The 72,089-nt window shown below is 47.5% G+C and overlaps 3 protein-coding genes and 1 long non-coding RNA gene across 4 annotated transcripts; 3 read left to right on the top strand and 1 right to left on the bottom strand.

The window, feature by feature from the left end:
- Positions 1-538: 538 nt before the first annotated feature.
- Positions 539-2,717, top strand: LOC123159769 (uncharacterized). The gene is made up of 2 exons (XM_044577583.1): positions 539-1,925; positions 2,014-2,717. Exons 1-2 carry the CDS (start codon positions 1,186-1,188, stop codon positions 2,711-2,713), a joined length of 1,440 nt encoding a protein of 479 aa, XP_044433518.1. The 5' UTR covers positions 539-1,185; the 3' UTR covers positions 2,714-2,717.
- Positions 2,718-28,796: 26,079 nt separating this feature from the next.
- LOC123157786 (uncharacterized) lies at positions 28,797-31,648 on the top strand. The gene is made up of 2 exons (XM_044575987.1): positions 28,797-30,005; positions 30,097-31,648. Exons 1-2 carry the CDS (start codon positions 28,822-28,824, stop codon positions 31,526-31,528), a joined length of 2,616 nt encoding a protein of 871 aa, XP_044431922.1. The 5' UTR covers positions 28,797-28,821; the 3' UTR covers positions 31,529-31,648.
- A 23,334-nt stretch (positions 31,649-54,982) lies between these two features.
- On the bottom strand, positions 54,983-65,156 carry LOC123160956 (uncharacterized). Its single transcript, XR_006480471.1, has 4 exons — positions 64,635-65,156; positions 59,555-59,988; positions 58,791-59,045; positions 54,983-58,013 (listed from the first exon to the last, which is right to left on the bottom strand). It is a non-coding gene; the product is annotated as an uncharacterized lncRNA (long non-coding RNA).
- LOC123160955 (uncharacterized) lies at positions 60,357-63,692 on the top strand. The gene is made up of 2 exons (XM_044578805.1): positions 60,357-61,799; positions 61,900-63,692. The coding sequence occupies exons 1-2, from the start codon at positions 60,592-60,594 to the stop codon at positions 63,488-63,490; spliced, it is 2,799 nt and encodes a 932-aa protein (XP_044434740.1). The 5' UTR covers positions 60,357-60,591; the 3' UTR covers positions 63,491-63,692.
- Positions 65,157-72,089: the final 6,933 nt, after the last annotated feature.

Below are 72,089 nucleotides of genomic sequence, written 5' to 3'. Positions count from 1 at the left end.
TGCGCTTGCACACGACGTTTTTGTCGTTGAGAACTGAAACACGCACATAGATTCACACTGGAAATGACTTTAACCTTGGCGTTGAGGTGTGAGGTGCATCCTATCCCTCGGGAACAAACAGCACTGTCGAGAAATGCGACTCATATCCAGGTTCAGGTACCGTTGTTCTAAATAAGTGAGTACTGGCACTCTAGCTTTCTCCAGTACATTGCCCGTGTATGAAACCACAAGAAAGTTACTAGGCAGTTTGTCGAATGGCCGTACCTTATTTGGATTCAACATCCGGTGTCTGCACCACCCCTCGTGGCGTGTCGCCATCTTCCCCACGCCCCATTACTGATAAAGCGGGGACATTCATATCAGAATGATGAAGCGGGCCGGGGACCGGGGACAATACCATTATCACGAGTCCCTCTCCCGCCACCCCATTTGTTAACAGCGATGAGGTTGCGCCTGTGCTGGCAACCAGCTACCTTATAACACAAATAAATAAAGAGAAGTGGTCTCCCCGAGAAGATGAACAATGTCCGTCGGATGCTGATCCAACGAGCTATGTGTAATGATAAATTTGGCTGCAATGCCGTTTTTCTTTTGATTTCCTGCTTTATAATTATTTATGACGTTATACCAGGTTGTCATGCTGACGGGCAAGCTTGCCGGGTCAGCTATATACCGGAGACAGATTCCAGTCGAGAAGTTGAACCTTGAGCCACTATTTTTCTGTGCAAATGGAGGCCGAGCGAGCACGCCAGAACAGCCCAACTGAGATCACAACTGACGGCCCCGAGCCGGATCCTTCTCCTGCCACCAATCTAACAAATGGAAACAGACAGCCCCAGGATCCTCAGCCTCCTGCACAACCGGAACCAGAAGAGATCAAGAGCTACGAGCTCATGCTGGACCTGAAAGTACATCCTACTGCTGGCAACGCTGGTGGCCACGGTGACATATGCAGCGGGGTTCAACCCGCCTGGGGGCGTCTGGCAGGAGACTGTCACCTCCTCGGACCAACTCGCCGGCGACTCCATTATCCGGACCACCAGCTACTGCCAGTACCTGGTGTTCTTCTACTGCAACGCCACCGCATTTGCCTCGTCGCTCGTGGTCATCGTTGCCATCCTCTTCCTCACCATCGTGGAAGAGAAGAAGAAGCACCGCGTCCCCCTCCTGCCACTTTGGGCGGTCATGGTGGTGGACCTGTTGAGCGTCATGGGGGCCTACGCTGCCGGGACCTGCCGCGACAAGCCCACCACCATCTTCTCCTTGGTGCTGGTGGGTGCCGCCATCGCCTACCTTGCTATTCAGATGATGCTGACCGACCCTGTGCAGGAGAAACGGCTTCGCAAGGTCCTGATGCTGCTGGCCTCGTTGCCACGCAACAACAGCTGCACCGACCCTGTGCAGGAGAAACGGCTTCGCAAGGTCCTGATGCTGCTTGCGACATTTGCGGTGAGCGTGACGTACGTTGCCGGGATAAGCACACCAGGCGGCTTCTGGGATAACACCGAGAACGGTCACCGCCCTGGCGATGCAATCCTCAAGGACAGCCATGGCAAGCGCCTGACGGTGTTCTTGTGCTTCAACACCCTAACGTTCGTCGCATCGCTGCTCATCATCGTGGTGCTTCTGGACAAAAAGCCTCCCATGACTAAGGCATACGGGTTTATCGCTGTGGCGCTGATCAGCCTCATCGTGTCATACACGGCCGGCAGCTGCAGGGAGACCGACACCAACTTCTATGTGGGCAGCCTGGTTATTGCCGTCCTGGCATTCATGGCATTGTTTCAAGTTGCATTTGTTCAAGATACCATAAAAGCTGCAAGGGATACCAGGTTCTTGACCAAAATCAGAACCTTCTATCATTCGGTGTGGAGCTTGCCAGAAGCAATAACAATAGCTCCAGGTCCGAAGACTAATGACAGCAGGTACTGCGGGAGCACATCCCTTTTCTTATTCTTCCTCCTCTACGAATCATTGGCTTAAAATGACCTCTTTTGCTCCTCAATTACATAGGGTCGCAGCGGAGAAATCTCGCTCCCTTGTACTGTTGCTAGCCACTCTTGCTGCAACCATCACTTATCAAGCGGGGCTGGATCCTCCTGGTGGCGTCTGGCCGGATAATGGGAACGGCCACATGGCTGGTGACCCAGTCCTCCTCACGGTGAATGCTAAGCGGTACAAGGCCTTCTTCTACTGCAACTCAGTCGCCTTTGTAGCCTCCTTGGTGGCCATCATCCTGGTTCAAAGCAAGGTTATGCTCCAGACCTATGTGCTCGAGGCAGCCATGGTACTGGACTTGTTTGGCCTCATCGGAGCATACGCCGTGGGAAGCTCTCGGGACTTGACCACTTCCATTTACGCCACGGCCTTGGCAGGCGCCGTCCTGGTCTATGTAGTGATCCATGTTGTCTTCTTCACACTGAACCACGCCAACCCCACCTCAGAGGAAATTAAGTCCGTGGAGAAGAGGCGCAAGCGCTTGCTCCTTTTCGCAGTCCTGGGCGCGACCATCACTTACCAAGACGGGTTGACCCCTCCCAGCGGTTTCCGGCTCCAAGATGATAGCGGGCACCACGCGGGGGATCCGGTCCTCCTATACAATTTTCCCCGCCGTTACACGGCCTTCTTCTACTGCAATACGGTGAGCTTCATGCTGTCCATCGCCCTCATCATACTGCTCGTGAACCCGCATCTGTACAGACCAGCGATATGAAGCTATGCGCTTGCTGTTTGCACAGTGGCGGGCATGTTTGGTCTGATGGGAGCATACGCTGCCGGAAGCACGCAGCATCTGAAAACATCCATCTACATTTTCGTCTTGGTGGTTGTGGTCCTGGTCGTTATAGCTTTACTGCTCCTGGTATTCTTGTTGAAGGAAAGGAAAAACAAACCTGAAGACAAGGCCGGTGGACCGGAGCCTGTAAAGGAAAGGAAAAGGAAAGGAGAAGGAGAAGGAAAAGAAAAGCATGTCATGCGCAAATACCTGATGCTGCTAGGAATCTTGGTGGCAAGCGTCACCTACCAGGCCGGCCTAGATCCACCCGGTGGAGCTTGGCAGCACAGCGGGAATGGGTACGACGCGGGCAACCCGATCATGCATGACAGCCAGAGGCACCGTTTCCTCGCCTTCTTCTACAGCAACTCTACATCCTTCGTGGCATCCATTGTTGTTATCATCATTTTGCTATTGCAGCGGAAGGACGAGGAGAAATGGTCGCTCAGGGTGATGAACACAACGATTGTGCTGGATTTGCTCGCTCTCCTGGGGGCCTACGCAACAGGCTCCAGCAGGGGGTGGAAGACGTCTGTGTATGTCATTGCACTAGTGATCGCCGTGCTGGCATATGTTGCAACCCATATGATGCTGGCAATCTTATGTTCTCATAGTTCGCAGGAAGAGGGCAGCAGTGGGACAGCAGAGGCTTGATTATTAGTGTTCTCTGTTCATACAAGACAGTAACAGTAAAGCCTGTGATTCTCTTCTTATAAACCTATCAAAATGTCAGCGTAGGCGATCTTCCTGTATATCTATTTCCCCATTCTCCCCTGATTTGATTTACTGCTTTTATGTAGTACAAATAGGGGGGGGGGGGGGACCTGGATTTTATATGTTGTGTGGCTTCTCTTTTATTTTTAGTTTCTTCTTATTCTTAGTTTCTGGTCGTAGCTTGTCCAGTCTCTGCTATGCATTATCCCCCCCCCCCCCCCCCCCCCCCATTTCTTGATTTGTAGTCTACTTGATGTTTGATGTACTGGATTATTCTAAATCCCTCAAACTTAGCCAGTATGTTCGAGCATATTGGCAAAAACTATAAATTTATGCCTCGGGCATATTTGGTCTCAGGTCAGGTGTAAACCTGAATCCAGTGGATTTGGCAGGTTCACAGGGCTCGGAGCCACGTATGGTTGTTCTACAGTTGCATGATTCGAAGACTAAGAGCAGTCTTCGTCATTGTTAAGCATTAAATACATAAAAAAGATCACTTGCACAAATATCACAAGAAAGTTTGGCAAGCAAGGATGTAAACACCTAACCCATTTGTGCTCAATTGACCAGAGTTGATGCATTAGAAATTCAGAATGCAGACACCAGCAACCAGATCATGCAAGACGAAAATTCTAAATGGAACTCGAGCTCCATGGAGACCGAATTTTGATAATTCAAAAATAATAGTTTTATGTTTCAAAAAGTTCTGAAAAAAACCCAGAGATGTAATGTACATGTGTATAAATTTCATGGTGAAATATGTTAAAATGAGAGCTACACAAAAAAAAGCAAATATGTGGCTTTTTAGTGCATGCACTGTTCACTCTCAAAGTCCACGATTCTTTTTTTTTTGTGCAGCTTGTAATTCAAGGTATTTCATCGTGATTTTTCTTTAACCATGCAGGAGAGCTGCATGTATATTATAATAAAGAGGGAAAGGATACACACGACCAGTTCGACAAAAACTCCAAAACTTAACAAAACAAAAACAGAAACAAACAAACAAACAACAAGCGAGCAAAATAACAGTGATGGCCACAGCTAGCAGCCTATTAGTGAAGGATCATACGCCCCAGATTCGCCACCTCCCATCGCCTAGCGTCAGATATGACTTGATCAATGACTCTTTGTAAAGGAAAGAAGTGATTATCCGTAACCCTGCCGTTCCTCTCACGCCAAATGCTCCAAATAATAAGGTGCGCCAAAGAGTTCAGAGATTTCCTCTTAGTGTCTTGAGTTCTCGATCTAGCGTCGAGCCACCAATCACGGAGGGGCAAGTTGCCCAAAGAAACACCGAACTCCAGATAATCCGAATGACCGTGCACCCAGTAAACAGATGATGAACTGATTCTTGGGCACTATGACAGAAACAGCAAGAATCCTGATGAGGCAAGCTGTGCTTGGCAAGGCGGTCCACCGATCTAGACTCGCCCTCTGACGACCAACCAAAGAAAAAGCTTTGTTTTAGAGGTGCCGATGTCTTCCAAATACTGCTTGCTGTCCTACACTTAATTGAAGTGGGAATTGTAGACTGATTTTACTGAGTATGACCCCCTCAGCCTCCCAACTGAATGTCCATCTGTCATCAGCAGTGGGATCAATTTGGACATTGGTAATGATCTCCCACAAGGTAAGCACCTGATGGAACATATGAATAAAAAAAAATCTGCCTCTTAATATATCTGATCCATGCACCATTGGTCATTGCTTCCACGATGGTTCTCCTCTCTCTAACAACCATCGGTATGGCACTGACGATATCCGGAGCAAATTCCGCAACAGCAGCGCCCTGCACCCAACAATCTGTCCAGACAAAGCATCGTTGCCCATTGCCCAGTTCGACCCGAGCCGCCACATTGAATAGCTGTCTTTCATGATGCTCCAGGGAGGCTAAGCAATAATGCTCCAAGATCGGTTCCCTGCTGTATGCGCCTTCCATGCTCAGCATAACTTGAGAGCGGAGTTCATAATCTCTAGGTCCAGGATACCCAGACCCCCACACTCCTTTGGCGTGAGTAGGAGGCCCAAACAGGTGGAAGATCCCCAGGTGAAACCGAAACCGACATAGAATATGATCCTAGTGCAGCTTACATTTTCACAGTGTTTACTAAAATTTAGGAACAGACACATGAAATTCAACCAACACACTCAATCTGGCATCGTAAGGTTCGTGGCGTAACATAATATTAAGTGGGAGCCATAGAACAGGAGGCACACCTGGAATTGCGTCCGGGCATTGCAGAGAACTTCAGAGAAAGCATAGCCCCAGCTGCAGCGCCTGGCAACCTGGGTGGGAGAAAGACACGGGATGCCCCTTTCTCAGGACGGTTTCTTGCACGCATTTCGTCGAGCACCGGTCCTGCACCCGCAGGGGGTCATCTAATCGAACACCACCAGCCGGGCATTCCGACGGGGCCATTTCGTCAAGCACCATCGGGGCGCTCTCTGGGCGGAGCTTCACTCACCTCCCGCGGCTTCTCGCAGTCCGGCCTGCCGCCGCTTGTCTCCAGTATGGTGCATCAGCACCGGCAGCCTTGGCGCTGCGACATGGCAATGAACTCTAATCTTGATTCAGGCAGTAAATTACGCCATGAGAGCGGGCAGGTCGAACGCAGGGGTCCATTTCTCACGATCGCAAGCTGCATGCGGCAGATTGGGTTCGCGATTGCTGCGGCAACAGAAACTGTACTAGACTCTGCAAGCGGACAAGACATACGACGACACCCCTGCTATTTAGGGATCGGTGGCCTAGTAGGGAAATCCCTATTTGCCGCGCGTTGCGGCATCGCACAGCAGCCGCACTAGCAAAGCGACTGAGCCGGCCCATTTAACCAGTTCGTTCGTTCATGTTGACGAATGTTTTTTTTACTCCAGTTTATTATAGTTTTTGTTTTTTATGTTTTCCTGTTTCTTTTTTCATTTCTTTTCCGATTTCAAGTTTATTTTACTTTTATAAAAAATGTTTGCAAATTTCAAATATTGTTTGGAATTCACAAAGTTATTTCTATTTTTTCAATTATGTTCACAATATTAAAAATGTTTGCTAATTTGAAAAATGTCTGCATTTCAAAAATTCTTCATAATTTTCGAATATTGTTCGGCTTTCACAAGAAATGCTCGAAATTTTAAAAAATGTTCCTGATTTTGAAAATATGTTTAAATTCAAAAAGTGTTCACATTTTTCCAAAACTTGTTGGGGATTTAAAAAATTATTTGGAATTTAAAAAAAATCCCTTTTTCATTATTTGTTCACAAAGACAAAAAAATTTGTACCCAAATTCAGAAATTGTTCACATTTTTTCCCGTTCTTGATTGTCAATTTTTTTTGGTGTTTTAAAGAATGTTCCCGTTTTCAAGATTTGTTCACAATTTTTTTTAATAATTATATTTTAAAATTTTGTTCACAATTTTTAAAAACTTGTTCGTTTTTATCAAAATTTGTCATAATTTTCTAAAAATGTTCTCACTTTCCAAAAATTATTTCGGTTTTGAAATTTTGGTTAAAATTTCAAAACGGTTCACAAATTTTCACAACTCATGTGTGTTTGTCAAAAACGTTCGGAATGTTTTAAATATCTTCCGAATTTGTAAGAAATGATTAAAAAAATCGATGTGCCCATGTAACTAGTTCTAAAGAGTTCGCCTCGCCTATTTACCAGGAACACTAATCGGCCATAATAGTATTATAGCTGGTCGTGAGTTCGAATCCTAGCTTTCGCTTCACATTTTTCTTATCAACGCTCGTCGCTCCTACGTGGGCCGGCCCAGTGGGATGACTGCTTGTGCGAAGCCCCGACATTCTATCGCAGAATGCGGTAGATAGGAGGTCTCGCCTAGTAGAGTATAATAACAAAATGCTACCCATCAATAGAAAAAATACAAAGTAAAGCTCGTGCTTGGCTATTGGGCATACCTGGCCACATGGGTCGTGCTTTTAAGGCCGGTCCACGGGCACGGATTTTTGGCCCAGCAAGTGTCTGACATAGCATGTGGATAGAAGGGTACATGAGCTAGTAAGTATAGTACTCACATCGATAGACCATGCTCTATATTGGGGTTGAAGAGGATGACATGCATATTTTCTTCTCTTGCCCCTATGCTAAAGCAGTTGGGTTCTCTACTAGTAAAATCCCTTGTTTATTATATCATAGTTGTTACAACATCACACGTATGTGCCGGAAATTATTCAGGTCACCCAATTTTTTTTTATTCAGGTCATTCTAAACTCGGGGCACTCCCAAGCCTCTTTGTGCACTGTCTGACTCGAGGGCTCCCTTGAGTAAGTTCGACCCGCTTATGGGGCGGGTAGCGTCTAGGGCGAAACCTTGGTGCGGTCGTTTTACAACAAAAGGGAGTACGACCGTCCTTATATATGAAGGAAATATGCCTTAGAGGCAATAATAAAGTTGTTATTTATATTTCCTTATATCATGATAAATGTTTATTATTCATGCTAGAATTGTATTAACCGGAAACTTGATACATGTGTGAATACATAGACAAAACAAAATGTCCCTAGTATGCCTCTACTTGACTAGCTCGTTAATCAAAGATGGTTATGTTTCCTGACCATAGACATGTGTTATCATTTGATGAACGGGATCACATCATGAGATAATGATGTGATGAACAAGACCCATCCGTTAGCTTAGCATAATGATCAATAAGTTTTATTGCTACTGTTTTCTTCATGACTTATACATGTTCCTCTGACTATGAGATTATGCAACTCCCGAATACCGGAGGAACACCTTGTGTGCTATCAAACGTCACAACGTAACTGGTGATTATAAAGATGCTCTACAGGTGTCTCCGAAGGTGTTTGTTGGGTTGGCATAGATCGAGATTAGGATTTGTCACTCCGTGTATCGGAGGGGTATCTCTGGGCCCTTTCGGTAATGCTCATCACTATAAGCCTTGCAAGCAATGTGATTAATGAGTTAGTTGCAGGATGAAGCATTACGCAACGAGTAAAGAGACTTGTCAGTAACGAGATTGAACTAGGTATGAAGATACGAACGATCGAATCACGGGCAAGTAACATACCGATGACAAAGGAAACAACGTATGTTGTTGTGCGGTTTGACCGATAAAGATCTTCATAGAATATGTAGGAGCCAATATGAGTATCCAGGTTCCGCTATTGGTTATTGATTGAAGATGTGTCTCGATCATGTCTACATAGTTCTCGAACCCGTAGGGTCCGCACGCTTAACGTTCGATGATGATTTGTATTATGAGTTATGTGTTTTGATGACCGAAGTTTGTTCGGAGTCCCGGATGAGATCAAGGACATGACGAGGAGTCTCGTAATGGTCGAGAGGTAAAGATTTATATATTGGAAGGTGGTATTCGGACACCAGAAGGGTTCTGGAGTGTATCGGGTACAAACCGGAGTACCAAAAGGGTTTCCGGAACCCCCCTGGTGGAAGATATGGGCCATATGGGCCATGGGAGGGAGGCTAACCAGCCCACAAGGGGCTGGTGCGCCCCCCACAAGGGAGGAGGCCGAATCGGACTAGGGAAAGGGGGCGCCACCCCCCTTTCCTTCTCCTACTCCCTCTCCTTTCCCCTTTCCACCTCCGTAAGAAGGAAAAAAAGAGGGGGGCCGAATCCTACTAGGAGTGGAGTCCTAGTAGGACTTTCCCCTCCCTTGGCGCACCCCTGGTGGCCGGCCTCCTCCTCCCTACTTTATATACGGGGGCAGGAGAGCACCCCAAAGGAACAACATTGTCTTAGCCGTGTGTGGTGCCCCCCTCCATCGTTAACACCTCGGTCATATCGTTGCAGTGCTTAGGCGAAGCCCTGTGCTGGTATCATCATCAACACCGTCGCCATGCCGTCGTGCTGACGGAACTCTCCCTCACCCTCAACTGGATCAAGAGCTCGAGGGACGTCATCGTGCTGAACGTGTGCTGAACACGGAGGTGCCGTACGTTCGGTACTTGGATCGGTTCGATCGTGAAGACGTTCGACTACATCAACCGCGTTACTAAACGCTTTCGCTTTCGGTCTACGAGGGTACGTGGACACACTCTTCCGTCTCGTTGCTATGCATCTCCTAAATAGATCTTGCGTGATCGTAGGAATTTTTTTGAATTACTACGTTCCCCAACAATATATAGATTTCAACATTTCTAGTTTCCCTATGTTATGATGGGGTTATATATCTTACCGGAAGGGTTTCATAGCTTCTTTGATAAAGACCTTTCGTGATTCTTTTGGCAAGCAATGGATGGCCGATAGAAATACCATATGGTAAAGTGGGTTGACATTTGCATGCAAAAGGACTTGAGATGGGTAGGGATTCAACACGTCCCGTGGTCCCTATGCTACAGTAGGTCCGGTGGATAATTCGCGGAGATGGAAGTTTATGGTTCCAACTTATTTTAAGTAAAATACTAGAGGGGCCAACCCCTGTTTGCATGTGGATGTAGGGAGGGATCCCCATTTTAGAGGTCCATCCAGTAGATCAAGCATATGAGATCCGTGTGGGGTTGTCCTTCTCCAATGGCAATGGTGAGGGGACCCAATTTTTGCTTAACCCGAGAGTGGACGGGATCTTGCTATGTATGGGGTCAAACTTGTTAGTCATCTGCTCGGATCCGATGGTGTTTCTCCACGGCTGCCCACAATGGTTGGAACATCTTGTTCCCGGACATTTGGAGACCGTAGAGTGGGCTAGCTTGCGGACATCCCTCCCGCCGTTGCTCAGATTATCCGGACAGCGTATCCTGGCAGCTGGCCCCTTCAGGGGACTTTTCTCTCGGCTCGGCATATCATTCCTTGTGCTGACGACCGCCTATTGCCTGGCTCCTTCACTCTAAAAAGAGCTCTTACCCCTTAAGATCAAAATCTTTGTGTTGGCAATTGTTGCAAGATCACCTCTCATATGGGACGGAGGTGATCAAGCGGCACGACTCTAGAAATGTGTTGTGCCCTTTTTGAGGTGTCCCAGAGCCTGGGACCCACATCCTCTTCTCTTGAATGGTGGCAAGAGTTTTTCAGAGTTTTGTCCAAGAGGCTCTGGGGCTGACTGGGAGGCCCTAGACCTAGCTCGCTCCCTTCAAACCCATGCCAACCAGACCGGGAGGAGGAGACACATCTCCTGGCTTGTATTTGCGGTGCTAGCTTGGCCCCTGTGGATGATGCGTAATAAGATGGTAATTAAGTGGGTCTTTCTTAAGCGGACCTCTGACTCAATCTTCAAATTGCTTGCATTTTTGCAGCATTGGCATGCGTTGTCTAGACAGCATGATCGCGATCGGCTTGGCCTTATGATGGACGCGATCACTGATGCCGCTCGCCGATTTGCCTAGTTACGGGCCTCTAGAGACTCCGACCACTTCGTGGTCTTTTTTCTTATTTCTTTTATGCTTTTTTGGGCGTGTTTGTGTTTGATGCCCTAGCAGACTATTTTATTCTATTTTTTTAGCATAACTATTTTATTCTATTATGCATGTAAACTTGTTGTATGGAAGTCATGGTTGCTTCATTTATAAAACATGGTGAAAGCCTATTTTGAGGAGTCTCTATGTGCAACTTCATGTCATTTCTTTAGTATTTATGAAAATCTAGGAATGACAAGCGCCTTGAAAGAAAACAGGAAACCCCCCGTATGTATATTTTGCTGCACAATCACTCATACAGGGACAAATGGCTCAAGATCACGACATGACCAACTACATGACGAGGGATAACAGATGCACCTACCGACGCTTGACAATGCGCTCAGTACTGGGAGCACCATGAGAACTGATTTACAACTAACAAGTTTCAAAGTCTTCCCTGATACTGCCTGGAATACAAAGGCACACAAGCATGCTACATGAATTAGCGTATACATTTGCAACGAGCAACTAAATCAGAGAATAAATGTTATGATTACGGCATGATGCAAAGCTGTTAATTCTCTTCAAAAGCCAGGGTTCTGCTTTTAGGTTCCCAACTTGCTTCAGCTGCTCAACTCAACCAGGACATGCTACAATCAGGTACTTTTTTTAGAACGAAGGCTCAAGTCGAGCCCGGCTTCAATCGGCAAATATTACAGCAACCATCAACTTACATAATCTAAACAAAGAAACAACTAAAAAAGGTACAGAGTGTTGTGCAAGCACTAACAAGCTTCCTACCATCTACAAGCAAGGATGAAGAATCTAAGGTACAAAAACAGCTTGCAGACGATGAAGCCCTCCACTGAGTGCAAGCCACCCCCCAGACACACCAGCAGGCCTTGAGGAGACACAACTAGCAGGTGAGAGTAACTCTGACAGCTCCATGGGCTTCGGCCGAATCGGAGACGACCTCCTACATCTCCGAAAGGGGCTCCCTGCTTCCTCGCCTGGCACAAGGCGTCGATCTGTCGGATGATGCATACGTTCTCCCGAGAGCAAAGGTGTACACCTAACATCATAGCCACCCAGAAAACCATACCATTGCACCATCAACACGCATCACCAAGCACAACAAAGGGAAATATGGGCACTGGGAGGGAACCTGCACGCAAGGAGAAGCAAATGCACGACGGAACTGCTGCTGACAGAGCAGCAATGGAGGGAAGACACATGACATAACTTGGAGACGGTGCCTTGAACACAGAACAGACTCCAAGCTCACACGACCCATATATGGCCATGGCTACCGCAGAGAGGAACCCAATCCCCTGCCCAAACGGCACATAGGAATGCTGGCCACCGACAAGGAAGTGTCCATGAGCACCACAAAATAGGCGAACAGGGCACCACCAAGGCACCTCAAACTCCAACCACACCGCTGCCAAACGCCTACCAACCAGACCGGACTCACGACGACCCCATGCTCACCGAAGGTGGCACCTCCATGAAGGTGACGACGCCGTGAGCATCGCTACCGCCCAATCCAGAGGGATTTCGGTTTTCACCTCGGTACACGAGCAGGGGGAGAGGCAAAGGGGGAAGGGATAACCTTGAAGGCGCCTACAACTCTACAAGTAGGGGACGACGCTCGCATGGGTCGTCGTCGTCGTGGACGACAGAGTCGGCCTTAGATTTCTCCGAGCTCCACGTCTCCCCCAACCCCTACCTCAGATGCGGCGTCGACGGCCTGGGGCGGCTTGAGACCAGATCTGATGGGGGGGCGGGAGGGTTGGAGGCGGAGGCGTCAGATCAGGGACGGGCGCCCCCGAGGCCACCCCGCCCCACTGCCACCACCCGCCACTGCCTTGCCGCCCGCGCGACCAAGGGGGTGGCCAGCACCAGCGACGGTCACGGGCCGAGGTTGACGTCGCTCCATTGCCCGAGGTTGCCACCTCAGCTCCAAAGCCCCCTGCGCGCGACAGACAACAAATCCTCACCACCACCTTCCCTGGTGGTTGCGCAGCATTTCAGAGACGTTCTCCGATGGTGGCGAGGGAGAGGAGAAGGGGGAGGGGTGGCCCGTGGCTAGGGTTAGCGCCTCCCAAGTTGCCCCTGCGGGAGCGACACGAGGGCCAAGCGGGATTTCCCTGAGAAGAAGATTCTTCGTGACATAAATTTCTAGCTCACAATCAGGTACTCACTAGAGTCATAGCTGTTGAGGATGCTCACTCCCATCCAGGCCACTGGGAGACCAGATCTCATGTTGCAAATGTCTCCAACCTCTAGAAAGCTCACTCTCTGAATATTTACCACATCAAGAGAGACTTGAATGGTTTGGCTCACACCTGTGCTAAGGAAGCGTTGAAGAAACTTTTTTTTGCATGGTAATACGTGTCTCATTTATATCAAAAGGATCATAGTACAAACCACGTACACACAGATCTGGTAAAACTGAACAAATAGCAGAACACTATCCTTTGCACAAGGGAACAACGCCCAAGAAGTAAAATTACAAACAAGACCGAAGAAACCTCTGAACTTGACACCAACGTCCGTCACCTGCTTCTGGCACCACCACAACAACCACAAAAGGAAACAAAATGATGGATCATCTTCTTACAATCTTACCCGAGCTCAACACGGTTTCATCGCTGATATGCAGCTTTGCGGACCTCCAAGGTAGTTCACCAAAGGCGAAACCAATACCGTTGGACGAATCAGACAGGGGCAACACCCCAGGCACGTCATCGAACTCCAGATCTGGCACCTCCACATGACTAAGACGTCGGAGGAGGAAATCAGATCTGCCATCCACGCACCACGAACCCATCACACGATCCACCATCTTCCAGATGCCGCCAATGCAGACCATAGATCTGCATCCGCTCTTGGACTACCTCCCAAGCTCCGTGCTGGCACTGGAGCAAACATCGTCGTAACGACGGAGCATGAGGGCACAGGTCCACCACGAGGATGCCACCACCGTCACAACATCCTTGCTTGAACAGACTGGATTCCAAATCCATCCCCAACCATAGGACCAATCGCCTCACCGGAGTAGGATCTAAAGAAATTTTATTCAGCGTCGTCATCGCCGCCCTCAAAACAAAGGTGATGAACAGCCTAAAACTAAGCAACTTTGGCCTAAAACTATCCACACACGTCGATCCGACGACCCCCCTCACCACCGACGACCGAGGTCGTCGGCGGAGGGGAGCCGCCGGAGGAACTCCCTGGCAGCGCAGCACAGGCGAGAAAAGAACGATAGGCAGACGAGCCTAGTCTAACACGACCAATTGATTTGGCAGCTCGTCGAAACGTTGAAGAAACTGAATATGCAATCCCCTTCTTCCTTTTGTACAAATACTTTCCATAGGGGAATGCAATGCCCAATGTTGCTTCTTTTAAGCAACTTTTTTCTGCAAGGTTTCACGATCCTTGATGTAAAATGTTTAAGCAACTTTTTTCTGCAAGGTTTCACGATCCTTGATGTAAAATGTGTGTGAATCCAATGTATGGCTCCTTTTTCAGATAAAACAATAGTCTCACTGTACATGCCAGTCTATACACCAATATCTGTAAGCCCGTATGTCTGCTCATAAAATTATTGGCACAAATATTCGTAGCCATTGCAACGGCCCAGATAACAAGCTCATGTGCATCTGAGAGTCAAAACGCCACTCCCGAACTTATTATGGATGTGTTAAGGGGCATAAGTGTGACTGCTTACTACTATACTACCTTAAGATGTTTTGTTGTACTGCTTTATTAGGATGCTTTACCTATTGCTAGGAAATTTGATATTATGACTTAACTATGAATTATGTCTCATGTTAATTCTTGGAATTAAAATATTTCCCCCATTTTCCGACAATCTGGAATCTTTATTCAACTTGTTGCAACTGAAAAAATGGCTGGATTCCCTAAAAAAAGGCCGGTGCATCCGATACCATGAGACCTAAGAGGTTTGATGGAAAGAGTTTCCGTAGGTGACAAGCACGAAAGCAAAATCAGGAAAGTAAAATAGTAAGGTAGTACACATTTCAGAATATCGAAAAAATTGTTCTATTGCAAAGAGCAGCCTTACGCCAGGCCCATCTCGGTCGCATCTCCTCCCTCCCGTCCTATTGTGAAGAAGAGGAAGGAGGTATCTTAAAGGTTGTCTGGAAAAAAAAGGAGATATTTTAAAACCAGTGTGGCGAATTGTAGGACCAGAACTACACATAAACTGAAGTTTGGCTAAGTTAGAAAATTGATGTGAGTACCTCCCAAGCAGCATACATTGTTGATGCTCGGATAAGCTCATCCGAATCTCTGCGAGGCATGTTGAGCCTCTTACCAACAAACATACCCATGGAAAATGATGGTTGGCAAACAGTTAAGCAAGTGCTCAAGGACTAAGCTAGGCCAGACGACAACCGTAAATAAACAATAGGAGACACTAATCTAGTGAAGGATTTTCCTAATTTGCAATGAACTCACACCTCAACACTATGCACAATAGCCAGCTCCTCCCTTGCAGGTGCCAGCCATAAGATGGTTTGCTGCTGCCTGCTGGTGGCAATCCTAAGCTCGGTCAAAGCATCTTAACACCCGCATCATCCAGGAGCTGCAACTCATGGGGAATTAATAGTCAATGCTCCACAGCGCTGTCTAACAAACATGCATAATGCGGCTGGCTCAACTTCAAGTTGCTTAGTTTACGTGACCTGCATTTTATATCACCCACTACCACTAGCTTCTGGTCACAACAAGGGCGAGTATGCGAGAAACCATCCCGAGTGGAGCTCCACGACGCGGAGTCATGCCTCACGCGTTGTCTTCCGTTGCCTTTCTTATTTCATCCCGCCGAATTCACAGCGCAGTTTCCCTTTCCCTGCAAAGAAAAGGTCACAATGTATACTTAATTTTCGGTTTGTTTTGATAGGTGAGAACTGAGAGCGATAGCATTTGATCTGAAGGCATAATTAGGCATGAGACTATAGAACACATACCCGGTGGTACTGTACAAAAACTTGCAGTACAACCTACTGTCACCCAAGTTGTACTTTTTTGTGCATTTCTACATCACATGTAGTTTCTACGTCATGTATGCCCCCATAAGAATGGAGGGGAGTGCTTCGGTACAACCCCCCTAAAACGTATAGTGGATAGTATGGTAATTTCACATTAGGTATAGGAATACCCACCCGACGCTGTACGTCCGCGCGCGACGGCATACGCCCGCCCGCGTATGCCGCACCCGTCGTTGTATGTACGCCCGCCGTGTATGCCGCACCCGTCGCTGTACATACGCCCGCCCGCGTACCCGCACCCGTCGCCGTACGTCGCCGTCGTACGCCCGCACGTCTCGACGTTGGCGTCGACAGTTGTTGGAGAAAAAAAAAGACACAACTCAGAACCCTAACGCATCCACGCCGTCTCCACGTCGGCCCCCGTCTGCGCTAAGTCGCCGTCGCCCGGGCCGCCGCCCAAATAGGCCGCCGCGCGTGCCCCGGCGCCGTTACCGCTGCCGCCGCGCCTGCCCAGGCTCCGTTGCCGCTGCCGCCGCGTTCCATTCCCGTCGCCCAGATGGCCGCCCACCCACGATCTACGTCGCCGCCTCCCTCCGCGCAGTACGCCTGCTACGACCAGCCGTCGTCCTCACGCCGTCGACACCTGCCTCCGCCGGCCAGCAACTTCAGGCCGTCATCAGAAGAAATGGATCCGGCTGAAATCCTGGCCGCCGTGCAAGAGGTTGGTTAGAGACAACATTGTGCTTGATGAAATAATTGTTTTAGGGATGATGTTACACGGTGTTTGATTGATCGTACAATTTTTTTTAACTATGTATAGTTAGAGGAGGAGGGCGATTATGATGGCAATGATTACGACGAGGACAACGAAACCTCGTCACTGAATATGGATGAACCTGCTGAGGAGAACTACATGAGTTTGGATGAATCTTATAGTGGCAATGTAAGTGTGATCAAGGTTGATAAAAACAATAAATATGGTAGACCGCACGGAAATTTTCATAATTTTTTGCATCATGCAGTGACATGGCGATGATGATGATGATATGGATATAGATGATTCATTTGCCCAAAGTGCACTCCGGGTATGTCATAAATAAAATCAGAGAAGAAATGTCATAATTACCATATTAGCGCTTACATGTTTTGTTTGCAATGCGCGCAGATGGACGAGGACGGGAACTTTGTGAGGAATATTGTGGACGATGAAAGTGACAAATCGCACGTTGATCCATCTCATGATGACAGCTCCAGCAAAGTAAGTTTTCAAACTTACATAACTATATTATTACATATTAAAATAATAACTGACTGACATAAATGGTTTAATGCATTAATTTACAGGGAGATGTAGATGGTACAAGCGGGAATGATGAGTATGTTGGTGATGATCTGTTTAATTTTGACATCGGATTTGATGAATATCAGCAAGAATCATTGGACATGCATTGGAAGGTCATGAGGAAGACGTTCAAGTCACTAGGAGAGGCTTACATTTTCTATAACCAGTATGCTTACGAGCGTGGTTTCAGCGTAAGAAAGGACTCACTGAAATATTCGAAAGGTCCTGAGGGAACTAAGCGCTTGAGAAAGTATCGGTGTGCGAGAGCTGGGAAACGACAGGCAAAACTTTGTACAATGGAAGGCAGGACCCGCAGACTAAGAGGGGAGACTCGTTGCTTCTGCGATGCGCACATAACTTTGAAACTTGATAAAGAGCGTGACGTTTGGTATGTCAGCAGTTTCAATGATGATCACAGTCACGTTCTAGCTAGACCGGATGAAGTCACGTTTCTTCGGTCTCATAATCAGATAAAAGAATATCAGAAAGCTGAGATCTTAACCATGGCAGGTGCTGGAATCAGGAAACATATGATTTATGATCAACTCGTCAGTAGGTACGGGTCATATGCAAAGGCTGGTTTTGGGAGGAAGAAGCTTTATAACATGTGTTATAGAGAAAAAATGAAATTGCTTGCACAAGGTGATGCAGACACTGCCATTGGGATCATGATGACCAGAAAAGAGAGAGATCCAGATTTCTTCTTTGAGCACACCGTCGATGATGAAGGAAGGTTGAAAAACATATTCTGGTGTGATTCTCAATCACGTCGAGACTATGTTGACTACGGTGATGTGACAGTCTTCGACAGCACATACAGGATGAATAGGTATGGCATGCCATTTATACCTTTTGTTGGTCTGAACAACCACCGTTGCACCACGGTATTCGGTTGTGCTCTTGTGTCTGACGAGACGGAGGATACATATGTCTGGCTGCTTCAGACATTTTTGAGGGCTCATTGTCAGAAGAGGCCCAGGTCAGTAATTACTGATGGAGATGCAGCTATGATTAAGGCCATAAGAAAGGTACTTTCGGAGGTTTGGCATCGTCTTTGCTCGTGGCATATTGAGAAGAACATGCAGAAACACCTTCATCATAAGTCTCTAAAGGAGTTCAGGTCTCTACTTTATTATGCCACTTCAAAGAAGGTATTTGAGGAGAGATGGGCAGCGTTTTGCGCCAAATGGCAGTCGGAGAAAACAAAAACATGGTTACATAGGATGTACAAGAAGAAAAGGCTTTGGGCTGCATCATATCTGTCAGGTGGGTTTTTCTTAGGTATGCGAAGTAACCAGCGAAGTGAGAGTCTGAATTCATGCCTTCACTTGCATCTAGACTCCGGTATGACTATTGTTGATATGATTGTGCACTATGAGAACTGCATAGTTCGTCTTCGTGAGAACGAGGCGCATGACGATTACACAAACTCACAGACAGTTTCAGTACCAGTATTGGACGAGTGTAAAGATATTGAGAAATCAGCTGCCCGTGAGTTCACTGCGGCAAACTTTTATATCTTGCAGGAAGATATTGAGAAGGCACGGGAGCTTGAGGTCCTTGAGAGACTGAGAGGAGCAGACACTCACAGATTCATACTGACATGGAAGGAAAATAGGGATATGAGATTCACTGTGGAGTACACCCCAGGTAACTCCGAAGAAACTGTGAGGTGCAGTTGCAGAAGCATGTATCGCAAAGGACTTCCTTGCAAACATATTCTTCATGTTCTGATTCAGCTACGCTTATGTGAGATACCTAAGTGTTTAGTGTTGCGGAGGTTGAGCCAAGTTGCAAGGGGTGGACTTCCCGTGAAGCGCACTAGCGATCTGTTTGCGTGGGGATGGACAGGTGCAGGTGACAGAGCTAGGTACAGTGAGTTGACTATCTTATCTGCTGAAGCAACTCATAAAGCATGTCATAAACCATTTTTATTCGACAAGTTGAAGGCGGCTCTGAGGGACATAATAGATAATGATTACACTGAGGAGGATGAGCCTGGTGCAGGGGTACAGTTTGTGAACGACGATGCATTTGAGCCTAATCAAGATTATGGTCTTGTTCGTGATCCCGCTAAAGTTAACACCAAAGGTACACCAAAACAGAATGTTAAAGGCCGCGGTAAGAATGGTCCTGATGTCACTAAAAATGGGCGACCTAAAGCTTTTGATGAGAAAAGCAAACGTCAATGTGGACTGTGTGGTCTTACGGGTCATTATAAGTCCACGTGCCCTCAAAATCCTAAGTATGATTCTTTTATGTTATTGTAAATCTTATTGTTCAACCTGAATTTATTTGTTTATTGTGAATTAACACATATCTTACTGTTATGTAGGAACTTTGTTTGAATTGTGGAGTATGGAAGATTGCTACGGATTGCTATGGAAGATTGCTTCACCCTTTCATTGGAGACAGTTATTAATGTTCTACATATGTGATCTTTAATAATTGTTGAAATATGTTATATGAACTTATTTTACTTTATTGCTACGATATACCGACATAAGTAGTTGTTTTGATGAAAGACTATGTAATGCAACAAGGAGTTTTTACTTTGTTTATTTTCATGTGCTCATTTTGCACAGAACTGCCGTCGCTTATTTTGACAGTGCCGTCGTTGTTGTTTTGACAGTGCTCATTTTTGCACACTAGTGCCGTCGTTGTTTACTGTTATTTTGCTCTTTGTTGTTATTTTTTCCCAGCACTGTACGGTCGCCGTCGCTTAGAACCCCGTCGTTTTAATTTTTTTTAAAGACTGACAATAGCGCCGGTGGCACTGTCCCACAGCGACAGCGTCGGGCGGCTGGCGGCAGTACGAAGTAATCAACTAGTTCGACAGCTCATGTGCCGCCGGGTATATAAGCCGGTCGTCGCGCCCTCCGTCGGGCGAGGTGGGACTAAACATTTCCCGTCGCCCCGCGTGGAACTTGGGCCGTCGTCCCGCCGCCTGCTACTTGGGCCGTCTTCACGTCGCGGGCGTATAGTGTTATTTGGCCGGCCCACGCGGTCACGCGCGTCGCTGCAGGCACGGCGGCTGCGGGCAGCCAAGTTTTTAGTCCCACCTCGCCCGACGGAGCGCGCGACGACCGGCTTATATACCCGGCGGCGCGCTTGCAGTCGAACGTCTTCGATTAAACTGTTATGCCACCCGTCGTCCGACGCTGTCCTGTTGGACAGTGCCGTCGGTCCTGTCTGACGTCAGACTAGCCGGCGCACTTGTTGGGCAATTTTTTTACAATGGACAACTAGGGGAATTTTTTTTACAATGGACAACTAAGAACGTCGGTGTTATAAGCGACGTCGTCTGTGCTTTCAAAATAACACTAACATAAGAACGTCGGTCGGTGTTACACGCATAATAAATACATGTGCATTTTTATTAACGTTCAGCAGTACAGGAAAACATGGACTGACGTATCCAAACAATTTGACGACCACAGAACTATGAATATGAAAGACAATGGCTTGAAGACAACATAATAATCCAAATGTCATTCTTGCCTTAATAAATATTCAAAATAGTAGTGTCTTCTTCGTCACAAGATATCAAAGTCGAAATAAATGTAAACATTATTTGAGCCTACAAAATTTTGTACTACAAAAATTTTGCCACATTTATTTCTTCTTTGCAAGCCGGGTAACTTTGTCCTTCACATCGTTGAGCGTATTTCCCTCCGCAAAAATAAGCTGCGCAATCATTAAGTCCCTCGATTTATCAATTGACCCCTGTTAGAACTTCATATTAGTACAATTTAAATAGTATTACATTATGAATTTAATTTAATATAAGCATTTCAAATAAAACCAGACCTGAGAAAAATGGCTTGTCCACTTTTCACCGTTCCAATATTGAAAGCACCGAAGAACAAATATTCCACATGAATTGCTGGTCCATACAAACAATGGTTCATAAGTTCGCATTTCATGTAAGATATTACAACAATATGAAAGTATTTACTCACCCGTCTTCTTGTTGTGGCATCTTATACGTTTTGATAGGCCAATTAGACACATCCGGATAATTCACAGCACCGCTAGCATTCGCATCACGTATGTCATATCCAAGTTGTTTTCTCTATTCATATAGATGATAGCACGAAAAGAATTTAACATAGTTCAGTTATTAAATGATAGTTTCAATATGCTCATGTAAATTTATGTCGTACCAGCTCCTCAACTTTTTCTCTAATTTCACTGTCAAGTTCGGGTCCCATCAAAGAATCAAGAACCTGAAACTCTTCCTTGGGGCGATGCATGACAACCGAAACCCAGTGGGTATTTCCCTTATTAAGAGGAATATAAAGCTGCATCACAACGAAAATATGATGCAATCAACACATACCCTCTTATTATTTATTACCCATATATGCATACATTAAGGCAGTTGAACTTACCTTATATTTTTTGAAATACTCATCGGTGCATCTATTCACGGGTCCATTCTTCTTCGCCACAACTTCGTTCTCATTTCTCCCTGGCTCGGTGTCCGATCTAATTTCAAGTAACCAATTGACCAGATAGGTCGGCATTATATGACGATCGTCACCAACAACTCCCAACAGATACGACGAATAAGCATTGATAACCTGAAAATAATTTATATGATGTATAACAATTCCAATTTGCATTGAAAGTTAATATAAAGCACAACAATAACTTACATCACCGGTTAGCCATTGATGGTCAAGAATTGTACAAGCCCTCTCTGCACTGAGACCTTCGCGCATGCCATCATTGAATATTTCCTTCTTTCTATGTTTTGCTGACCGCTCATAAGCACGAACAAACTTAACACTAGCGTTAATCACATCGTATTCATTTTCAAAGACTTCTTTCTCGAATAGTTCTGCAATACATGACGGTAGTATGTTAATAAGTCAATGATAAGTACAAGGTTCAGCTATTAAACAATATGATAAAACTCACTTGTTTTTGCTGTACGTTTTGCACGCTTTGTAGGTATAACTGGAATATAAGGAGACTTTACAAGGTTTGATAGCCTCCGCTTCCGTTTCCCTACACCCTCCTTTTGTACCTCATCTTCTCCAATACAATCTACGGATCCACGTGATGCTATTTCATCTGTTTCTAAAGATGTAATGGATTTCTCATCAGATACCTTAGAAACTTCGATAGGATCTTCTTCATCACCCTTGAAACTATCCAAATATTCAGGTGTGCAATAATAAGGTGTCTTCTCTTCAGAATCATTAATATCATCTTCATCATCCTCTTGCACATTCTTTTTTCTTGGTGTTTTGTAATTGTCCACGTGAGGATTATATACAAATTCTTTACGAGGTGACCCATCATAGTTTCTACTTTCACTATTTTCACCATACTCATTCTCTTCTTCTTTTTCAATATCACCGGCTTTGTAGAATACAACGCTTTTGTTCAATTTCTCTATGACCCTCTGTGATTAAAAATTAGTTGTAATTAGTTATGTGACACATCAAAAAACATAGTGAACAGCAAAATCAGAAAACTTGTACCTGTGCGCATAGCTCCGGCATACGAAGCATATCCTTACGAATGTGCTTCAGCTCAGTCAAAATCCGATCCATCACAGGGTTGTGGGTAGCTGAAGCCTCAGATGTACTAACGCATGTTCTCCTTCCAGTAATGTTAGACTTTCTCGTACTGGATTTCTTGTTCTTTTCAGCCTGTTCCATTCTAATTTTGTTTAAGCGGTACTCTTCAGTAATGGTGTCATCGATCTACAACATAAAGAATCATACAGTCATATTTAATTAATAATAAATTGCAGACTTTAAATGGAAAAATATATATTTAACGTATTACCATTCCAACACCACGACCATATTGAAAGTCGTACTTGTCTCTTTTCTCCGCTGCCGCTTCTGTCCAATTCCTCATCAAGGGGCTCAACAGCGCTAAAGGATCATACTGTGGACCGGTGCTTGGCTGCACCTTCTCCCAATATAGATACTGCAAAACAAACAAACAACCATATAGCATGTGGTACAGTATTACTATATAAAACAATTATTCAATTTAAAAAACAAATTATACCTGCAGAAGTGCAAGGTTGCCACGTGGCCATTCCCTAACACGACCGGGTTGCAAGACCATACCAATCTCCGACAAACAAAACCGCAAAGTGAATGCGTTCCAGTTGAACTTTTTTATCTGCCTGACATCTTGCACTAGTGCATAATAATTCTTCGGAATGTACTCATCAGACACTGGTGCAATTATAGTCCCTAACAGGACGAGAAACGCCATCCGAACAAATTCATCGTCCGCGTTTTTATTTCTCCTAATCTTCTCAATAGGATCATCAATCAATATTTTACCATTCTTCTTGTTAACAAAACAAGCTGGAATTTTTTTAATTGCTTTGCCTTGGTCCATACTCAAAAAACTAGAAACGTCAACTCCTTCATTCTTCAAACCAAATATAGCGAACACATCATCAGGCCTCAGTGAAATCAACCCTTTTTTCCGGCTGCCTCTTGCACCTTGAATTTTTACTACTAGGATTGTAACCTTGAATCATAAGCGCAAGCAAATTATCACACATCTTGACCGAAGGTATTCGTAACATGCCCTCCATCTCCGTTTCGTAAAACGTAAATCGCTGACTTGGTGTTAACTTATTAACAAGACTAACCCACTTTTCTACGGAACATGCAATCACACCATCGATGTCCATACTGCATATAATAATATCTATGTGACGTTGCATGCAGGTAATGTGATATATACTGTTGAAAATATTAAAAGAAATACCTGCCAGACGGCTAATACAGCGGGCGACGGCGGGGGCGTTGACGACCGGTGCTGACGGCGGCGGTGACGTCGACTAGTGCGGGGTGACGACGGGCGTTGACGACCAGTGCTGACGGCGGCGGTCACGTCGACTAGTGCGGGGTGACGACGGGCGTTGACAACCGGCGCTGACGGCGGGTGCAAACGTCGACTAGTGCGGGGGTGACGGCGGGCGTTGACGGCGGCGCGACGCTGTCGGGCGGGGAACGACAGTGCGGGCGGCGGCGGGCGACGGGGATCAGATCGGGCGCGTCGTCGGCACGTACGGCGCAAAAAACTGCATGCGCGACGTGATTGGGCGACGTGCGCGTTGTCGGGGATATTCCCTCAGATAGCGACGGCTCTGGCAGATTTTTTGCTGCGTCGGGCCCGCGGCAATTATTAAGTGGGCGACGGCCCGTCTACTATTTCATTATGGGCGACGGCAAGTTGCCTAGTTTAGTCCCACCTCGGCCGCCGAACGACGCCCTAACCAGCTTATATAGAGGCGTCAGTTAACCCATACATGGTCATAATTAATACTGTGATGTGGCTCTACCTAACTGCTGGGTAGTACAACTGTCCGGGTTGTACTGACCCGGCAGTTGGGTAAAGTCACATCGCAATATTAAATATGTATTTATTTATTTGCAGAATTTTGTCATTTATTATATTTTTTTAACTTTGCACGAAAAACATACATGTTTGTATTATTATTATTTTTTGAACTTTGCACGAAAAACAAACATGTTTATTAATATTGTGACGCAACGTGCGTTCGTAGTCCGTTTTCGTTCATCTCTGGCGTGCGGTCCCCGGGCGGGGCCCCACACGCGCTGCCAAAAGTTTGGTGCATTCCGGCAAACCGCACTGGCACTTGCTGTGCAACCCGGTGGTTTCGGTATGGGCGGAGGGGACCCTCGGTCGTACTTCTCTCGGTCGCATCCGCCAAAGTCGATAATTTTTTTCCACGGGCCACAGTGACCACGCAGGCCACGCACGCCAAATTTTGTCGCGTTCCGACGCTGTACGGATTTTCTATGATTTTTCGCACCGAAAACCCCTAAAACACTGCCCGCACGTGACGCAACATGCGTTCGTAGTCCGTTTTCGTTCATCTCTGGCGTGCGGTCCCCGGGCGGGGCCCCACACGCGCTGCCAAAAGTTGGGTGCATTCCGGCAAACCGCACTGGCACTTGCTGTGCAACCCGGTGGTTTCGGTATGGGCGGAGGGGACCCTCGGTCGTACTTCTCTCGGTCGCATCCGCCAAAGTCGATCATTTTTTTCCACGGGCCACAGTGACCACGCAGGCCACGCACGCCAAATTTTGTCGCGTTCCGACGCTGTACGGATTTTCTATGATTTTTCGCACCGAAAACCCTAAAACACTGCCCGCACGTGACGCAACGTGCGTTCGTAGTCCGTTTTCGTTCATCTCTGGCGTGCGGTCCCCGGGCGGGGCCCCACACGCGCTGCCAAAAGTTGGGTGCATTCCGGCAAACCGCACTGGCACTTGCTGTGCAACCCGGTGGTTTCGGTATGGGCGGAGGGGACCCTCGGTCGTACTTCTCTCGGTCGCATCCGCCAAAGTCGATCATTTTTTTCCACGGGCCACAGTGACCACGCAGGCCACGCACGCCAAATTTTGTCGCGTTCCGACGCTGTACGGATTTTCTATGATTTTTCGCACCGAAAACCCCTAAAACACTGCATGCACGTGACGCAACGTGCGTTCGTAGTCCGTTTTCGTTCATCTCTGGCGTGCGGTCCCCGGGCGGGGCCCCACACGCGCTGCCAAAAGTTGGGTGCATTCCGGCAAACCGCACTGGCACTTGCTGTGCAACCCGGTGGTTTCGGTATGGGCGGAGGGAACCTCGGTCGTACTTCTCTCGGTCGCATCCGCCAAAATCGATCATTTTTCCTCTCAAAGGATTACACCTAAATATACAAGAAATGCCCGAAAATAATAATCCTATAAAACAGGTGTGCAAAGAGCATTTTGTTAACTTCTTTTTTTGGAGTTGATGCTATGCCTTTCTTATTGTCAGTACTATCATTTATCAGGGAAAATCTTAAGCGCTAAATAATCTCTTATTCGCATGGGCCGTACATTGTTTCCGGATTTGGGAACCTTCTAGAAGGTTACCCCTGATTTTCTGGCGGGTTTTCTCTATGTATTTTTTACTTCTGTTTCTTTGGGTCGGTTTTGTTTCGATTTTAAAAGGTTTTACTTACTCAGTTTTAATAATGTTCACTGGACATTAAAAATGTTCATGAAACTAAAAATGTGAGTGCAATTATAAAAAGATGTTCGGACCATTCCACAAATATCCGTGATATTTATTAAAAAAATCATATGTTGAAAAACATGATCATCATTTTCTGAAAAAAGTCATATATTTTCAAAGTGTAATTTCTGAAAATGTTCTATTCCATATGTGTTTAATATATTGATTTCTTTCTATTCCATATGGCATATGAGACGCATACATAATCGGTTTTACGGTTAACCGAACAAACCGAACCGACAAATTTTGGTTAAAAAGGTTCGGTTTATATTTTTACTTTGATTATTTAGGTTTTTATTTTACATAAACCGAAATTTAGAAAACCCGAATAAACCGAACCGAACTAACCATATAAACCGAACACCCACTTAATTAAACATGTCTTAATTAAACATTAGAACATAAAAACTTAATTAAACATGACTTAATTAAACTTAATTAAACATAACTAATTAATCCTAATCTACTACTCGATGAAAAAAATCCTAATCTACTCGTCCTCGTCGGAGTCGGCGAGGTCCACGATCTCTCCCTCGCCGACGTCACCATCGTCGTCACCGTCGCCGTCGTCGCTGCTCTTGCCGCCGTCCTCCCACTAGCCGTCGCCCTCCTGATCCTGACCAATCTGCGGCTGCGCCGCTTCGATGGCCGCCGCCGCATCGAGTGCGGCCTGCAGCTCGGCGGCCTCTGCTGCCGCCGCCATAGCCGCCGCTGTGTCGAGTGCGGCCTGCAGCTCGGCGGCCTATCTCGCCTCCGCGGCCGCCGCAGCGGCCGCCGCTTCTGCCTGCGACGCCCGCAGTGCGATGAGGTAGCCGGGGCAGTCGTCGGGGTCGCCGTCCTCGCGCAGTGCGAACTGCTCCGGCGGGATCTCGACGACGGGAGGGGAGGCGGGCCGGGCGATGGCGGGAACCGGACGGCGGGACGAGCTCGGAGACGGCGCGGACGGCGCGGCTGCCGGAGGGGGACGGCGGGGCCGGCGCGGGGCGGACGACGCGCCGCGCGCGACAGACGACGAGCCGCCCGGGCCCGACGATGAGCCGCCGGTCCGCATCTCCCGACGGGCCTGCGCGACGACGGCCCAGAAGTTTTTGCCCTTCCAAAACCTCGTGCGGCCGACGATGTTCCACCGGCCGCCCTCGTGCTGGCGGAGCTCGGCCGTCGTCGCGCCGGGCCCCCTCGTCGGGTACCCGTCAGCGGTGATGTGGAACACGCGCGGCAGACGGCAGCCCGGCGGCACCATCAACCCGAGACGGATGAGCTCGTCCGTCTCCGGTGTGTCCAGGCTCGTCGGCCACGAGCTGCCGCCGCCGCCGCCGTCGGACGCCATGGAGACTGCCGTGAATGGGAGCTCGTCGGCGGTGGAAGCACGTCGGTGGGTGGGGTGAGCGGTCGAGTCGCGTCGAGTGGAGTGCGGGAGGCAGACGGGCGACGAGGGGCGGCGTTTTAAAGGCAGGCTTCGGTGGGTGGGGGCGCTGTCCGGTAGGTGACCGACGCCCCGGCGTAACGCCGGCATTAATGGCGCATCGGGTCGGCCGCCGCGTCGGGAACCGTCTTTGACCGACGCTTAGACGGCACGCAACCGCCCCGTTCACACACGTCGCGTCGTCGTCCCCACACGTCGCGTCGTCTTATTTTTTTTTTGTCCAGCCGACGCCACGTCGCCACGAGTACGTCGCTCGTCACGTCGTGTCGTTTTTTTATAGGGTCATCGTCGTACGTACGCGGACGGACGCACCTACGGGGTAGTCGGCGTAGAGCCCCGTCGCGCGGGTGGCGGCTTTTTATGTGCTGGGACGATCCTACCCTTTTTTATGAAGGGGTACGGAACGATCTCAACTGTTGTTGTGTTTAGGGGGTTGTACCGAAGAAGAAGGATTGCTTCGGTGTACAGAGACCGTTTCTCTCAACAGCGGGACGCTCGTGGCAACTTCCTCAGTCTTTTAAATCCCGTGATCCGAGATGTCGTAGTGTGCGTGTCAATGTTGCAGTGTTTGCTAAAAAAAAGATATAGGAGTAGATCCAAGTATGTGGAACGAGACAGTTGTCTGTTGTGCGTGCGGCGTGCCACCCTCATCGACTTTGCCTCTGCCTCTAAGCGTTGTCGTCCACCTCTTCTACTCCCTCCGTTCGAAATTAGTTGTCACAAAAATAAACAAAAATGAATGTATTTACAACTAAAGTATATCTAGATACATTCAATTTTTAAACGAGTAGTTCCGTTCATTCCCAAGCAGTTTCTTCTCCATCCCCCCGCGTCCTCTGTTTCGGCTACACTGCCCTGCCCCTTCCGCTTGATGAACTTCGATGGAATTCTCCAGCGAGATTCTGACATGGCATCCAGTGAATAACAGTCATGATTGAGACCTTTGGCACGTCAGCATAAATTAGAAGGTCAATCTGGCGACAATGCCGTTTCTTCCCGGCATTTTCTCTTTTCAAATTTACGAGCTTATGCCAGGTAGTCATGCTGACGACCAAGCGTGGCTATATATATTTGAGAGAGAGAGAGGTCTTCAGCAGGGAAGTCTTGGCACAACTCCCTCCGGCAGTTGGACCTTGAGACACCATTTTGCTACGGAAATGGCCACCGTGCCACCACGCGACAGCAGCCAAGATGAGATCGTGCTGGACGTCCCCACGGTGGATCCTCCTCCGGGTCCTGGGATCACGAGTGCTCCGCCTCCTCCGGGTCCTGAGCCCACGGTGGATCCTCCTCGGGGTCCTGAGATCAAGAGTGCCGAGCTCATGCGGGACATGAGCAAGTACATCCTGCTGCTCGCAACGCTGGTGGCCACGGTGACGTACGCCGCGGGGTTCAACCCGCCGGGAGGCGTCTGGCAGGACACCGACGACGCCGCGGGCCGCCTCGCTGGCGACTCCATCATCCGGACCACCAGCTACCGCCGGTACCTGGTGTTCTACTACTGCAACGCCACCGCGTTCGCCTCGTCGCTGGTGGTCATCGTCCTCGTCCTCTTCCTCGCCCTCCTGCGAGACAGGAACAAATGGATCAGCATGCGGCCGCTGCTGGCAGCCATGGTGTTGGACCTGGTGAGCGTCATGGGGGCCTACGCCGCCGGCACCTGCCGCGACAAGCTCACCACCATCTACTCCTTGGTGCTGGTGGGCCTCGTCGTCCTCTACCTTGTCGGTCAAATGGCGGTGGCCTCCTTCTGGCCAGGTCACTACTTCTACTCCCACGACGACCCCACCGCTGATAAACGGCTCCGCAAGGTCCTGATGCTACTCGCGACGTTTGCGGTGAGCGTCACCTACATAGCCGGGATGAGCACGCCAGGTGGCTTCTGGGACGACCCCGAGAGCGGCCACCGCCCCGGCGACGCGATCCTCAAGGACAGCCACGGCAAGCGCCTGACGACCTTCTTGTGCTTCAACGCCATGGCGTTCGTGGCGTCGCTGCTCATCATCGTGGTGCTTCTGGATAGGAAGCCCCGCTTGAAAGAGGCCTACGGGTGTATCGCCATTGCGCTGATCAGCCTCGTCGGCGCGTACACCGCCGGCAGCTGCAGGGAGACCGACACCACCATCTATGTCATCAGCCTGGTTGGTGCTGTCCTCGCCTTCATTATATTCCTCCAAGCTGTCATTTATTTCAAAGAAAAAGTGCCCGTTGTTGGGAAGTTCATAGACGACATAAGGGCTGCCTGCTTCTGGGCCAAAATCAAAGATCTCCATAAATCCGTGTCAGGGAGGTTGCAACGAGCAGTATCAAGGACTCCAAGTCTGCGCACTATTAATAGCAGGTACCACGCCAGCACATACCTTCTTCTTGTTCTTCTTCCTCCTCTGCACATTCCAGCTTAAAACTGACCTCTGTTTCTCTGCAACTTCCAGGAAGGCAGCGGACAAGGCTAGCTCCCTTGTTCTGTTGCTCGCCACTCTTGCAGCGGCCATCACATACCAAGCAGGGTTGGACCCGCCGGGTGGAGTCTGGCAGGACAACGGACAAGGGCACATGGCCGGCGACCCGATCCTCTTGACCACGAATCCTGGGCGGTACAAGGCCTTCTTCTACTGCAACTCCGTCGCCTTTGTGGCATCCTTGGTCGCCATCATCCTGGTCCAGAACAAGCTTCTGCTCGAGACCCACGTGCTGGAGGCAGCCATGGTATTGGACTTGTTTGGCCTCATTGGTGCGTACGCCGCCGGGAGCTGCCGGGATGTAAGCACCTCCATTTACGCCATGGCCTTGGCAGGGGGCGTCCTGGTCTACGTGGTGATCCATGTCGTCTTCTTCACGCTGGACCACACCGACACCATAACCCCGCAGGAAATTGAGATGGTGGAGAAGAGGCGCAAGCGGCTGCTCCTATTCGCGGTCTTGGCCGCGACCGTCACTTACCAAGCCGGGTTGACTCCTCCGGGCGGTTTCCGGCTCCATGACAATGAGTCTGGTGGGTTTCAAGCAGGTGACCCGGTCCTCCTAAACAACTTTCCGCGCCGCTACACCGCCTATTTCTACTGCAATTCGGTGAGCTTCATGCTGTCCATTGCCCTCATCATACTGCTAGTGAACCCACATCTATACAGGCCAGCCATACGAAGCTATGCGCTCGCTATTTGCACGGCGGTGGGCATGTTTGGCCTGATGGGTGCCTATGCTGCCGGAAGCACGCAACATCTGAAAACATCCATCTACATCTTCGCGCTGGTGGTTGTGGTCCTCTTCGTTATAGCTACACTGTTCCTATTGTTCTTGAATAAGAACAGAAACACCAGCAATCAACCGAAGCCAGAGAAGGGTGAGGACGATAAAAAGACAACATATGCCAAGCAAAAATACCTGATGCTGCTAGGAATCCTTGTGGCAAGTGTCACCTACCAAGCCGGCCTAGATCCGCCCGGGGGAGCTTGGCAGCACAGCAGTGAATGGTACGACGCAGGCAACCCGGTCATGCATGACAACAGGAGGCCCCGGTACCTCGCCTTCTTCTACAGCAACTCTACGTCCTTCGTGGCGTCCATTGTTGTAATCATCATTTTGCTACTGGAGTGGAAGGACAAGAAGAAAAGGTCGCTCACACTCAGGGTGTTGAGCACGACGATTGTGCTGGATTTGCTCGCTCTCCTGGTGGCCTACGCAGCAGGCTCCAGCAGGGGGTGGAAGACGTCTGTGTATGTCGTTGCACTGATCATTGCGGTGCTGGCCTACATTGCAATTCATGTAATCCTGGCATTCCTGTGTTCACATCATAATGACAGTTCTCAGCCCCCGGCAAATCCTCCTCCGATACAGGAGGAGGCGAACGGTGGGAATCAGGCATAGTTAGCTGCAGTATCACCCCCTTTATTATCAGTGTGCTGTGCAGTTCTGTTCATGTGAGATAGAGAGAGTACTCGATGTGAGTACGACACACTTGCCAAAATTCAAGGTAGTTTCTCTTTTGTATTTTCATTTCTCCCCATTTTGTGCCCCAATTTGATCTATTGCTTCACATTATGCAAGATATAGTACAACAGGGGTGAAATCTGATTAGATTCTTTTGGGGAGTGTCTATATAGCAGTCTTTCCTGATTTCCAATTGGCCAACTGCCTCACCCCCGCCCGTTGCCACGGCGTCCGCGTAATTGCTGGCTCCAGCTCGGGCTCAACAGAACTGAAGATGGAAGAGGATATTTCTTTTTGCAAGAAAATTCTGGTCCTTGTCGAATTGGAAATCAGTCGGCGCTAAATAGAAAATCCGTTTTTCTCTACACCTGTTCTTAGATATCTGGTGCACAGCTTTGTCGGGTTTCTTCTATCCTCTTCTCCCGGTACATCTGCAGTTTACTTTATTTATTAACTGGATTATTCAAAATCACTAATGCTAGTATGTTGGAGTCGACCAAAAAGGGCAACTCTTTTGCCTCATGAATATCCGACTGGGGTGCAAACCTGAATCCAGTGATTGTGGTAGGTTCACACGCAGTGTACTAATCCATGGTAAGTGGCCGAGCCAGGATTGGAGTAAACACCGGGCTAAAAAAAATTAGCGAGACGGATTTTTTTTACCGCCTATAACTATCCCTGAAGTACCTCATAGCCACTAAAAATATACCACATGCAAAATCAAACAATATGGCTCAATTACACAATTAAACTAGAATTTAAACTCAATGCTTATGGATCCTTAAATCTGCGAAGCTACATGCTTCATAGTATGAATTAAATTTTTGTATTAAGAGAAAAAAAACACCTTTTCTGTCAAAAGAAAACACACCACTTGGAGACATAAGATATTAGTAATGATGTACCTCAAAGAAATAGGCCAGAAGTCCTGCTCGAGTGGTTTTATTTTCCTGGACGAAATCTGTTGCTGCAGCTGTTTGGCGCCGTGCACAAGGTCTAGCAAACAGCTCCTGTAAAAAAATGAACGCGCTGAACACATCAAATCTGCTTCAATTTAAAGCAGCAGAGCTGAGCACGTCGTTGTGGGCACACCAGCAAATACATGAAAACGTATGAAGAATAAATCTTCTGAAAGGCGTCGGGAGGGCGACGGGGCGGCGGCACAGGATAGGATAGGCGGCTGCTGGGGCCGGCAAGGCGCCGGCTAGGGAACACTGCCGCCATGTCACGAGTTAGGGATCGGGGCGTGGTCGCTGAGGATCACGGGGGAGCGAGGAGCAGGGAGGCGGGAGGGGAAGCGCCGGCCGGTGCAGCGGGGAGGGGCGGCGGCTGTCCAGTGTCCGGGGCGCTGCCGAGCCAGTTCGCATCGCTGGTCGCACGGGCTAGGTCCGGTCACGAGACGGCCACGTTGGCCCATGCGTGGCTGCAGTGCTTTGGTGGGCTAGAACCTGGGCCCAACTTAAAATCCAGGGCGTATAAAAATTTTCCCGCCCCCCGGGCCTGGGCCCTGGGTGCCTGGGGCGTGGCTCTGCCCATGAATTTCTAAGACTAAGATCATTCCGAAATCACTACTAATTGAGAAATACTCCTCGTAAAGATCACTCCTAACTTTCTAGGTTGTGACAAGTGCCGTGCTGCATATGCGCCACTTGTCGTAACCCGAAAGTTTTTCCTTTTTTCGTAGATCCGTTTATTCAAAATATTTTATCTCTTAAACCGTGCGTTCAAATCTCGAACCGTTTTCACCGTTGGATTCCTCACGTCGAGATCTTCAAAACTAGATCCCATGTTGATAGGTTTTGACGAACTTTTTTTCACGAAAAAGAGACAAAAAAAACCGAACCAGGAGCACAGTTTTTTCCTCTTTTCGAAAGAGGTATGGTCGTGCCTCTCGCGAAAGGAAACACGAAAAATGCATTTTTTTTTCCGAGAGGCACGGTCGTGCCTCTGGCGAAAGCAAAACCATGCCTCCGGCGAAAGAAAAAAACACAGAAAACGCGTTTTTTTTTCGTTTCCGAAAGGCCTCTCGCGAAAGAAAAAAAACAGAAAAGCGGTTTTTTTCGTTTCTGAGAGGCACAGTCGTGCCTCTCGCGAAAGCAAAATCGTTCCTCTGATGAGAGAAAAGAACAGAAGAAACGTTTTTTTTTCGTTCCCGAGAGTCGTGAGAGCAAAACCGTGCCTCTCGCGGAAGAAAAAAAAACTAAAAACGCATTTTTTGGTTTCTGAGAGGCGGCTATGCCTCTCTCAAAAGCAAAACCATGCCTCTCACAGAAAGAAAAAACGTGTTTTTTTCGTGCAATTTTTTTTTGATTTTTTTTGGTCCATAAGCTAAAGAAGACCCGTGAAAAACCAAGAGGTAAAAAAACCTCAGAAAAAACCATTGAAAAGGCCGAAACGCGTACAGAAAAATAAAAAAACACAAATTCTGGAGAGAGCGCCCAGAGCGCGACACGTGGCGGCGGTTGTGAGCGCGTCAAGTGGCGCTGATTTTGTGAGGCTCCGGAAGGAGCGCTTGTCAATTAGTTGCTCTCAGATCATTCTTTTACTTCACCTAAAAAAAATCATTCCTTTACTCAAAAAGATTATTCTTAGTCATTGTTTTTTTTTGAGGAACTATTCTTAGTCATTGTTAACACTTGAAAGAACCACTTGCACAAACATCCGAGGACAATAAGCCAAGGAAGGATAGAAACATCTCGCCCACCCATACTCTTGACATGAGCTGCTGCATTAGAAATTCAGGATGCACCTTTCGTAGGGCTCTGCAAGTTTCCTATTTTGTCCTCTACAGCATTTATTTTCTTAGTTTCTACCTTGAGAAATTAATATATGACGGTTAATTGTGCAAAGTGCTATTTAAAGACTGCGACATTTGTACTATATCTAGTTAGTCAATCTTCAATCTTATGACTGGCGTGTGAAAATGTGGCCAGAACTAAACTAAATAGGTTTGCCAGTTTTTTGTTGATCTGTGTTTGCTATGGTCTTATGTTTGTGTTCAGCCTTATCTTAATGCAATGAGTTTTGAAGCAGCATGCTTCAACCGAGGGCCGGGTCATGGAGGGCATCAAACAGGACGTACTGCTGCAGAATGCTAGGTTTTCCTGGAACATTTTCTTGGTCGATGGGGAGCCGGGTGAAGCGCCCATTATTCATTCCCGAGGACATTTAGTCGCTTTCCATGACAAATGAAGGATGTCCAAGTTCAGCCAAGCTAGAGAACTGGTGTGGGTCCTGTTAGATGTGTATGTGTATATTTCATTGTGTACATCCCCATTGTATAAGGAGCTTTTCTGCACTTTACCACATCTGTATATATACTGGCCATTGGCCCTCTGTAAAGCTCAGTTGCTCATTCACAACATGGTATCAGATGCTTAGGTTCCTCTCCCGCTCCCGCACGCCCGCAACTCCGTGCTCCCTCTTCCTAGTCTGCCTCGATTCCATTCCGGCCAACCTTTCCGGCAGCTGCTGTTCTGGTCGCCGTTCCCGTCTGCAGCTGTGCCGGCCACTGCGGCCGCCTCTGTCTCGGCCGGCCACGCCTCACATGGCTGCAGCGCCGCTCCTGCCGCACAGCTGCTGCCCTCGCTTCAGCGCCCTCCCTCCCCTTCCGCGCTGCGTGGGCGAGCTCTAAGCAGAGCGCCTCCCCCGCCCCTCCTTGCCGTGTGGGCGAGCAAGCGGGATCCGGTGCCTGATCCGGTCGGGGCTGCTGGATCTCGTCGATCCGCTTCTGGTCGAAGCGAGCGAGCGGGATCTGGTCAAAGGGGGGCGCTCCTCCAGCTCCCTTGGCCCGCGCCGGCCGAAACTCCTTCCTGGTCGGCCACCCCTCGGTCGGTTGTGTTCGATCCGCTTCTGCTTCGAGCGTGTTCTGCTCGATCCCCTAAAAAAAACAGAGTGCCTTCCTCATGTCCTCTTCGGGCTATGTAGCGGTTCCTCGGTGCTCGGTGATCTTCGATGGCACCAACTATGCCGAGTTTGTGGGCTTCATGCGCATCCATATGCGTGGACTCCTTCTGTGGGGAGTTCTTTCTGGCGAGGTCCCCTGTCCGCCATGCCCTGTTGCGCCAGTGGCCCCAATCCCACCGGTGCCGCCGGTCATTGCTACTGATACTTCTCAGGCTGACCGGGATGCTGCCAAGGCTCTAGATGATGCTGCAGTTGATGCTTATGATCAGCAGGTGTCAGCATATTCTGATGCTCTTTCTGTCTACCGGGATGGTCTGTCTGCTTACACTCAGTGGTGCAATGATGATGCTCGAGCTGCTGCCGTTCTCACTGCGAGTGTCCTCCCTCAGTTTGCTTCGGAGTTCATGGGCCTCAGCACTGTTGCAGCAATGTGGTCCTATCTTCGTCAGCGCTATCAGCCCTCTGGTGATGCTCTCTACCTTTCTGTGGTGCGTTAGGAGCATGCTCTTCAGCAGGGTGACTCGTCTGTGGATGAGTTCTATTCACAGTGCTCTGCCATCTGGCGTCAGCTTGACTCCCTGCGGACAGTTGTTTGTGGCACTTGCCGTTGCTGTCAGACTACGCGGTCTGACTTGGAGTTTCAGAGAGTTCATGAGTTCTTATCTCGTCTCCGCTCTGAGTTTGAGCCTTGACGGGCTCACTTGCTTACTCGTGGTCGTGTTCCTATCTCGGAGGTACTTGCCGAGCTTCGTGCTGAGGAGACCCGCCTACGTTCTGCTGGATTGCTGGTGGTCCCGTCTGTGTTGGCTGCTCGTGCTCCTGTGTCGTCTGCTCGGCTCACCGCTCCACCGCTTCTTCCCACACCTTCAGGGGGGGTGAGTCGACCTGCTTACACTGAAAGGGGCCGGTCGCGCCGTGACACCTTCTGTGGCTACTGCTCTCGGCCAGGTCACCCAGAGTCTGATTGCCGTGAGAAGAAGCAAGACCAGCGGCGCTCCTCTTCCAGTGGGACTCCTGGATCTTCCTCGACTCCGTCACTCACTGACCAGGACATTGTGAGGCTCAAACATCTCTTGGCCTCCTCAGGCTCTTCGTCGACTGGTTCAGCTGCTGCTGTGACTGCAGCCACTTCTCCACCACCGCAGGCATCTACACAGTTAGGTACATCCTCGTGGGTTTTGGATTCTGGAGCCTCCTTCCATATGTCTTCTGATTCTTCTGTATTGTCTTCTCTTCGACCTCTTGATTCGCCTATTAATGTTCTTACTGCCGATGGCACATCTCTTCATGTTGCTAGTCGTGGTATTCTTTCCACTCATTCCTTTTCTGTTCCGAGTGTTTCACATGTTCCTCGTCTTACCATGAATCTTTTTTCCGCTGCCCAACTTACTGATTCTGGTTGTCGTGTCATTCTTGATACCGACTCTTGTTCCATTCAGGATCGTCACACCAAGGTTTTGGTTGGAGCTGGCCCTCGGCGCCGTGAGTCAGAGGGCCTTTGGGAGGTTGACTGGCTTTGTGTTCCTTCCGCTGCCACCACTTCTGCCAGCTCCCATGCTCTTGTTGCCTCTTCGTCTGCGTCCTTCCAGCAGTGGCATCATCGCCTTGGTCACATCTGTGGCTCTCGCTTGTCTTCTTTAGTTCGTCAGGGCCTCTTAGGGTCTGTATCTGGAGATGTCTCCTTACATTGTAATGGTTGCAGACTTGGCAAACAGACTCAGCTACCTTATCCTACTCGTGAGTCAGTATCTCAGCATCCATTTGACTTAGTTCATTCTGATGTCTGGGGTCCTGCTCCCTTTGATTCGAAAGGTGGTCAACGCTACTATGTTTTGTTTATTGATGATTTCTCTCGCTACACTTGGCTCTACTTCATGAAATCTCGTAGCGAGGTTCTCTCTATATACAAACGTTTTGATGCCATGGTTCACACTCAGTTTGCCACGTCCATTCGTACTTTTCGTGCTGACTCCGCTGGGGAGTATATCTCTCAGTTGTTGTGTGGTTTTCTAGCGGAACAGGGTACTCTTGCCCAGTTCTCATGTCCTGGGGCTCATGCTCAGAATGGCGTTGCCGAACGCAAGCATCGTCATTTGCTTGAGACGGCTCGTGCGCTAATGATTGCTGCTTCCCTTCCACCCCATTTTTGGGCTGAGGCTGTTTCCGCATCCACCTATCTCATCAACATTCAGCCATCGACTGCTCTTCAGGGTGGTATTCCTATGGAGTGTCTCACTGGTCGCTCTCCTGACTACTCAGCTCTTCGTATGTTTGGATGTGTGTGCTATGTTCTTCTTGCCCCCCGAGAACGCACCAAACTGACTGCTCAGTCGGTTGAGTGTGTCTTCCTTGGCTACAACGATGAGCACAAGGGCTATCGATGTTGGGATCCTGTAGGTCGTCGCTTGCGCATCTCGCATGATGTGACTTTTGACGAGTCTCGTTCTTACTACCCACGTTCTTCTTCCTCGAGTTTCTCTGTCGATGACCTTTCTTTCCTTCTCCTTCCCGATACACCCCGCTATATGCCTCCTGTGTCACCTCTTCCTCCGGCACCTCTCATTCCTTCTCATTCACCACCGACCCCGTCTTCTCCATCCTCCTCCTCCACCTCTCCACCATCATCTCCAGTCCGTCGCCCTCTCTCACCATTCCCTCTCCACTATACTCGTCGCCCTCGTACTGAGGATGTCTCCCCTGATGAGCCTTCCACCTCTAGTGCTCCTCCCTCACGTCTTCCCCGGTTCACAATCTCCGTGCTCGTCCTCGCCCCCCGCCTGATCGCTACTCCCCTGATCGGTACGGTCTCTCGGCTATTGCTGAACCCACTTCCTATCGGACTGCACTGACTCAGCCTGAATGGCAGCTTGCGATGGCCGAAGAGCTTGCTGCCCTTGAGCGCTCTGGCACATGGGATCTGGTCTTCCTCCCTTCCGGTGTTCGTCCCATCACCTGCAAGTGGGGCTACAAGATTAAGACTCGCTCTGATGGTTCTCTTGAGCGCTACAAAGCTCGTCTTGTGGCCCGTGGTTTTCAGCAGGAGCAGGGACGCGATTATGATGAGACTTTCGCTCCTGTGGCCCACATGACCACTGTCCGCACTCTCCTTGTTGTGGCTTCTGTTCGTCAGTGGTCCATCTCTCAACTTGATGTCCAGAACGCCTTTCTAAATGGTGAGTTGCGTGAGGAGGTTTATATGCAGCCCCCATCGGGGTACTATGCTCCTGATGGTATGGTCTGTAGGCTTCGCCGCTCCCTCTATGGCCTTAAACAGGCCCCTCATGCCTGGTTTGAGCGCTTCGCCTCTGTGGTTACTGTTGCTGGTTTCTTGCCCAGTGACCATGACCCCGCGCTGTTTGTCCACACGTCTCCTCGTGGTTGGACTCTTCTCCTTCTCTATGTTGATGACATGATCATTACTGGTGACGACTCTCAGTACATTGCCTTTGTTAAGGCTCGCCTTCGAGACCAGTTCCTCATGACTGATCTTGGTCCTCTTTGCTATTTTCTTGGGATTGAGATCTCCTCGACCTCTGATGGCTTCTACATCTCCCAAGAACAATATATTCAGGATCTTCTTGCTCGTGCTGCTCTTGGTGATGAGCGCACAGTTGTGACTCCTATGGAGCTCAACATTCAGCTTCGTGCCTCTAATGGTGACCCTCTTCCTAATCCCACTCGCTATCGTCACCTCGTTGGCAGCCTTGTCTATCTGGCTGTTACACGCCCTGACATCTCCTATCCTGTCCACATCCCGAGTCAGTTTGTTTCAGCCCCCACCTCTGTCCACTATAGTCACCTCCTCCGTGTTCTACGATATTTTCGTGGCACGATCTCTCAGCGCTTGTTCTTTCCTCGCTCCAGCTCTCTTGAGCCCCATGCCTACTCTGATGCTACCTGGGCTAGTGATCCCTCTGATCGACGATCGCTGTCTGCTTACTGTGTCTTTCTTGGTGGCTCTCTTATTGCCTAGAAGACCAAGAAGCAGACTATAGTTTCTCGCTCGAGTACAGAGGCTGAGTTGCGGGCCATGGCTATGTTGACGGCTGAGGTGATCTGGTTATGGTGGTTACTTGAGGATTTTGGTGTGTCTGCTACTATCTCAACTCCTCTACTGTCCGACAGCACCGGTGCTATCAGTATTGCGCGTGACCCGGTGAAGCATGAGCTCACCAAGCACATTGGTGTGGATGCCCACTTTGTGCGTGCTGCTGTGCAGGATCAGACTCTCGCTCTTCACTATGTGCCCTCGGAGTTACAGTTGGCTGACTTCTTCACGAAGGCACAGACTCGAGCACAACATGGGTTTTTCCTCTCCAAACTCAGTGTTGTTGATCCACCATAAGTTTGAGGGGGGTGTTAGATGTGTATGTGTATATTTCATTGTGTACATCCCCATTGTATAAGGGGTTTTTCTGCACTTTACCATATCTGTATATGTACTGGCCATTGGCCCTCTGTAAAGCTCAGTTGCTCATTCACAACAGGTCCCATCTCAACACCTCTCTCCAAGCAGCACACGATGCTGATGCTCGAAAATACTCATCCGAATCTTTGCGATGCATGTTCAGCCTCTTACCAACAAACATGCCCATGGAAAGCCATGGTTGGCAAGCAATCAAGCTAAGGCCGGATGACAGCTGGGCCATGTTTCGTCAACCATACATAACCAATGGGAAACACTAATCTAGTGAAGGATTTGCTTGTTTTCAATGGGCTCACTTGAACACAATGCAGAGTGGCCAGCTCTGCCACTGAGGTGCCAGCAAAGATGGTCCTTGAGGCTGCTGCAGGTGGCATCCTAGCTCGATCAAAAGGATCTTAACACCTGCATCATCCAGGTGTCGCGGACGATGGGGAATAGTCAATCCTCGTCTAACCCACAAGCATAATGCGGCTGTCTGAGCTTGAAATTGCTAGTTTACGTGACCCCGAGACAAGAGACTTCCACATGTTATATCATCCACTTGTGGTCACAACGAGGGCGAGCATGCGAGAGACCATCCTGAGTGGAGCTCCACGGCGCGGAGTCGTGCCTTACGCGTTGTTGTCTTTCTTATTACATCCCGCCGAAGTCACAATGCACCTTCCCTGCAAAGAGAAAGGTAATACTTTATTTTCGGCTTGTTTTGGTAGGTGAGAACAAAGCAATACATGGAATTTGTATACATCATTTGATATGACTAAAACACACCCAGTGGTAACCATAATAAATTTTGATGCTTGCACAGCCTGTGCAGCACCTAGTTAATTGAGCAAAGCAACAAACGTAGCTTCAAAAGACGGAGGAACCGAGGAAGCATGGGTGCATGTTCATGGACACCAGTTGTGAACTTCTTCATGGTTGTCGTCCAATGGAGGCCGAAGAATTTATAGAAACGTGGAAGCCACTCGGGTCCCGTACAGTGTACAGGTGTCCATCCAGCCAGGCTATTCCACGATGTAGCTTCGGTCTTCAAATATACATTGCACACCTTTGTTGTCGCTGAGAACTGAAATATGCACAGGAATTCAAACTGGAGATGTCTTGAACCTTGGTGTTGAGGTGTCCGTCCATATTCCTGTGGGGCTAACATTGTTGTGAGAAATATGACACATATCCTAGTTCCTGTAAAGTTGTTCAAGATACATGACTAGCATCTCTTCCAGTTTTATCCAGTAAACTGCCTACCAAACCACAAGAAAGTTACAGTGCAATTTGTCGAATGGGTGTATTTTATTTGGATTCAGCATTTGCGGCTGCACCAACGCTCTCCTTCGTGGTGTGTCGCTATCTTCCCTATCTTGAAGGAATTTTCGCCACGCCCCATCGTATGCATTGACGGCGGCATATCAAGTAGTTCTACCTCGATACTAATGGTGAAGCGGGGACACACGATAATATCACTATGAGCCCCCATTCGACCTCCCCATTTGTTAACAACGATGAGTTTGCGCATCTGGTGGCAAACCAGCTTCGGCTCCAGCTACCAGCAGTTCTCTACCCTAATACATATACGAATAAATACAGCACGAAGTGGTCTCCTTGAGAAGATGAAAGATGTTCGTCGGATGCTAATCCAATGGCGCTATCTATAATGATAAATTTGACTGCAATACTGTCTTTCTTTTGCTTTGCTCCTTTATATTACGATACGATTACGTTATGCCAGGTTGTCATGCTGACGAGCAAGCTTGCCAGGTGAGCTATATATTGGGGAGAGATTCATGTTTTGTCTTAATTCCATCCAGAAGTTGAACCCTGACTCCCTGAGGCACCATTTTGCTATGCAAATGGCGGCCCAACCAACACGCCACAGTAGCCTAGATGAGATCGAAGACCTGTCGCAACTTCAGCCTAATGCAAATGGAAATAGCCAAGGCGAGGATCCTCAGCCTCCCGAGACGGAGAGCTATGAGCTCATGCGGGACCTCAGCAAGTACATCCTGCTGCTGGCAACGCTGGTGGCCACGGTAACATACGCAGCGGGGTTCAACCCGCCGGGGGCGTCTGGCAGGAGACCGTCGCCGCCTCGGACCAACTCGCCGGCGACTCCATTATCCGGACCACCAGCTACGGCCGGTACCTGGTGTTCTTCTACTGCAACGCCACCGCGTTTGCCTCGTCGCTCGTGATCATCGTCCTCGTCCTCTTCCTCACGCTCCTGAAGAAGCAGCTGCTCCAACTCAAGCCGCTGCAGGCGGTCATGGTGGTGGACCTGCTGAGCGTCATGGGGGCCTACGCCGCCGGGACCTGCCGGGACAAGACCACCACCATCTACTCCTCGGTGCTGGTGGCTGTCGTCATCGCCTACCTCACTTACCAGATGGTGATGGCCTGGCGGTTGCCAGATAATGAGAACAGGAACAACGACGCACGGGCAGCACCGCAGCAGTGGACAAGAAACGGCTCCGAAAGGTCCTGATGCTGCTCGCGACGTTCGCGATGAGCGTGACGTACGTCGCCGGGATGAGCACGCTGGGCGGCTTCTGGGACAACACCGAGAACGGTCACCGGCCAGGCGACGCCATCCTCAAGGACAGCCACAACAAGCACCTGACGGTGTTCTTGTGCTTCAACACCATGGCATTCGTCGCATCGCTGCTCATCATCGTGGTGCTTCTGGACAGGAAGCCCCGGGAGAATGAGGCCTATGGGTGCATCGCCGTTGCGCTGATCAGCCTCGTCGGGGCATATACCGCCGGCAGCTGCAGGGAGACCGACACCACCATCTATGTCTCCAGCCTGGTTGGTGCCGTCCTGATATTCATGGCATTGCTCCAAGGTGTTGTTTATTTGAAAGGAGATGTAGCTGCTGCTGGAGGTGCCGAACAAGAAAGAAGAACATCCTGCTTCAGGACCACGCTAACAAATGTCCAGGCTAAGATTGCAGGATGGTTGCAAAGTCCGGCGGAGACTAGTCAGGGCAGGTATGTACGACCATAGCACATTAATTATACCCTCTTCAGTTGTTATCTTTCCTCTGCACATCACTGCCTTCTATTATTTCCGCTTGAAGTTAATCTCTGTTTATCTCTCTGCAATTACTTAGGGACGCAGCGCAGCAGGCTCGCTCCCTTGTTCTATTGCTAGCCACTCTTGAGGACGTGGGCATAGCCCAGTGGTTGGGGGCGCATGATTGTAAACCCAACGACCAGAGTTCGATCCACGTCGGGGACGAATTTCTGGAATTCTCATGAGGGATGCTTCTTCTATATCAATAAACCGTGGGTGCTAGTGCCCATGGAGTTTCATTTTTTTTTTTATTGCTAGCCACTCTTGCTGCAACCATCACTTACCAAGCCGGGCTGGACCCTCCCGGTGGCGTCTGGCCGGATAACGGGAACGGCCACATGGCCGGTGACCCGATCCTCCTCACTGTGAACGCTGGGCGGTACAAGGCCTTCTACTACTGCAACTCCGTCGCCTTTGTAGCCTCCTTGGTGGCCATCATCCTGGTCCAAAGCAAGGTTATGCTCGAGACCCACGTGCTCGAGGCAGCCATGGTACTGGACTTGTTTGGCCTCATCGGAGCATATGCTGCAGGAAGTTCTCGGGACTTGAGCACCTCCATTTATGCCATGACCTTGGCGGGTGCTGTCCTAGTCTATGTAGTGATCCATGTTGTCTTCTTCACACTGAACCACGGCGACCCCACCCCAGAGGAAATTAAGTCTGTGGACAAGAGGCGCAAGCGGTTGCTCCTTTTCGCAGTATTGGCAGCGACCATCACTTACCAGGCTGGGCTGACACCTCCGGGTGGCTTCCGGCTCCAGGATGATGGGTCTAGCGGGCACCAGGCAGGGGACCCGGTCCTCTTCTACAATTTTCCCCGCCGCTACACAGCCTTTTTCTACTGCAATTCGGTGAGCTTCATGCTGTCCATTGCCCTCATCATATTGCTCGTGAACCCCCATTTATACAGGCCAGCCATACGAAGCTATGCGCTCGCTATTTGCACGGCGGTGGGCATGTTTGGCCTGATGGGTGCCTATGCTGCCGGAAGCACGCAACATCTGAAAACATCCATCTACATCTTCGCGCTGGTGGTTGTGGTCCTCTTCGTCATAGCTGTACTGCTACTAGTGTTCTTAGATAACAGAAATGCAAACGTGACCAGTCAACCGAGGCCAGATAATGATGATGACGAAGAACGAAAGACAAAACAAGCCAAGCGCAAATACCTGATGCTGCTAGGAATCCTTGTGGCGAGTGTCACCTACCAGGCTGGCCTAGATCCACCTGGCGGAGCTTGGCAGCACAGTGGGAGTGGGTACGATGCAGGCAACCCGATCATGCATGACAACCAGAGGCACCGTTATCTCGCCTTCTTCTACAGCAACTCCACGTCCTTCGTGGCATCCATTGTTGTTATCATCATTTTGCTACTGGAGTGGAAGGACGGGAAGAGATGGTCGCTCAAGGTCATGAACACGACCATTGTGCTGGATTTGCTCGCTCTCCTAGTGGCCTACGCAGCAGGCTCCAGCAGGGGGTGGAAGACGTCTGTGTATGTCGTCGGACTAGTTATCGCAGTGCTGGCATATGTTGCAGTCCATATAGTGCTGGCAATCTCATGTTGTCATAGCCCGCGGGAAGAGAACAGTGTGGATCCTGCACAGGTAGCTCCAGCGGCACCCATTTCTGTTTGATTATTAGTGTGTTCTGCAGCTCTGTTCATACAAGACAGTAGCAGTAAAGCCTACAATTCTTATACACCTATCAAAATGTCAAGACAGGTGATCTTTTTGTATATCTGTTTCCCCTTGTATCCTAATTTAATTTATTGTTTTTATGTAATACAAATAGAAAGGTGGAAACCCGCATTTTTTGTGGTGTGTGGCTTCTCTTTTATTTATAGTTTATTTCTATTCTTAGTTTCTGGCGGTGGCTTGTCCAGTCTCTGCTATGCCCTATTCCTCCCCTTTTCTAGAATTGCAGTGTACTTGATGGTTGATGTAACTGGACATTTTAAATCCCTCAAACTAGCTATTCTCTCCGATCCATATTAATTGTCGGTGGTTTACGTACTAAACCAGTGACAATTAATATGGATCGGAGGGGGTAGTATATTTGACCATGATGGCAAAAACTGTAAATTTTTGCCTCAGGCATATTTGGACTTGGGTTGGGTGTAAACCTGAATCCAGTGGATGTGGCAGGTTTGCAGGGCTATGGAGCTATGTATGGTTCTACATTTACAAGATTCGAAGACTACCTGTTTGGGACTGCTCCGCTCCTTCAAATTCAGCTCCACACTAGAAAACGCAAGCCAAACGGGGTATCTCCATGATATGCCGCTCCGCCAAAAAAAAAAATCTGGGGTACAACTCCCTGTTTTTTGTGAAGCTCTTCAGGGGGTGCTCCAAATAAGTCTAAGCTGGAGTTGTGGGAAACTACCCACCACTGCCACCAATAAGTGGATACCCCTTCGTTTCTCCCCACATCATCCAATCAAATAGACCCTTTCCACCAAATTTCCCATTCTTGAAGCGGGAGCTAGCTGGAAGCCAAACATTCTCCTTGGTGGAGCTGCAACTCCTGTATGAAACTGCTCCAAAGTGAATTTGGTGGAGTAAAACTGATTATGATGGAGCGGAGCAGTCCCAACCAGGCCTAAGAGCAGTCTTCATTATTATTAACACACAAAAAAGGATCACTTGCACAAATATCTCAAGACAACCTGCCAATCAAGTATGTAAACATATGTCGCATTCATGCTCAGTTAATCTTGTTCGACATGTATAGTCCCCTTTTCTGTATACCCCATTGTATAAGGGGCTTCCTGCACTTTACCACACATGTACATGTATTGGCCCTTGGCCCCCTGCGAAAGTTAGTTGCTCATTATCCAACATGGTATCAGATGCTAGGTTAGCCTCCCTCCCGCACAATGCAACTCCATGCGTGCTCCACCCCAGCCGCCGCTGCTGCTATGCCCCGTCCCTAGTCTGCCTCGTCCCGGCCGCCCCTGCTAGGATCCGCCCGCCATCGATTGTCTCCGCCCATCACTGGCCGTCCCTGCCCGGATCCGACGCCGCTGTAGCCTGGATTCGCCCCCGACGGCCTCCTCTCAACGCCGTCCGCCCCTCCTCGTCTCGTTGCCGCCGCCCCCTCCTCGTCCGGCCGCCGCCGCCTGCCTGTCCGGCCGCTGCCGCCCCCTCCTCGTCCGACAGCCGCCGCCGCCTGCCTCGTCCGGCCACCGCCGCCTCCTGCCCGTCCGGCCGCTGGTTGATGTCCGCCGCCAGGCCGCTGCGTCCAAGCCGATCCCCACTCATGCTCTGGGCTCTGGTGTGCCTCTGCCCGATCTAGATCAGTCCTCCTGTGACGGTTGACTTCCAAAAAAATGGAGAGCTCATCATGTCTTCTTCGGGCTATGTTGTTCCTCGGTGCTCGGTGATCTTCGATGGCACTAACTATGCTGAGTTTGTGGGTTTCATGTGTATCCACATGCGCGGTCTTCTCTTGTGGGGCGTTCTTTCTGGCAAGGTCCCCTGTCCGTCATGCCCTGTTGCTCCCGTGGCTCCTACCCCGCCGGTGCCGCGTATTCTTGCTACTGATGCTTCTCAGGCTGATCGGGATGCAGGCAAGGCTCTCGATGATGTTGCGGTTGATGCTTATGATCAGTAGGTCTCAGCTTATTCAAATGCTTTTTCTGTCTACCGCGATGATCTATCTGCTTACACTCAGTGGTGCAATGATGATGCTCGTGTTGCTGCTGTTCTCACTGCGAGTGTCCTTCCTCAGTTTGCTTCGGAGTTCATGGGCCTCAGCACCATTGCAGTGATGTGGTCTTATCTCTGTCAGCGCTATCAGCCCTCTGGTGATGCTCTCTACTTATCTGTGATGCGTCAGGAGCACGCTCTTCAGCAGGGTGACTCTTCTTTTGATGAGTTCTACTCACAGAGCTCTGCCATCTGGCGCCAGCTTGACTCTCCGGACAGTTGTTTGTGGTGCTTGTCGTTGCTGCTAGACCATGCGATTAGACTTGGAGTTTCAGTGTGTCCATGAGTTCTTATCTCGCCTCCGTTCCGAGTTTGAGCCTCGACGTGCTCACTTGCTTCCTCACGGCCGTGTTCCTATCTCAGAGGTGCTTGCTAAGCTTCGCGCTGAGGAGACCCGTCTTCGTTCTGCTGGGTTGCTTGCGGTTCCCTCTGTGTTGGCTGCCCGAGCTCCTGTGTCGTCTGCTTGCCTCACCACTCCACTGCTCCTGCCCACACCTTCAGGAGGGGTGGGTCGCCCATGCAGAGAAGGACCGGTCGCATCATGACACTTTCTGTGGCTACTGCTCCAGGCCAGGTCACCCAAAGTCTGACTATTGCCAGAAGCAACGAGACCAGAGGCGCTCTTCTTCCAGTGGGACTCATGCGTCTTCCTCGACTCTGTCACTCACTGACCAGGACATTGTGCGGCTCAAGCGCATACTGGCTTCCTCTGGCTCTTCATCAACGGGTTCCGCTGCCACTATGACTGCTTCCATCTCCCCATCACCGCCGGCACCTACACAGTCAGGTACATCTTCGTGGGTTCTGGGTTCTGGAGCTTCTTTTCATATGTCTTCTGATTCTTCCACGTTATCTTCTCTTCGACCTCTTAATTCTCCTATTCATGTTCTCACTGCCGATGGCACACCCCTTCCTATTGCTAGTCGTGGCACTCTTTCTACTCTGTCTTTTTCTGTTCCTAGTGTTTCTCATGTTCCCCGTCTTACCATGAATCTTTTTTCCGCTGCTCAACTTACTGATTCTGGTTGTCGTGTCATTCTTGATACCGATTCTTGCTCTGTTCAGGATCGTCGCACCAAGGCTCTGGTTGGTGCTGGCCCTCGGCGTCGTGAGTCAGAGGGCCTTTGGGAGGTTGACTGGCTTCGCATTCCTTCCGTTGCCACCACTTCTGCCAGTTCTCATGCTCTTAATGCCTCCTCTTCTGTGTCCTTCTAACAGTGGCATCATCGACTTGGTCATATATATGGCTCCCGCTTGTCATCGTTAGTGCGTCAGGGCCTCTTAGGGTCTGTCTCTGGAGATGTTTCTTTACATTGTGATGGTTGTTGACTTGGCAAACAGATCCAGTTACCTTATCCTAGCAGTGAGTCGGTATCTCAGCGTCCTTTTGACTTAGTTCACTCTGATGTTTGGGGTCGTGCTCCCTTTGATATCACTACTATGTTCTGTTTATTGATAATTTCTCTCGTTATACTTGGCTCTACTTTATGAAATCTTGTAGCAAGGGTCTCTCTATATACAAGCGATTTGCTGCCATGGTTCACACCCAGTTTTCCACGCCCATTCGTACTTTTCGTGCTGACTTCGCTAGAAAGTATATCTCCAAGATGTTGCATGGTTTTCTTGCGGAACAAGGTACTCTTGCCCAGTTCTCATGTCCTGGTGCCCATGCTCAGAATGGCGTTGCAGAACGTAAGCATAGTCATCTGCTTGAGACGGCTCATGCGCTGATGATCGCCGCCTCTCTTCCACCACACTTTTGGGCTGAAGCCATTTCCGCATCCACCTATGTCATCAACATTCAGCCATCCTTGTAGGGTGGTATTCCTATGGAGTGTCTCACTAGTCATTCTGCTGACTACTCAGCTCTTCGTATGTTTGGACGTGTGTGCTATATTCTTCTTGCCCCGCGAGAATGCACCAAATTGACTGCCCAGTCGGTTGAGTGTGTTTTTCTTGGTTACAGTGATGAGCACAAGGGCTATAGATGTTGGGATCCTGCTGGTCGTCAACTGCGCATTTCACGTGATGTGACTTTCGATGAGTCTCGTTCTTACTACCCGCGTCCTTCCTCCTCGACCTTTTCTGTGGACGATATTTCTTTCCTTCTCCTTCCCGATACACCCTCTTCTATGCCTCATGTCTCACCCCTTCCTCCAGCACGTCTCACTCTTCCTCATCCACCACCGACACCACCTTCCCCTACATCCTCCTCCCCACCCTCATCATCCACCTCTCCACCATCCTCTCCGGTATGTCGGCCTCTCTCTCTCCTATTCCTCTCAACTACACTCGCCGCCCTCGTGTTGAGGATGATTCTACTGATGCGCCTTCCACTTTCAGAGCGCCTCCTTTCACGCCTCCACCGGTTCATAACCTCCGTGCTCGGCCTCGCCTCCTGTCGTGGATTTGTCACGGCAGATGTCCTTAGTGTCAGGACTTAGTCGCGAGGCCAACGCATCTATGCGGTAGCTTGAGAAGGGTTGAGCGGAATCGAGAGACGCAACACAAGACAGGGATTTAGACAGCTTCGGGCCCCGGGAAACATCATCCGGTAAAAACCCTACATGCTGTTTGAGGCTAGGTCTCATTATCATCACGAGGGAGTCGCCGTAAACCGGCTCTCCTCTTTGTGTCTAGCCCTAAGATTGTTTCTTCTTGCTTGTCGCCTCTCCCTCCTTGGGGAACCCTGCCCCTCCTTATATATGTTGAAGGGGCGGGTTACATGTGGAGTCCTATTAGGATTAGGACTAGTCTATCTCTAATACAAACTGGATACAAGTCCTGGTCTTAACTCCTTGTAAGGTAAATATTCCTCATGCCTTTCCTCTTAAACCGACCCACAATAGTTGAACCGGCCTTCATGAAATGCCAGACGGGCCACCGGGTCTTGTCGCTCCTCGTACCCGTCCGTCGGGTCACCAGTGAGTTACAACGTCCTGGCGGGTTGCTGGTAAATCGCCAGGTCTGGGCGGGTCACCAGATGAATATCGCCAAGTGCCAGCGGGACCTCAAATAAACCGTCAAGTCCGGCCGGGTTAACTTCCGGCCGGTTTACACCGCGGGGTATATCCCCGACATTAGCCCCCAAGTTTAGCTTGGATTTATCCATGGTAAACTTATGCTGCAAAATAAACACCAGAACAAATTTGGCAGGTTGTGCTCCGGGTTAAGAATTCTTGTAGACCGGCACCTGATCATACTTAAGTCCTTGTCATTTCCTCATTCTAGAAAATCCAGGTCAATAAGCCAGCGTCATACTCAATTTGCTGACTTCGAGTCATGATTGTTGCAGACACCGATTCATGATCATTGCCAACGCCGGTTCATGATTATTAATGACGCCGGGTTGCAGCCACAGGGTCATAATGATTGGTGACGCCGAGTCAACCTAGTTTGCTCAATCAGAGAATTTGAAAATATTTCTTCGATAATAATATAATACCTGTAGCCCCCAAGTCTTTGAGCAGAACAAAGTGGTGGCTTAAGACTTTGCTTCAATATAAATACTGCCACTTTCAAAGAAATCCATGTTGTTCATCCTAGTGACTAGTAAAAACCGAATACTCCATACTATGTAGCCCCCAAGTGCTGGGTTGTCATGCTTGCAGCAACCTGGGACTTGTAATTGACTGATGCCCATAAAACTTGAATTGTTGACAGGAGCAATTGGTAGCCCCAAGGGCCGGCTCATTATGATATGATGAGTCGGGTCTTCAATAAGGCCAATAAAAATGACTTTGCATTAGCCCCCAAGTATCATGGTGCATGCTTGCAGCGACATGAGACTTGCATATTTGATATAATCTCAACTTGAATAATGTAGCCCCCAAGTGCCGGGTCGTAAGCCTGCAGCGACTCGGGACTATTCCTTCCATTGCAAAAAAAATCATATCCTTTGATAAAATAATAGTCATTGCGCTAAAGCGACTTTGAAAACCTCAATAATACCGGTTGTTAAAAACCATAATAAAAATTCAGTCATGTTGGCTATTCAAGATAATATAATCCAGTATGAAAACCTTATTCATTCAATATCATAATGAAAATGCAGCCAAGTTTGGCTATTTGAATAATATAACCCAATGATTTATAAACGCATGATTCCAATGGCGCAATCCAAATATATACTGGCGACGTATAGTCCAAAGCCAGGCCGGCTTAATAAACACCGGATAATTTATCATCATGCTTTATTCAACCTGTCTCTGCATACAACAAGTTTAAAGTGTCCTGGCGGTTTTACCGCCGGACGGGTCATAATGCCCAACATATAACCCAGGTTTATAACCAAGGCTGCACTTAAGAATAATCAATGAAATATATCATACCTGTGACATTGAATCACATCATTGGTTTGCCAACTTTTTGTAGTAATGGTGATAACTCCTTTCATACTATGTCGGTTTATGATAAAACCGTACCGGGTTGTGACAAACACCGGTTTAACCATATATAATACCGGCGACTCGTAGTCAAACCAGACCGGGCTGATAGTCTCCGGATTATAACTTGATCGTGTACTGACAACTTGTAATTGAAAGTCAAGCCGGGTTAATGAACATCGGTTTACTCCATAATAAGATGGTAACATAAAATCAAACCGGGCAGATAGTCTCCGGATTAAGAATTGACCGTGTTCCGTCAATTGACAGTCGAACCGGTCTGCGAATTTTGTCGGTTTGAGAACGCAACAAAGAAGAAATATTTATTAAAGAAAATTTCAAGCAAAGGCAATGATAAAACCATTTGCAAAAAAGGAGGCTTTACTGAGCCGATCAGATGGTGTTACCATGGTCGGACACGACCAAGCTCCCAATAGGTGTAGCTATGATTCAAGTCAGCCAGGTCCCCAACTGAAACCATGGCATTATGCCGATCAAGTGGCGTGGCAATGGTTCGGGTTCGACCAAGCCCCCAAGTGACTCTGTGGCCTTAGGCCGATCAAGAGGCGTGACTGGTTCAGACTTGACCATGTCCCCAAGTGATCTGGTGGCTTTCGCCTATCAAGAGGTGTTGCATTGGTTCGGACACGACCAAGCCCCCAAGTGACATAACATGGTGCTTTGAAAAGCTAACCCAAGAGGTAAACCGGAGGCCGCTTTAAGACAGAACCTCCGTGTAACCACGCATGATGTAAAAAAGAACAGAGACCCCGCTTTATGAAGCAGAAGCCCCCATGTGATCAATAATATGTTAGGCCAATAAGGCAGGATACCCATGTTTGAACCGCGCATCATGGCAGCAGGTTCTCTTCGGTAATTTTTAACTTTTTTGCAAGAGATAAATTCTTCTTGAACCGGGATCTTGAACCGGATATTGAGAGCTTCAAAGCTTTGTGGGAGACATCTTTCCCTTGACCCGGATTTTAAACCGGAATCTTCATTTTCAGCCGGAAATTTTCTGACGGTCTTTAAACTCGAACTTGCGAGAAGTTAATTCCTTTTTTGAACCGGACATTGTTAAACCGGATTTGGGCGCTTCAGAGCTTTGTGGGAGAACAGATTTCCCTTGAATCGGATTGTAAACCAGATATTTGAGAGCTTCAGTGAGACTGACTTCCCTTGAGCTGGATTTTAAACCGGAATCCTTTCTGATGATCCGGAATTTCTTCATTGAGCCGGGATTTTGTAACTGTCACATACTTACTAAGCCGGAAATTTTCTGACGGCCTTCAAATAACAGTAGCCTCCGGGACCGGGTTATCTTTCCCTCCATCGTCCTGGGGTTCTTAAATTTGCTGGCAAGATTTGCTTAGTCATGTCATCGTAGCCCCCGAGTCTCAAGGTGACTTGAGGAGTTGGCTTGAAACTCTCCATATTTGACCGTGATATAAACCGGCATAACTTGTATATCATTAGTGTTGATAACACGATGTGAATCCACAGAAGGTTGTGATGACTACGGCGGGTTATAAATGATCACGTATGAGCCGTGTCAGCAACTCGGCCAATGGTTCCTTCCAACTGGCGATTTGAAGTTAACCAAACTGTAGTGGCGGCGACTTGTGCGCCTGCCCATTGAGCCATCCAGTGTAGACGGCAGTTGATAGTATATGATAATTTGCCTCCATTTTGAAAGAAAACCGGGCTACCCAAGCTATGACTTGCTCATACTCAATAAACAGCTCATGCAGACAGGTGCGGCCCGATATGTTAATGTAGACCAGGCCGCGAGAGACGGACGACAAAAACGACCGCAACATCAGAGGCAGCTCGGATAGATGAGTCGGCCGCGGCATTGTAAGCCAGTACGGATGGGTGAGTCAATCGCGGTGTTGTAAACCGGTGCGGACGAGAAAGCCGGCCACGGCGTTGTAAACCGGCGCGGACGGGCCAATCGGCCGTATGTTGACATAGACCGGACTGCCGAGGCCGTGGCTTGCACATGTATTCATAGATCATTACGACGGGTCCGATGCATGATATCCTTTATATGACCATCGCTCTTGCAATGCACATTTGCCCTGCACCCCAAAAAAAATACTGCAAGCCAGAGTAATTGCTCTTTTAAAGAAAGCAATATTTAATATAAAAACATACTGGATGGATTTCACCTGATATGTTAGGCCAGTTACTATCCACTGCGGGGTGGATGATCACCATAGTGAAGCTGAAATCGATCATGGCCGAGTCAGCCGCGGCAGCAAGGCAGATGAACCGGCCGCGGCAATGTAAACCGGTGCAAACGAGTAAGTTGTCTACGCGTTATAAACCGGCTCTGACGGGAGTTTTCGCGTGTGTTGATGTAGCAGGGGCAACCACTTGCGCATGTATCCGTCAAGCAGCACGGCACGAACGCGGTAGTACAAAAATATCAGCGCATGCCCCTTTGCAACACCTTTGAAATGAATAATGGCCCTGCGAAAAATACCACATACTAGAGTAATTGTTTTCAAACAAAGCATGTGCTGATAAAATATATAGGGGATAACACCTGATTCGCCCGGACAACAGATGAGTCGACCGTGGCATTGTAAGCCGGTGCGGACGGGCGATCCGGCCGTAGAAGCGGGTAGATGTAAACCGAACAGCGGGGGCGGTGATTTGCATGTGTATCCGTCTAGCAGCATGGCCCGGAGGTACGCCAGTGCAAAATTATGCTGGCACGCGCTTCATATCTGATGTTTGTGAACGACAAATGATCTGTACGTGGACACTGATTAGCCTCTATTGATATGGCCTTTGCCTCACGTATCCTTCTCTTAACTTTCCTTTTCCTTTCTTTTGATTTCCATGTGGGACGGAGAGTAACAGTACTTGGTTTCAATGACAACAACTCCGTGGTCACGTCTATCCGTTTCTGGGTCGCGGCCTTCTCTTAACCCCTTTTTTTTCAAACTTGGGCGGCCCATGACCCACTCCGCCTTTGTAGAAACTCCGCTAGAGGATCGCTCTGTCCGTGCCGGAGACCGGCGGGTCAAGCTGGCCCTCAAACACCACCCGCGGTGGACTCTGGCGGAAAAATCTTCTTGACGATTTCGGCGAAAAACCTTCCGTCGAACTTGGCTGATTCTGAATTTGGACGGATCATATGAACAGCAGATGCACACATAAGTGTAACCCTAATTTCCTTTAACTTGTCCGCTGTGTCCAGGGTTGTCATGCCGGGTTATCCAACGCGATTGTTCCGTGCCGGCTCTTCTTCCATCAGACCAACGCGAACTTCTCGATCCCTGGAGGAAATCCCTTCAAGAACTCATCACCGCCGTGCGCAGGCCCCACGGTGGGCGCCAACTGTGGTGGATTTGTCACGGCAGATGTCCTTAGTGTCAGGACTTAGTCGCGAGGCCAACGCATCTATGCGGTAGCTTGAGAAGGGTTGAGCGGAATCGAGAGACGCAACACAAGACAGGGATTTAGACAGCTTCGGGCCCCGGGAAACATCATCCGGTAAAAACCCTACATGTTGTTTGAGGCTAGGTCTCATTATCATCACGAGGGAGTTGCCGTAAACCGGCTCTCCTCTTTGTGTCTAGCCCTAAGATTGTTTCTTCTTGCTTGTCGCCTCTCCCTCCTTGGGGAGCCCTGCCCCTCCTTATATATGTTGAAGGGGCGGGTTACATGTGGAGTCCTATTAGGATTAGGACTAGTCTATCTCTAATACAAACTGGATACAAGTCCTGGTCTTAACTCCTTGTAAGGTAAATATTCCTCATGCCTTTCCTCTTAAACCGGCCCACAATAGTTGAACCGGCCTTCATGAAACGCCAGACGGGCCACCGGGTCTTGTCGCTCCTCGTACCCGTCCGCCGGGTCACCAGTGAGTTACAACGTCCTGGCGGGTTGCTGGTAAATCGCCAAGTCTGAGCGGGTCACCAGATGAATATCGCCAAGTGCCAGCGGGACCTCAAATAAACCGCCAAGTCCGGCCGGGTTAACTTCCGGCCGGTTTACACCGCGGGGTATATCCCCGACACCTCCCACCTGATCGCTATTCTCCTGACCGGTACGGTCTCTCTGTTGTTGCTGAGCCCACTTCCTATCGGACTGCCATGACTCAGCCTGAATGGCAGCTTGCGATGGCCGAGGAGATTGCTGCCCTTGAGCGCTCTGGCACGTGGGATCTGGCTTCCCTTCCTTCCGATGTTCGTCCCATCACGTGCAAGTGGGTCTATAAGATTAAGACTCGCTCCGATGGTTCTCCTGAGCGTTATAAAGCCCGTCTTGTGGCTCGTGGCTTTCAGCAGGAGCAGGGCCGCGATTATGATGAAACATTCGCTCATGTGGCACTCTCCTTGTTGTGTTAGCTTGACGGTCAGAACGCCTTTCTCAATGGTGAGTTGCGTGAGGAGGTTTATATGCAGCCACCACCGGGGTACTATGTTCCTGATGGTATGGTCTGCCGACTTCGACGCTCCCTCTATGGTCTTAAATAGGCCCCTCGCGCCTGGTTCGAGCGGTTCGCCTCTGTGGTGACCGTCGCTGGCTTCTCGCCCAGTGATCATGATCCCGCTTTGTTTGTTCACACGTCTCCTCGTGGTCGGACTCTTCTCCTTCTATATGTCGATGACATGATCATCACCGCAACGACTCTGACTACGTTGCCTTTGTTAAGGCCTACCTTCGCGACCAGTTCCTCATATCTGATCTTGGTCCACTTCGCTATTTTCTTGGGATTGAGGTTTCTTCGACCTCTTATGGCTTCTTCATCTCCCAGGAAAAATATATTCAGGATTTTCTTGCTCGAGCCGCTCTTAGTGATGAGCGCACTGTTGTGACTCCTATGGAGCTCAATGTTCAGCTTCGTGCCTCTGACGGTGATCCTCTTCCTAATTTCACTCGCTGTCGCCACCTCGTTGGGAGCCTTGTCTATCTAGTTGTTACTCGTCCTGACATATCCTATCCTGTCCACATTCTCAGTCAGTTCGTTTCAGCCCCACCTCTGTCCACTATAGTCACCTCCTCCGTGTTCTATGATATCTTCGTGGCATGATCTCTCACCACCTTTTCTTTCCCCGCTCCAGCTCTCTCCAGCTCTAGGCCTACTTTGATGCTACGTGGGCTAGTGATCCCTCTGATCGACGCTCGCTATCTGCTTACTGTGTATTTCTTGGTGGCTCTCTCATTGCCTGGAAGACAAAGAAACTGACTGCAGTTTCTCGCTTGAGTACAGAGGCTGAGTTGCGAGCGAGCTATGTTGACGACTGAGGTGATCTGGTTACGATGGTTACTTGAGGATTGGTGTGTCTGCTACTACACCGACTCCCTTATTGTCAGACAGTACATGTGCTATCAGTATTGCGCATGACCTGGTGAAGCATGAGCTCACCAAGCACATCGGTGTAGATGACTCCTTTGTGCGTGCTGCTGTGCAGGATCAGATTCTCGGTCTTCACTATGTGCCCTCTGAGTTACAGTTGGCCGACTTCTTCACGAAGGCACAGACTCGAGCGCAGCATGGGTTCTTTCTCTCCAAACTCAGTGTTGTTGATCCACCATGAGTTTGAGGGGGGGGGGGGGTTAGATGTGTATAGTCCCCTTTTCTGTATATCCCCATTGTATAAGGGGCTTCCTGCACTTTACCACACCTGTACACGTATTGGCCCTTGGCCCCCTGTGAAAGTTAGTTGCTCATTATCCACCAAATCTCACTTGTTGAATTAAAAATGCAGAATGTAGCCTTCAAAGTGCTCTGCAAGATACCTACACTGTCCTATACGCAATTTCATTTCTTAGTTTCTACCTCGAGGACATAAACTATAGCGACTTTATGAAGTGCTTCTCTCTTGTAAAGTTATCTTCAAAGACTGCAACATTTCAACTTTAGCTAATACTTCAGTTTTCAATCTTATAACTGGCATGTGAAAAATCTGGCCATGACTTACAGGTCTGCCCATTTTTTTGTTGACCTAGCTTTGTTATGATCTCTTTATGTTCAGCCATAACTTTATGCAAGAAATGATCATACCAAATTTTCCTGGTACAATCACATGCAATCTGGTAATATCAAGAACCATTTGCCACTAGTTACTATATAAATTCTAACTGATCAAACTAGAACATAGAAACTGGAAAATTGTACTCTTACGTTAAATAGCAGTTTTCAAATTAGAAGTGGTTCTCAAGTGTCAACCCGTTCTGTATTTATCTCTCTACATAATTTGGGTCAGCGCACTGTTAGTCTAATATTGCCACATTTGTTTTCCTCACAGAAAATGTATCTTTTTAACCACTTGTTTTAAGAAGCCATATAGACCGGGTTTGCCATCTTATACCACAAATATGTTAACATAGAGTTCACTTCTGTATCCTGATGTATCCAAGTTGCATTATTGCACGATAGAGCTGGAGGTACTACTGGGACAAAGACCGCTCATCCTTACGACAATGGAAATTTCCACCACACACAACTTGCATTATTTTGTGCTCCAATTTTGTTCCTTGACATGACAAGTGATGAGGACCTTTAGTTTGCTCAAATTTTCTTGGCAAGTATTTAAGAACAACTCCCAACGATAGAATAAAAAGAAGGCAGAGAAGCTTGTACAAGCAGCCTCATGAACCATGATGGACAGAATGACATGAGATAATTGTAAAGCCAGACAAGTACTCCCTCCGTCCCAAAATAAGTGCCTTTGATTTAGTACAAAGTTGTACTAAATCAAAGATACTTATTTCGGGACGGAGGGAGTACCAGGCATCGTAGCATGTACCTCAGATATTCTACTGAGACACAGACATGCATGTTCCACGGCGAGATAGATCAGCATGCCAGCGGGTATGCCTTCCAGAATGATTGATCTTGCACAAGACTCCATAAAGCGTAGCCACCAAGAGGCTCTTCACCGAGAACCACATGTGCAGTCCATCTGTGGCAGTTCATCAAACACAAATCAAGTCATTCCACAGATGCATTCCTTCTCAAATGCCAGCTTATGGCCTTACGCCAACAGCCTCCTCTAAAATATATTTCATCCATCAGAATCATGACATGGTGCACCGTCCTCAGGCAATGCAACTAAATCATTATAAAAAGAACTAGCTTAGTCTCCTTATGTAATTATGGAATAACATACAGCGGTTGGTATGAATGATTGAAGCTCGCTAGTCAGACAGATGGTAAATGTTCCTACATTTCAAACTCCAACATGGGTGTGGGTGATGTTTACTAATTTGGGTCCACACACTAATATTTGCCACACATATTATTTGTTTTCCTCACAGAAAATGTATCTTTTTAACCACTTATTTCTAGAAGCCATATATACCGGGTTTGACATCTTATTTAAGTAGCACAAATATGCAAGCACAGAATTCATTTTATGTATCCTGATGAATACAAGTTGCATTGTAGCATAACAGAACTGGAAGTTCTAATGGGCCAAAGACCAGCTCATCCTTTCCTACGACAATAGAAATTTCAACCACACGCATGTTACATTATTTTGTGCTCCAGTTTTGTCCCTTGCCATTTCAAATAATGAGGACCTTCAACTATGTTTTGTTGGAATTTTCTTGGTAAATATTTAAGAAATCCCAACGTCACAATAAATATAACATGTTCAAGCAGCATGATGAACCATGATGGACAGAATGACTTGAGAACCCTCTAAGGCCAGACAAGTACCAGGCGTCGCAACATGTACCTCGGGTATTCTACTGAATGCAGCTGTGCACAATCCACCATAGGATAGACCAGCAAGCCATCGGATTACCATCTGCAGATCCAGAATGATTGATCTTGCACAAGACTCCATAAAGCATATAGCCTCCAAGAGGCACTTCACGGAGAACCACATGTGCAGTCCATCCGGGCAGTTCGTTAAACACAAACCAAGTCAGTCCCCAGATGCGTTCTGTCTCAAATGCCAGCCTATGCCAAGCTTTACGCCAACAGCCTCCTATACAATATATTTCAGTCGTCAGCATCATAACATGTTGCACTGTCCTCTGGCAAGGCAACTAAATCACTATACAAAGAACTAGCTTAGTCTCCTTATGTAATTATGGAATCATATACGGCAGTTGATATGAATGATTGAAGCTCGTTAGTCATAGAGAAGATAAGTGTGCCTACATTTCTAACTCCAACTTGGGTATAGGTGATGTTTATGTATTGGCATACAGCTAATGCAAGGAAGCTGCATGGAATGAGCATCTCCCACTCCCAGAGCTCAACGAAATGTAGGCAAGTCTTGTCTTGGTCACATAAACAAAGCATTGTCCTGTACACGCAACCGCACTCTGCATATGGCATGACAAGACTAATGACTATTGACTATTCATCATCAGTTCGGTGATTAGGCTAATGGTGATACAAAGCAATATTTTAAGGCAGTTTTACATTTGCTCCAATAAACTCTCTCAGAATGAAACAAGTATGCGAGTATATGCAGGAAAGAAAAGTTACCTGGATGTAAATAAACTGCAGCATGGTCAGCTGAAACCTGGTGGGTGAAAATTCACTACTTCCAGTCCACAACTGACAAATGCTTGTTCAGTTGCATACAAGCCTGGGGGAGATAATGGGATAAACCTCTAAACAAAACTAATTGATGGATTCATGCCACAGTTAACAGATAGTGAAGCAGTGCAATTTGCTTATTCCCCGCTATCGAGCTTCTTCATTGGTCTCTATGATACCGCACGGTGCTTCATGGCCTTATGTAGCAATTGCAGCCATTCTGCTCAGTTTCTGCTGGTGGGTTCACACCAGTGACCTTATTTACGGCGGAGATGGAACTGCGGCGTCATCCTAGCAGCATCCCTTCCAAACATGGTGAGTCTTCCCTCACATATGCTCCAGAAATGCCAGCTTGTGCCAAGCATTACGCCAACAGCCTCCTGCATGACATATTTCAATCATCAGCATCATGACATGTTGCACTGGCCTCATGCAACACAAGTAAGCTATAATAGAAAGAATTATTTAGTCTCCTTATGTAACCATGGAATATCATACTGCAGTTGATTTGAATGATTGAAGCTTGCCTAGTAAGAGAGAAGACGATGAAGGTTCCAACATAGTTAACTCCAAATTGGCATAGTTAATGGTTATGTATTGGCTTACAGCTAATGCAAGGTAGCTACATGGAATAAGCATCTCCCAGAGCTCAAGTATTAGAAAATTATATACTTCCTCTGTTCGGAATTAGTTGTCGCTCAAACTGATGTATCTAGACGAAAGATTCATTGATGCCCGTTAAGTTGTCATATAAGCTTGGGAAAGACAAGGGAACAAATATTTAAACAAGACAACTCGACTCGATGTAGTCATGGCATGATTAGCAGACAGGTAGATTCCGGGGAACCATCATGCCAAGCCAAAGCATGGGGATGCCATACAGACGCACACGGCTATATAACTAAGAGCTTAACAGACCACAACTTCACACCGCCGCCTCAAGGCGTCTTCTTCGTGTTCCAGTTCCACCACCAATTAGCCAAATGTCGTCCAACAACCAAGTAGCATCCCACAATCCAGAGCAACCAGATAAGCAAAGTCCGGCCAACCCGCCCGGCAGCAACAAGCCTTCAACAGAGTACCAGCTGAAGACACAGCTTCTACTGCTGGCCACTCTGGTTGCGACCGTGACGTATGCAGCGGGGCTCAACCTGCCAGGGGGAGTCTGGCAGGACACACAGGATGGACACTTCGCAGGCGATCCGATCCTTCCAGACACGCACTACCACCGGTACCTTGCATTCTACTACTGCAACGCGACTGCATTCGCGGCATCACTTGTGGCCTGCCTCCTTCTCCTTGTTCTTGATGAGGCGAAGGACAACAGTGTCTGGGCAACTGTGCTGCGGGCGGTCATGGTGCTCGATTTACTTGGCCTCATGGGAGCTTATGCTGCTGGAAGCTGCCGGGATGATTTTACAACCATCTACTCCTCAGTGTTAGTCTCTTCCGTCTTCGCCTACATCATATATGTCTTTGTAACCTATGCCTTCCGGTGGGCGTTCCCCAAGAGTAGAGAAGGCAAGGCTCCTGAGAAGCAAGACAAGGATCCTGAGAAGCAAGACAAGGACCCTGAGAAGCAAAACAAGGATCCTGATGTAAACAAGCGTGAAGAGGAGCACGAGGTATTGATGCTACTAGCAACCTTTGCGGTTACCATCACATACGTGGCTGGACTGGGCCCACCTGGTGGATTCTGGGGCAACAGCCAGGATGGCCACCGTGTGAGCGACCCAATTATGCAGGACCACAACTCCAGCCGGTATCAGGCATTCTTCGTGTGCAATAGCACTGCATTTGTTGCGTCCTTGCTCATCATTGTGCTGCTCCTGGACAAGAAGCTGAGCCAGAGAATCTCTAAAAGGTTTGTTGCACTGTATGGGTTCATCGCGGTGGCGCTCATTGGCCTTGTGGGGGCCTATGCTGCAGGAAGCTGCAGGGAAGCTGATAATACCATCTATGTAGTTTTTCTGGCTGGTGCGGTTCTTGCATATATATTTCTACAGATGGCTATCACTGAAGCCATGAACAAGACGAACAAGAAGGATCGTGTCTCAGACACTGTGGCCCGGGCTCTCGTGGACAAGAAGGATAGTTGGGACCATAAAGTACTCACATCCATACGTGATCGTACTTCAGAATGGCTGAAGCAAATAAAAGACTGGTTTCATACAGCTTTTAGCACTAGCAGGTATGCAATCACGTATTATTCTTCCTTTGAAATTACCATTGGTCCATATAATCCAATACCAGGATGAAATTTTAACTCTGTATATCTATGCAACTACCAGGGACAGAGGATCTGACAAAGTATTGGAAAAGAATCGCTCTCTTGTCATGTTGCTTGCTACTCTTGTGGTGAGCATCACTTACCAGGCAGGACTAGATCCACCAGGTGGCCTATGGCCAGATGACCAGGAAGAGCATAAGGGCGGTGACCCAGTACTCCTCACAACTCATCCTACTCGGTACAAGGTGTTCTTCTATAGCAACTCAGCCGCCTTTGTGACATCCCTAGTCGTCATCATAATGGTTCAAAGTAGATTTCTACTTCAGCGCCATACATTGCACGCAGCCATGCTACTGGATTTGTTTGGCCTCATAATTGCATACGCTGCAGGGAGCAATAGGGATTCAAGCACCTCCATCTATGTTGTCGCCTTGGCAGGTGTTGTCCTTGTGTATGTGGTGATTCATATAGTATTCTTCACATTAGAAGAGCACACGGACAAAAACCAAGATCCCGATAAGTTGGATAATAGGCGCGAGATGTTGCTGCTGCTTGCAATCTTGGCTGCAACACTCACTTACCAAGCTGGGCTGACCCCACCAGGTGGCTTCTGGTCAGCAGATGACAAGTTTGGTCATCATGCTGGATTTCCAGTCCTCCTTGATAACTATCCTCGTCGTTACAATGCATTCTTCTACTGCAATGCAGCAAGCTTCATGGCATCTGTAACTCTCATAGTTCTTCTTGTGAACCCCACCCTATACAAGCCGGGCATACGGTGTTATGCACTCTATGTGTGCATGGTGATGGGCATGTTTGGCCTCATGGGTGCATATGCTGCTGGAAGCTCCCGACATGTACGAACCTCCATCTATGTGTTAACTTTAGTGGCTGCAGTGTTCGCCTTCGTCACCTTTCAGGTGCTCATTTTCTGGATACAAAACTGGAGGAAAGGGCAGCCTAAAGAGGAAGGCTCGGACTTAAATGCCATGGGAGTGCCAACCCCTGCTGCAGCTACTAGTCAAGTTTCACCATTCCATGTTCGTGGTGCGCAGCCTACCCCCCCTGATCCTGTAGATGGGTCCTCTGGGCAAGAAGGTATCACCAGTGAGTCTTCTGAACCAGTTGCTGGTGACATGGGGACGGAAGAAAAGGGAACAGAAGATAAGGTAACAGAAGATAAGGGAACAGAAGAAAAGGACCTTCGTGAATACTTGATGCTGCTAGGAGTCCTGGCTGCGAGTGTAACATACCAGTCTGGTTTGAAACCACCAGGTGGCCTCTGGCAGGACAACAACAATGGACATACTGCTGGCAACTCAATCCTCCATGACATCGCCAAAGGCCGGTACCGTGCGTTCTTCTATAGCAACTCCACTTCGTTTATGGCTTCTATTGTCGTCATTGTCTTGCTACTTCCAGTAAACAAGCACAAGTTCCCACTGTGGCCAATGCATACTGCCATTTTGCTAGACATGCTAGGCCTCCTTGGAGCCTACGCAGCAGGCAGTACCAAGGAGTGGGAGATGTCCAGGAATGTCATTGCTCTGGTCGTTCCTGTGCTGGCCTATATTGCAGCCTATGCGGCAGTGTCATTCTTCAGCAAGAAGGGCAGTGTGCCAACGGAAATTCTGCATGAACAATCGCAATGATGAAGAAAGCTTAGGTGTGACGTGATCCTTTATCTGGTTTTTAATTTATTGAACTGCAAGTGCTATGTGTATTTCAACATATTCAGTTTATTGTCCACGTGTACTTTTCATATGATATACAACACAGATATCTATAAATTATTGAGTATTTTGTATTTTTTATTTTTGTATAATCAAGGTAAAATGGTATACTTTCTAGTTTTAGAATTGCCAGCCATTTGTGTATGACACTATGACTATGTAGTATTGAGATATTGTCAAACAACAAATTTGACAAATAAAAGTTGCTAGTGTGGAGCTTTAGTTTCGAGCTGTTATGGCCTTCTGTGGCAATTGCTAGCATTCAGCTCACTGGCAGGCAGCATTACTTGCCTATCATTGTCTGTTTCATTGGTGTAAATAAAGTATTGTTTCTTTGTTCAATATAACTCATCGTGGCCCTCCTGTCCCCTACAGATTGATAAAAAAATTAAAGTTCATCTCTTAGTTGGACAACATAATCACTCATCAAACATCATATCTTGAATTCAGAGGACTTCACCTAATTCAATGGAAAGGAATTGAAAAATATGGTATAAAGGGATCCTTGAAGAATGAAATTAAGAACTGGCACTTAGTTGAACTGACCTGATGAAATAGAATTACAGGAGGCAGCTTCTAGTGACTCTGCAATCTATAATTTGCAAACATATTATATTTTTCTAGTACTGTAGTGTTAATCTTACAAGAGATATAATGCGCAGACCTGTTTAATCATTCTACCGTTCTTTTAACTGATCTGGCCTTGATTTACTCATGTCCATTTGCAGTTGAGATACGCTTGTAGTCTTCATATGAATCATATGGTATATGATAAGCCAATAACGATGGTGTAATTGATCGTTATGAGAAATATAAAGGCTAAACTGCCACCTATCATGATTAGTTCTTAACCTCTGTCCATTCTTCAATGCTGGCATACAGTAAGTGATAAGAACTGCTGAACTCAGCCAGTTTAAATTTTATTGTAGCTTCTGTCATTTCACAAATATTTAAATGTGCTTAGCTTCTACACAAAATACCCAGAATGTGCGTGCTCAAGCAGTTTGAAGATGGGGAATATTAACAAGACAGTACAAACAATAACCACTAACACGGAACATACCTGAAACGCGAACAGATGTCTGTCAGGCATCGCACTGAACACGGGTCGCAGCCCTCAGTTATCCATGATTGACACCCAAACCACAGGATTCCTTCTGATCGTCGTCGATGCAGACTCGCGGAGGAAATTCGCGGCACGTCGAACGTGCTGTCCCGTTTGGCCAATCTGTCGAACACCTCCCGTGCGCCCGGCCCGCGCAGGCATTTCAGGACGGCAAGCAGACGCCACAAAAGCCGTGCAACAAAATAAGAATCCATGGAGCGTGAGGCCGTTATGGTCGCATCAGCGCGCATTGCCGTAGAAGCCGATGGTCGGATCCGGTGGATGCATGGCGTTAATGTGGTGGAGACGCCGAGATTCGGCGAAATGATTCGGAAATGGCGCGAGGGGATACGGGGACTGCTTCGGAAAGAGTGTGGCTAGGATCTAGGATCAGCACTCCACGCCTCCACAGTAGACCACAGCAACGAGAAAGAGGGACAAGGAGGAAGATGGTGGCAGGCGTAACAGAGGAGGTGGGAATCCGACGGCGAGCGCTAAGGGAATACTTTACGTTTTTTTTTACCTTTTAATGTTTATTTTTTATTTTCATTCTTATATTTCTGTATTTTCACTTTTTCGTTTTTCTATAACACATCAACATTTTCTAAAAATACAAAAACATTTTTAACAGCGTTAACATTTTTTAACACAGTATAGAGCAAGCGCTCATATACACGAGCACCTCACTTCTTTTTGCATAAAAATATTTAATATCACTAAAGAAATGTTTTATTTAAAATATTATTTTCTTTTCAGAAAAGAAATGGAAATTATTTCGAAATCTAATGATTAGAATAGTCAATGGGGATGACTCCTCCCACTGAATGCGCATCGCCGAAAATCCTGAAATAAATTCAAGAATAAATGCGAGACCAGGACTTGAATCCTGGTGGGTTGAGGATACCACAGTCCCTCTAACCATCCAACCACAGTTTGGTTCGCCACTGTTAACATTTTTATAGAAGTTAAAATAACATCAATAGTACTTTTTAATGCATGGATTTCTTTATATACAAATTTATTTTAAATACGTGAAAATTTTGTTTAACACTTTTAAATGAGAAATGTTTTTTTAATGTGAACATTTTACTCCTTAGGTTTATATGAAAAAATCTTAACTTTGTTAAATAAAAAGTAACTAAACCTACATATAGTGGCCATTGAGGCGATGTGCGCAGAGGCGTCGTGATAACGCTCTGTGCAACAAAATGACGGGATGACACACAGAGTGTCTGCTATGTTGGCCGAGTTCTATCGCTCGCGCTACTAGTTTCGGCGTGCTATGTAGCGGTTTTCTAGCGCTTTTTTTATTTTTCAAAAGTAAATATAATTTGTAAGATAGGACATTTTTTTAATGTGGACATTTAGAAGATATGAATAAATGTTCATTTTGTGTGAACATTTTCCAACTTATGTGCATATTTTAAAAAAAATTGACCAATCTGTAAAATTTCATGAATAGTTTTCAAATGTTATGGACATTTTAAAGTTATAATGTTTTCAAACATTTTTCAAATAAGAAAAAGAAAGACCACATTATAACCTACATAGCCATAAATGTAGTGTAATGCCGCCTGCCGCGTGAGGATTGATTTCAAAGTTTACATCAATACCACATGATTACTCAACATATTTGATCAAGCCGACAAGATTAGTCTATACCTAGATTTATTTTATTAACTAGCAAATGTGCCCGTGATAACCCACAAGTATAGGGGACCGCAATAGTTTTTGAGGATAGGGTATTCAACCAAATTTATTGATTCGACACAAGGGGAGCCAAAGAATATTCTCAAGTATTAGCAGTTGAATTGTCAATTCAACCACACATGAAAGACTTAATATCTGCAGCAAAATATTTAGTAGCAAAGTAGTATGGAAGTAACGATAACAGTGACGAAAGTAACAGTAGCAGTTTTGTAGCAATCGTAACAGTGACAATGGAAAAGTAACTAAGCAAAGATTAATATGAAACGAGCTCGTAGCCAATGGATCAATGATGGAGAATTATGTCGGGTGGCATTCATTATGCAACAGTTATATAACACAGGGTGACACTGAACAAGCTCCAAATCATCAATATAATGTAGGCATGTATTTCGAATATAGTCATATATGTTTATGGGAAAAAAACTTACATGACATCTTTTGTCCTACCCTCCCGTGGCAGTGGGGTCCTATTGGAAACTAAGGAATATTAAGGCCTCCTTTTAATAGAGTACCGGACCAAACCATTAACACTTAGTGAATACATGAACTTCTCAAACTACGATCATCATCAGAAAGTGTCCCGACTATTATCACTCCGGAGTTGCCGGATCATAACACGTAGTAGGTGACTATAACTTGCAAGATAAGATTAAGAACACAAATATATTCATGAAAAACATAATAGGTTCAGATCTGAAATCATGACACTCTGGCCCTAATGACAAGCATTAAGCATAGCAAAGTCATAACAACATCAATCTTAGAATATAATGGATACTAGGGATCAAATCTTAACAAAACTAACTCGATTACATGGTAAATCTCATCCAACTCATCACCGTCCAGCAAGCCTACGATGGGATTACTGATGCACGGCGGTGAGCATCATGAAATTGGTAATGGAGGATGGTTGATGATGACAATGGCGACGGATTCCCCTCTCCGGAGCCCAAACGGACTCCAGATCTGCCCTCCCGAGGAAGGACGGGGCTTGGCGGCGGCTCCGTATCGTAAAACGCAATGAATCCTTCTCTCTAATTTTTTCTCCCCGAACGTGAATATATGGAGTTGGAGTTGAGGTCGGTGGAGGTCCAGGGGCCCCACAAGGACAGAGGACGCGCCCTAGGGGGGTGGCGCCTCCCCCCACCCTTGTGGCCAGGGTGTGGGCCCCCTTTGGTTGATTCTTTCACCAATATTTTTTATTTATTCCAAAACTGATCTCCGTGAAGTTTCAGGTCATTCCGAGAACTTTTATTTCTGCATAAAAATAATACCATGGCAATTCTGTTGAAAACATCATCAGTCCGGGTTAGTTCCATTCAAATCATGCAAAGTAGAGTCCAAAAAAGGGCAAAAGAGTTTGAAAAAGTAAATATGCTAGAGACGTATCAACTCCCCCAAGCTTAACCCATTGCTTGTCCTCAAGCAATTCAGTTGACAAACTGAAAGTGATAAAGAAAAACTTTTACAAACTCTGTTTGATCTTGTTGTTGCAAATATGTAAAGCCAACATTCAAGTTTTCAACAAAGATTATGAACTAACCATATTCACAATAACATTTAGGTTTCACATTTACTCATATCAATGGCATAATCAGCTAGCGAGTAATAATAATAAATCTCGGATGACAACACTTTCTCAAAACAATCATGATAAGATATAACAAGATGGTATCTCGCTAGCCATTTCTGAGACCGCAAAACATAAATGCAGAGCACCCCTGAAGATCAAGGATCGACTAGACATTGTAATTCATGGAAAAAGAGATCCAGTCACAGTCATACTCAATATCAATTAATAAGAATGCATAAAAATGGCAGTGGTGCTCTCTAACTAGTGCTTTTTATAAGAGGATGGTGACTCGGCATAAAAGTAAATAGATAGGCCCTTCGCAGAGGGAAGCAGTGATTTGCAGAGGTACCAGAGCTCAAGTTTTTTAAACGGAGATAAATAATATTTTGAGCGGCATGCTTTCATTGTCAACATAACAACCAAGAGATCTCGGTATCTTCCATGCTACATACATTATAGGCAGTTCCCAAACATAATGGTAAAGTTTATATTCCCCCACCACCAACAAGCACACTCCACGACTGGTCCGAAATAGCGGGTACCGTCTAACTAACAACAATCCTGGGGAGTTTTGTTTGCAATTATTTTGATTTGATTTGAGCATGGGACTGGGCATCCCGATTACTAGTCATTTTCTCGTGAATGATGAGCGGAGTCCACTCATCGTGAGAATAACCCACCTAGCATGGAAGATATGGACAACCCTAGTTGCTACATGAGCGATTCGAGAATACAAAACAAAATTTCATTTGAAGGTTTAGAGTTTGGCACATGCAAATTTACTTGCAACAGCAGGTAAATACCGCATATAGGTAGGTATGGTGGACTCATATGGAACAACTTTGGGGTTTATGGAAGTGGATGCACAAGCAGTATTCCCGCTTAGTACAAGTGAAGGCTAGAAAGAGACTGGGTAGCGACCAACTAGAGAGCGACAACAATCATAAACATGCATTGAGATTAACCAACACTGAGTGCAAGCATGAGTAGGATATAAATCACCATGAACATAAATATCATGGAGGCTATGTTGATTTTGTTTCAACTACATGCGTGAACATGTGCCAAGTCAAGCCACTCGAATCATTCAAAGGAGGATACCATCCTACCATACTACATCACAACCATTTTAATACCATGTTGGAACGCAAGGTAAACCATTATAAACTCCTAGCTAATTAAGTATGGCATGAGTAACTATAATCTCTAATTGTCATTGCAAATATGTTTCATTCATAATAGGCTGAATCAGGAACGATGAACTAATCATATTTACAAAAACAAGATAGGACAAGTTCATACCATCTTTTCCTCATCTCAATCATTTCATCATATATTGTCATTATTGTCTTTCACTTGCACGATCGAACGGTGTGGATAATATAATAGTGCATGTGCATTGGACTAAGCTGGAATCTATTGGGAAATGTAGCATGCAATTTCAAAAAAAATCATACGCTCACGCAAGATCTATCTAGGAGATGCATAGCAACGAGAGGGGGAGAGTGTGTCCACGTACCCTCGTAGACCGAAAGAGGAAGCGTTTGCCAACGCGGTTGATGTAGTCGAACTTCTTCTCGTTCCGACCAATCAAGTACCGAACGTACGGCACCTCCAAGTTCTGCACATGTTCAGCTCAATGACTTCCCTCGAACTCTTGATTCAGCAGAGTGTTGAGGAAGTAGAAGAGTTCTGTCAGCACGACGACATGGCGACGGTGATGGTGAAGTTATCCGCGCAGGGCTTCGCCTAAGCGCTACGTGAATATGACCGGAGGCGTAAACTATGGAGGGGGGGGGGGCGCCGCACCCGGCTAACAAACATTGGTGTGTGTTCTAGGCGACACCTCCCCACGTATATAAAGGAGGGAGGGGGAGAGAGGCAGCCTAGGGCGCGCCAAGTAGGAGGAATCTTACTTGGGCCCCTAGTCCAATTCGGACTCCCCCCTTTCCTTTTAACGGAGGGGGAAAAGAGGGAAGAAGGAAGGAAAGGGGGGCGAACCCCCACCTCATTCTCCTATTCGGCCTCCTACCATAAGGGGGGGCACCCCTTGTGGGCTGGTGTGCTTCCCTCCTATGGCCCATATCTTCCCCCGGGGGGTTTCGGTAACCCTCCGATACTTCGATATGTACCTGATACATTCCGGAACACTTCCGGTGTCCGAATACTATCATACTATATATCAGTCTTTACCTCTCGACCATTTCGAGACTTCTCGTCATGTCTGTGATCTCATCCGAGACTCCGAACAACATTCGGTCACCAAATCACATGACTCATATAATACAAAATCATCATCGAACGTTGAGCGTGCGGACTCTACGGGTTCGAGAACTATGTAGACCTGACCGAGACACCTTTCCGGTGAGTAACCAATAGCGGAACCTGGATGCTCGTATTGGCTCCACATATTCTATGAAGATCTTTATCGGTCGAACCGTTATGACAACATACGTTATTCCCTTTGTCATCGGTATGTTACTTGCCCGAGATTCGATCGTCGGTATCTTCATACCTAGTTCAATCTCATTACCGGAAGTCTCTTTACTCGTTCTGTAATTCATCATCCTGCAACTAACTCATTAGTCACTTTGCTTGCGAAGCTTCTTATGATGTGCATTACCGAGAGGGCCCAGAGATACTTCTCTGATACTCGGAGTGACAAATCCTAATCTCGATCTATGCCAACCAACAAACACCTTCGGAGATACCTGTAGAGCATCTTTATAATCACCCTGTTACATTGTGACGTTTGATAGCACAAAAGGCATTCCTCCGGTATCTGGGAGTTGCATAATCTCATAGTCGAAGGAATATGTATTTGACATGAAGAAAGCAGTAGCAATAAAACTGAACGATCATAATGCTAAGCTAACGAATGGGTCTTGTCCATCACATCATTATCCTAATGATGTGATCCCGTTCATCAAATGACCACACATGTCTATGGTTAGGATACTTAACCATCTTTGATTAACGAGCTAGTCAAGTAGAGGCATACTAGGGACACGGTGTTTTGTCTATGTTATTCACACATGTATCAACTTTCTGGTTAATACAATTCTAGCATGAATAATAAACATTTATCATGAATAAGGAAATATAAAATGACAACTTTATTATTGCCTCTAGGGCATATTTTCTTCAGTCTCCCACTTGCACCAGAGTCAATAATCTAGATTACATTGTAATGATTCTAACACCCATGGAGTCTTGGTGCTAATCATGTTTTCCTCGTGGAAGAGGCTTAGTCAACGGGTCTGCCACATTCAGACCCGTATGTATTTTGCATATCTCTTTGTCTCCCTCCTTGACTAGATCACGGATGGAGTTGAAGCGTCTCTTGATGTGTTTGGTATTTTTATGAAATATGGATTCCTTCACTAAGGCAATTGCTCCAGTATTGTCACAAAAGATTTTCATTGGACCCGATGCACTAGGTATTATACCTAGATCGGATATGAACTCCTTCATTTGCTGCTTCCGAAGCAGGTATGTACTCCGCTTCACAGATAGATCCTGCCACGACGGTCTACTTGGAACTGCACCAACTGACAGCTCCACCATTCAATATAAATATGTATCCGGTTTGTGACTTAGAGTCATTCGGATCATTGTCAAAGCTAGCATTGATGTAACCATTTATGACGAGCTCTTTGTCACCTCCATAAATGAGAAACATATCCTTAGTCCTTTTCAGATACTTTAGGATGTTCTTGACCGCTGTCGAGTGATCCACTCCTGGATTACTTTGGTATCTCCCTGCTAAACTTATAGCAAGGCACACATCAGGTCTGGTATGCAGCATAACATACATGATAGAACCTATGGCTGAGGCATATGGAATGACTTTCATTTTCTCTCTATCTTTTGCAGTGGTTGGGCATTAAGTCTGACTCAATTTCACACCTTGTAACACAGGCAAGAACCCTTTCTTTGACTGATCCATTTTGAACTTCTTTAAAACTTTATCAAGGTATGTGTTTTGTTAAAGTCCTATCAAGCATCTTGATCTATCTCTATAGATCTTGATGCCCAATATATAAGCAGCTTCGCCGAGGGTCTTTCATTGAAAAACTTTTATTCAAGTATCCTTTTATGATATCCAGAAACCCTATACCATTTCCAAT

This window comes from Triticum aestivum, chromosome 7B (genome assembly GCF_018294505.1).
Source record: "Triticum aestivum cultivar Chinese Spring chromosome 7B, IWGSC CS RefSeq v2.1, whole genome shotgun sequence".
Taxonomy (NCBI): domain Eukaryota; kingdom Viridiplantae; phylum Streptophyta; class Magnoliopsida; order Poales; family Poaceae; genus Triticum; species Triticum aestivum.
This window is presented reverse-complemented; position numbering and strand designations above follow the sequence as displayed.

Coding starts and splice junctions, on each gene's coding strand:
- LOC123159769 (XM_044577583.1), top strand. CDS start 1,186: ATGGTGGTGGACCTGTTGAGCGTCATGGGGGCCTACGCTGCCGGGACC. Junction 1,926..2,013: donor CCGAAGACTAATGACAGCAG/GTACTGCGGGAG, acceptor TCAATTACATAG/GGTCGCAGCGGAGAAATCTC.
- LOC123160955 (XM_044578805.1), top strand. CDS start 60,592: ATGTCGTCCAACAACCAAGTAGCATCCCACAATCCAGAGCAACCAGAT. Junction 61,800..61,899: donor ACAGCTTTTAGCACTAGCAG/GTATGCAATCAC, acceptor TGCAACTACCAG/GGACAGAGGATCTGACAAAG.
- LOC123157786 (XM_044575987.1), top strand. CDS start 28,822: ATGGCCACCGTGCCACCACGCGACAGCAGCCAAGATGAGATCGTGCTG. Junction 30,006..30,096: donor CTGCGCACTATTAATAGCAG/GTACCACGCCAG, acceptor TGCAACTTCCAG/GAAGGCAGCGGACAAGGCTA.